The 72089-nt window shown below is 33.3% G+C and overlaps 2 protein-coding genes across 3 annotated transcripts; both read right to left on the bottom strand.

Moving 5' to 3' along the window:
- Positions 1-3268: 3268 nt before the first annotated feature.
- LOC124444606 lies at positions 3269-4017 on the bottom strand. Its single transcript, XM_046995220.1, has 2 exons — positions 3726-4017; positions 3269-3516 (listed from the first exon to the last, which is right to left on the bottom strand). The coding sequence occupies exons 1-2, from the start codon at positions 4015-4017 to the stop codon at positions 3269-3271; spliced, it is 540 nt and encodes a 179-aa protein (XP_046851176.1).
- A 10927-nt stretch (positions 4018-14944) lies between these two features.
- Positions 14945-62886, bottom strand: LOC124444320 (sushi domain-containing protein 2-like). Of its 2 annotated transcripts, none has more exons than XM_046994901.1 (15): positions 62610-62886; positions 55263-55544; positions 46648-46764; positions 43557-43722; positions 35010-35258; positions 34642-34888; positions 23085-23299; positions 22830-22968; positions 21815-22050; positions 20578-20792; positions 20138-20351; positions 17448-17571; positions 16670-16936; positions 16116-16262; positions 14945-15447 (listed from the first exon to the last, which is right to left on the bottom strand). In XM_046994901.1, the coding sequence occupies exons 1-13, from the start codon at positions 62832-62834 to the stop codon at positions 16870-16872; spliced, it is 2496 nt and encodes an 831-aa protein (XP_046850857.1). In that variant the 5' UTR covers positions 62835-62886; the 3' UTR covers positions 14945-15447; positions 16116-16262; positions 16670-16869. The 2 variants fall into 2 exon arrangements, with proteins under 2 accessions (XP_046850857.1, XP_046850858.1); XM_046994902.1 differs by having other exon boundaries at positions 14945-15444.
- Positions 62887-72089: the final 9203 nt, after the last annotated feature.

The raw sequence follows: 72089 nt of genomic DNA, 5'->3' as shown, positions 1-72089 counted from the left end.
ATTAACGTGTAACGAGAAAGGTTTTTGTCAAGATTTCCCCCGTTTCAAAGATAAGTTTTTTATGAAATCAACAGACCAGATGAAATAACAACCCTTCCCCATCGAAACGCCCAGTAACATATTTAAACAAACCGAGTAATTCACTGCCGTATTTAATACACAGTATGGACAACATAGATCATATGGACATCTTCTTGAAGTTATTTAAGAACACCGATCAACGTATTATTTTATCTAGTGTTGTTTGAATGAAATGAAGTTGCAAAAAATGTAACTGTGAACTGCAGCTACATCCTTGCACAAAGGCAAAACCATACGTGTATAGTAAAGTGATAAGATCAAACATTAGATGGGTTAGCTTCGAGTTATAACGATTGGGCAATCTCCCAATCGTTATTTTTATAAATAAATCTTGAGAAGTTCCTGGATAGCAGAATTCTTCCCTTTTTATTGAGATGGATCTTTCCTGGATTCAATTCATTCTCAGTGATATTTTCATTTTCAATGAAATGCCAATTTCTTTTAGCACACGTCTTTTTAAGACCAGCATCAATTTGTCTAACTTTAGTTGCTGATTATTTGTCATCTAGCCGAGTAATTAATTTTGATTGATTCGGCAAACGTGATAGTTTCTTCAGCACAAAGTATAGACGTTGTATGATGTCTCAAGCTCTTTGTTCCAATATGAAGTATTAAGCGATCGGGATTTTTTCTTTATAGTGGTTTTATGTAATCTGTCATGTCCAAAGTTTTGGAACATGGAATTATGGCGACTTTTTCCTATTTTTTTGCATTTGACATTTTACATCCATTTACGTGTTACATCATCGAGTCTCCAACTATGATGAAGAAGGGGTGTACATGGACAAACATGTTTCACGATCACATTCCCCACTGCCATCATTATTATAAATTTTTGCACGTTTGAGAGCTGGTGTTTTGCTTTTATCTTTTTCTTGAGATCCTCAATTTGGTGAATTTTTGGTGAATCTATTTTTGTTCTTTTTGCGCTTCTGTAGTTTCCATTTCTCGTTCTTGTCTTTATCATTGTTGCTCAAGGAGAATTTGTTGTGACATTGATCTTCTAATAATGAACATTTGTTGTTTATAACGGTATTTGCAGTATTTTGGTTTGCAAATGAGTTTTCTTGAGCATTTGCTAAAGACAGCTTTTTCGTAGCATTATTTGTTATTACCTTTTTCGATCTCTTCTTTCTATCTAGCAATGATTTAATATGTTTTGTTTTCATCATATTTGTCATTAATGATCTGGTTTAAATCTTGCTTCGAAAGTTCTATCGTTGTCCTAAGAGATTCATTTCTTGTTCTTTTTCAGTGAGTTTCAGAGCAAGGTTGGGCGTTTTGGGATTTGCTAAATTAGCTTCTTTATTTTGATTGCAGAGAATATTTTGGCTTTCAAACATTCCCTTTTTTGCCAGAAGATATTGTTCTATTTGATCTTCAAATTTGCATTGCACGTGGATCTTAAGCGTAAAATTTTCGCCGCTTAAATTGATAGTTTGTGATGCAAAGTTTTTAAATTGGTATTTGCAGAATCTGAATGAGCTGAAGTTCTGTCATGTTTGTCCATGTATAACCCTTCTTCATTGAATGCCTCAATCGATGTTTCGATCTCATGAGCAAGTGCTCATATCATTGTAAGTTCTAGCTTAACTTCTGCAATTTCCAATGCCAACTTGTTGCATTCTTGACATTCAAATTGTTCTGCCTGAGTTTCTTTGTCTTCTTCAGTCGACTTATTAGGCGTACCTGGAAGGAGTTATTTCGAATAGGTACTGCCTCAAATTTTACGTTAAGCACTTGATATATATTAGCGATTAATTGATCGGCAAGCGTGTCTTTAAATAAGATGTTGTTGCTTCTAGTACGCCATGTAACAGATAAGATATCGTTCTCAAAACACCATGTCCCTCCGCTGGGTGACTTCCAGTGAAACTTATCCGTAAATTTGCCTTTAAGTTTGCTCGCAACGAGAATCTTCAGCTTTTCAAGGCTTCCTAACAGGACAAGCTTCTTTTTAATATCAAATTTATCGAATAATCCAGCACCAGTTGTACACAGCAAAAAATTTGTTATTTATTTTAAGGAAAAATGGACTTATTATTACAACGGCCTCAAAGTCAATGCTGTTGAAGGAATGTGTATTTTTTTGAAGCGCTTTGCCTATCCATGCAGATATGTTGATCTTATTCCAAAATTTGGCAGACTAGAGCCACAATTGTGCATGATAGCTAATAAAATGATGGATATCATATTCCAAACATGGAAACACTTATTTGTAGCATTGATCAACCTTGGAGCATTGATCAACCTTGGTTGGAAAATGAGCATTTGCAGAGCTATGCTGAAGCAATTCATTTGAAAGGAGCAGCCGTTAGTAACTGTTGGGGTTTTATAGATGGCACAGTCAGGCCTACATCAAGACCTGGACGATTTCAACGACTGCTTTAATAATGGACATAAAAAAGTACATTCGTTACAGTTTCATTCAATTGTGACTCCAAATGGACCAATTATCAATTTGTTTGGACTTTTTGAGGGCAAGAGACATAACAGTGCAATGTTGGCAAAGTCACAAGTTATTCAAGCACTCAAAATTCATTCATTTGACACAAATAACAACACACTTTGTATCTATGGTGATGCTGCATACCCTGTTCGACAACAACTTCAAGGTTCATTTCGAGGAGCAAATTTAAGTGATCTTGAAAAGGCATGGAATAAATCAATGAGTAAAGTCAGAGTATCTGTTAAATGGATTTTTGGAGACATAATAAATTACTTTAAATTTTTAGATTTTAAAAGAATCTTAAAATTCAGTTAAGTGCAGTAGGCAAAAATGTACATAACATGCTCATTACTTCTCAATGCAGGAGCAATTCTCTATGGCTCGACAACATAAAAGTTTTTCAATCTAAACCCTCAAACAATTGAAGAATATTTTCGATAAAAAAATGATAGAAAAGCTTATAACTTCCCCCCCTTAAAATCAGAATAATATAATAACAATAACAATAACAATAACAATATCATACTTCCGTATTTACTTTTGTATATGTTTCTCTAGCTTTGTTTATTAGAAAACTTTGCAGTAAAGTCAAGAGTACTTGTGTTTGTTGTTGCTGCTGCTGCAACATTGCCATATTTATGCTGTGCATTTGTTGAAGAGTTTGCTCTTGCAATCTTGTTGTGTTCTCATGTTATTTAGCCCTTTCCTCAAGCTCTTTTTTCTCATTTCTTTATCTTCTTACGTTAAATTCATTTTCAGCTTGTTTTCTTCTCTTTTTAACTCCATTTCCTTTCCCTTTAAAGGTATTTCCGAGTCTTTTTGTTCTCCTTCAAAAGCCACTTTTTCTCTAATGAAATCCAATACACTTGCCCCACTTGTTCTTGTTTGTTTATTACTACAAGTTTGCTCTCCACTTTTTCTTACTTTACTTACTCTAAATGATTCAAGAGAAGCTTTTCTCACTTGATTAATTTCTGGACGTGGCCCTGTTGTAAATTTAAGATTATATCAATTAAAAGCATGCAGTTTATCGAATAAAAATGTATACGTTCAAGTAGTTGTAATAGTCTAGGGTTTCTTGCCAAGTGCAGGTTGATATCTTTATCAATTATTGTGGCATTTAATTTTTAACATATTAAATTTCATAATTATTTACCTAAAATCCTATCTAATTACTCCCAGACTTTTAAAGCACTTTTTTCCACAATTGATAAAGCACTCAAAAAGTACGGTCTCTCTGATCCTGACTGTTTCATACGATCCTTTAGCTTGCAATAGCTACTTCTTAATTTCTTAATTTTTGTTTCAATTTGGGACGTTGTTCTGTCGATATCTGAGTACTCTTTCAACATCTTTCTAACTTTATCGTAAACATTTCTATTATTTGCCATTCCATTTATAGAATCTTGGATTATTTGTTCACCATAGGCATCCATTAACGCAGTAGTTTCTTCTTCTGTCCATCGTGTCGCCGAATTAGCCGCCATATTTTATGTTTTTGGCACCGTGCCGTAATTGAGTATTACATCTAGAACAAGGCCGTCTTTTAGGTACGTGCCCAGACCGTTCACAATTTCGAGCACGAGCAATGTGTTCACGCTGGTGCTAAAACAAACTCTATGCCAGGGCACTAGTGCCGGGCACCTAATCTGAATGCAACATAAGACGACGTGAGCTGACCGAGAAGATCTAGTTCGACGACGCCGTCGTCTTTCTTGTGAAGAGTGATTTACATTATATGAGAAGACGACAGTTTTTACGAAAAACGACTTTCATCTTTTATGCAATTTTACTGAGTTATTTGGCATTGACATACATACATACTTACATACAAACATACATACATATATTTCCACATTTAAAAAGAGAGACAAACGTTTTTCCTCGATTTGGATGTCGAAATTCGAGATAACTGTTTTACAGGAGGTATTGTATCGCTTAGCGTTGATTCCGTTAAATACTTTTTCTGATGTATATTTTTACACTTATGATGATCTAGCTTAACGAGGTGCAGTTATGCCACACGGATGACGTACCTGAAACTGCACTTAAACATAAGTGCATTTGGGTAACTAGTAATGTCAAGTGCGTGGTTTTAATTACAAGTATGTTTAAAACTAGGATTGGTTATTTCCTCGTTTTTTAGTGGATAATTCTAAACAAAATATTGTGCACTCTATGTACGTCAGTATACAATAGTATAGACGTGTATAACCCGACTAAGTGTAAATGACATACCTATAAAGGTTTTTATTGATAAAACGACTTCCACATATACATGTTATGGATTATGAACGTTTTACAAATTTTGAACGATGTCTTAATACGAGATGTAAAAACAGTAAAATTAATAACTAAATATTTCACTGTGTACGTCTGCCAGTGTAATTTTGGCAAAGCTTATTTAGAATATTTCATTAGTTGGTTGAACCTGCGTCCCGTGTCGCATGCCGCATAATCAAAGAGATATTAGAGGTATTAATATTTAATTATTGTTCCTTTGCTGTATGTCTTTTAAATCTACTGTTCTAACTGGTGAATGTCTGCAGGCTCAGCCTCCCTCTCCGCCCGTGGTAACTTGAATCCCTATGCCATAAATCGCATCACACACTCGCATAAATTGACTTTGATTTATTACATTCATGCATACACTTCACTTGTCCTTTACTTAAGATTTTCGATGCAAATTTCTCCCGAGAAAACTCAAAACAATGTTGGCTTGCTTATGAGCATCAATGACTGAAAGTCTCTCGCAAGATCGTCTTTGCCAAGCATTTACAATTCATCCATAAATTTTTCACCCTCTTGAAAAAATTCCCAGTTTGGACAGCAGCATTCATGTCAATATATGAATTTGTAAAAGATTTCCATAAATTCCATATGATTCTAGTTTAGTTTCTATCATGTTTTAGAAAATTACTATGAAACCATTAAACATTAAATTTGAACAGTGAAGTGACTATGTTAGTTCAGTTATCTATTAGTCGAAATCGGTCAAACCAATCAACAGCAAGACAAAAATTTGAACGATTACACGATAGTAATTCGATTCCCTTATCGGTCCGGCCACCACGCTTATAGGTCGAGATTATTCCAGATCGTCTACTGATCTGGCTATTGACCAATCGAATAGCTTAAATAAGCTTTCTTGAACTCCTTTATCAGTCGAACCAGTCGAGCCACTCCGCTTAACAGTCAGCCAGTTAATATAATTCTAGATATGTTTTTATCGACTGATCTGTTTACTAAGGTGGTATTTGTATAAGTTTTCATACATAAATCAGAATTTCGTCAATGAAATCCAAACGATTACAGAACGAAAATTTAATGATCAAAAAAAAATTGTAATCATTAAATTTGATAAATAATTTTTGAACTATAAACATCAGTCGCGTGACTGATTAGACATACCCTAGATCCGCTCATATTTAAAAATCGGTGCTACAAAATGATTAAGGATTAATCTTTCTATGTTAATTTCAAATGATGTGTTTAGCTATTAATCTTCTATCGCTGCATGATTGACGAAAAGACTAAAAAAATGGAAAAACACTTCTTGAAATTGAATTGCGAAGGAGTCCTTCATCTTTTTGTGTATATAATATATAGATAATAAATTAGCACATGAATTTGCGTACTCAGAAACCCTTGGTCACCATCTAGCTCCTTCTGTACACACTGCTGAGCAGTGCATTCTTAATTAAAACATTTCATTGAAATCGTTTATAAAGTTTTCATTTGTATCGTAATCGCTATCATCGCACTCATCCGGCTCTTTTATTGAGCTGTCATCTTCAGAGGCGTAGTTACTGCAGTCAGAACAATCGCAAATGTCCGTACATTGCAAACCAGACTTCACACACGAGCATCGAAGATTCTTGCAACCAGCTTTACACTTGCATGTTACGCACTCAATAAGTGTATCAGAACACTTGCCAGATACAAAGAGAGTGTACCTAGGACCGAAGGAGACACAAAGGAAATGCAAAAAAAGAAAATAGGAGCAAAAATATATTTTATATTTACCTTGAAGCATTAACACGCGCTGAACTCTTATCACCATAAAGAAGACATACAATTTTATTTAAAGAAAGCACAAGTTGCTCAGGAAGATCAGATGTCGAAGCAAGTCCTTTAAATGTTTCGATAAACTCAGGGTTATCATGAAGTACCTTCCAAGGTTTCCCTTTTCCCGTAAAGGCACTTGTAGAATCGCAGCCTACGCCGAAAAAAGAAATTATACCAATTAAAGATTATTTTTGGCGCTTTTTACTTTTCATTTTATGGTGATGAAGTCTTGTTTTTTTTTCAAATATGCAAAGAAAAATTTACAAGGTTTTATGGATGTTTGCTGGACATATAAAATGTACTCACCCGTGAATGGATGAAATCACGGTAAGCATTGGCGCAAATCCTTTACGAGTTCATCTGATATCGATGTGATATTTATGGCTCGAAATTTTTTACCAGTTCCCGTCAATAAATAAAGATTACCAATTTTCTTCTGCATGGCAGTACAAATTACAAAAACATAAGTATCGGGGGTTTTCAAGATAAGATGATCATAAGTTTGCGCTGCATGCTTTGCATAAAGTAATAGGCGAGTATCTGCTTCTTCATGGTTACACTCGAGCTCAGGAATATTTTCTCGAATAACTTATTCACTGGCTGATTTTCTGGAGTCAACCTAATGCACTTAGTATTGCTGCTTACATAGAAGAAGGACAGACCAGAGAGCTGTGGTGATAAATAAGAAACAACTGCCATAAGAGACTCTTTGTTCTTACCAGAGCTCATAAACTTTTTCCATTGCTTTGTTATATTTTGGTCTTTGCTAAAGATATGGACAGTCTGGGAGCCTTTAGAGAAAAATAGTAAAACTGTTTAAAAACTAAGATCAGAAAATTGTTCTTATTTAAATCAATGATACCTTGGACGCTGGCTTGACGTGATCTTTCCGTGTTTTTAATGCTTATCTCATGATACGTATCATACACAAAATCCAATCTTGAAGCTTTCCACTGCATGGTAAGCTGGATTAAGAAACTAAAAGAGGAATGAGCAAACTCACCAAATGACTGATTAACGATCTTTTCAACGACAACGTTTTCCCTTTTGTGCGCTTCTCTGAAACCTATTTAAAGAAAAATCGCATTTTTTAGGATAGCGATACAATTTTATATTTACTTACCCGATGACGCTGTCTTGTTACTTTCGTGGAAGTAGAACGCTTTTCAGGATTTGATGTCTTGTGTATTGTAGGGACAGCATCATTTTTTAACACCGCACGACTAGCAAATTCTGATCCTGGGATTGTGATGAAGGGATTCTCGAAATCATCAGCCCGAAAATGTTCCGAAAAAGTCTGGAGTTTGAAGTTCGGGACCATTTAGCACGCTTTGTTCGAAGAAAAGCGACCCACATTCTCCGTCTCTTTCTCCCTACATCGTCGTCTTCGGGAAATTTATGAAGACCAATGTTTTTGAAGGGTCGGGAGCATTTGAGCAACCACCAGCTACACATCTATTCGGCATATTTTTTAAAAAATGGAAAAAAGTCTCTGTCGCTGTAGCCTTATAAATGTAAATAAGTAAAAGTTGCTGATGTTGGGTTCCTCGCTGTACGTCACTGTACCCAGGCTCTCCATATGTCATTTTGCCGGTCAGAAATTCCGATGTCGCCAAAAAAACCATTTTTACAGATGCTTAAGCTCAAAAAACTAGTTAGCATTACATAGAGCGAATTTGTTTTCAAAAAATAAGTTTATTCGGGGGCTATACTTCTTGTTTATCAAATAAAAAATTGATGATATGCACTTTAATTGTAACCAACCAAGCTTTTAGGAATTTTATCCTGCCTGTTACATCCATATTGTCATTGAAAACTTTAATTTTTTAATGAATTGTAAGGATTTTTGCAAAAATGTGATGTGTGAACTCTTTGTTGTGATTGGTCTTCTCGATTCATTGATTGCTTTTAAGTTGGAGCTATTAACACAATCAGAGAGGGAATCAAACCTCGAGAGAAACTCCGCAGTTCCACTAGCACAAGATGATAATCCTCCCAATCTAACATATGTGCAAATAGCTGCCTAAACTGTAAGACTTTAAAATCTGCGTACCATATTTGTCTTTTCTTTTTTGGAAGTTAGTTAAATGGATTTGTTAAATTGTCAACTTAGGAGCAGTTCTGATGTGTAGCATTTTGTCTTTTATATAGAATTCTTTTATGTCCTTCCAACTGGCAACATGTTGTCCAAATTGGAAACTGTACCTCATCAGATTGTTTCCTGTGCACTTTATTATATGTGGTGGATGAAACATGAGGTAAACTCTCTTGTTATTGTGCAGAAACCATGGTTGGTCACAATTTACATTAGACGAAGAGATAAGCTATAGAAGTTGGACCCCATGTCTGATATAATGCCAAAAACATTTAATCCAATTCCCTTCAAATTAATAATTAGTTCTTCGACTACTTCTTCCAAATTATCAACAGGACAAGACTCGTTGATAAGTACATAACCCAATGGCTGCTTCCACCTTCGAGAAACATTTCTTACCATTAGTATAATATCAGACGCTGCTAATTTGTTTGTTCTTTAAACCCCCCCAAAGTCGTCCACACTTACCATGTTGTCGTTTGTGAGGTTGTAGTAAAGGTGGGTCTCTAAAGATAGCTAATCAACACATAATGTACACGTCTTTTCTATTTCACTCATATGTAGTACTTTCTCTTTCCATAGGTCTGATGTTGTTTGTGGTATGCCTGTTTTCATTGGAATTCTAGAAACAAATCTTCTTATTGATGTCATTGATGGCAGAATAAGAAGCTTCGATAGAAGCCTGTAAGCTTTTCCACTAGCACGGCATAAAGAAACAGCTAATGATCGTAATTCTTGTTAGTATCTTCGACCATGTTTCTTTTTTGAGTGGAGCAGCTTCATTTGTAGCCTTATGAAGCTGGCTAGATGCTCAGGTAGGTGTTTTAGTGCAGCTTCTAATGTGCATTATCTTTCACCAATCACCACATTTGTTATGTTTTTGCTCAGCCTTTGTATTTTTTTATTCTTAGGTTGAATTTTTATTTGTTGTTTTTTCTTCCTAGTGGTGTTATTTGAGATGGATTCGTTTATTTGACCACTGAAGTCTCATTTTCAGCATTCAGGTGCATTGTCTAAAGAAATTTTGTCGTCATTGAAAAACTTTATTAATTAGCTTATGTGTAAAGTCTTAAAGTAATCTAGCTGTTGCAAGACTATTACATTTTACCTTCTTCATTTTCATTCGATTGATTCATAAGAATATTATACATTTGGTTGCTTTCACTTGTTTGATTTTCTTCTATGAAGAAATGTTCAACTACAGAGTTAGATGCCACATAAAAAATTGGGGAAAAACACTCTCCAATCTTTCATCTCATCAACATTGAAATTTTTACCATGCATATTGTCGCACTCTTTGCTAAGTTGCTCTTCTCTTAGTCCTTCAAAATGTTTTAATTAAGTCAGTATTAATAGCTTCATGTACATGGTATTGTCAACAACTAACCTGTAGCATTGGCTCTTTCTTCATGTCGAGATTTCTTTGCTGTAATCAAATTTTTTATAATCATTCAGTTTTTTTTGTTTCTTTGTCTTCATTATATGTAGCTTGCTAAGTAAATTAAGTGTATAATTTTAAGAATTTTTTCCTCATTTTTTGTAAAAATAGCGTTTTATTGTTTTATTTAAACTTACTTGACATGTGTTTGAATATAAAGTATGAAAAATTACTTATTTACCTGATAGAACATCTTGAATTTCTTTTCTTTCAATTGTCCTTCGTTTTCTCTCAATTTAGGGGGAAGATTAGGAATTTTGAATGGAGTTGACTTACTCAGAGGATCTAATCTAATCCAGGTTGGTGAACATGTATTCCTCAAATCGATGTTCACACAGTTTACAATTCTTGTAAAAATATTTTGCATTTTTTCCCAAAAGACCTTCACGATGACAATTGTTTACCCATTTTTCTGATCTGAAATGCAAAGAAGTGCTTGAAAACTTTATTGCCCAGGCAGCAATACATGAAATTTCAATCATACTTGCAAACAAAAAAATACGTTTTCCTCACTGGATCCTTTGGAAAATGAAAAAAACTTAAATCACGATGAGTTTGTTTGCCTTGAGTGAAGTTGATGGCAGCACAATTAGTTCTTGACCCATCCTTTAGTTTGTTGGCTTTTGCATTGAAATATTTTTTAAATGAATGACACAGAGAGAATAAACCAAAAACATTGCAATAACTGCTTAGCTTTCCAGCACAAAATGAATGGTGGTCGTTGTTACTAATTAAATATACAAATTCTCACAGCAAAAACTTTCCAAGTTCTTTATTAAAAAAAAAAAACAACTTTATTGGTTTTACAAACTTATACATATTTGACAAAAAATTAAGTGAAATTACAAATTTTCATTTGCAATGATGCAGATGCAAATTAAAATAACTAGTCAAAAAACCTGAATTCAAACGTCAAACATATAAGTACTTTAATGTTTTATAAAGATATTCATCCATATTCTAAAATGACTAGGTCTTTATCACAAAAACCTTCTTCATGCAGCAGTAGGTCGTGTAAAGCCAGCCATTAAGTAATAAATCCACTAACCATTCTATTAAGAAAATCTATATTAGAAAATAAAATGAAAAATAACAAGACAAAATACAATAAAAAAACCTTTATTAGTCCTAAACAACAAATATACTGGGAAATTGCCTTTCAATATGATACACGTTGTAATAACATTGATCTCGTTGTAAACAATACAATTCAATAAAAGAAACTTATAAAACCCGTAGAATACGAATAACGAACGTGTATTGTATTAGAAGTATGTATTAAAACAGAAAGTTTTAGAATCACATTTTGTATTAGGAAATTTATTATGATGAACTATGTAGGGACAATTATTATAATTTTTTGTGTAAAAATTGTTTCTTGATGTATTTAATAGTTTCTTTGATATCGTTAATAATAAGTTAAAGTGTTTTCCTACTTATAAAATCTTTTTATTGAATGTTTTTTTTGGTAAGCTTCAAGGTCACTACAGACAACTCCTTTCTTAATGACATAATATTCACAATAGATATTATATCATCCATTTTTACTAACATGTTTATCAACCCAATAATTACGCCAGTAATGAATGTAGCTTTTACCCATAATACTTTCAAAAAAAGCGTAACAATAATCAATTAGTGAAAAATCCCCCCAAGTACCAACATTACGACATTCTTCCCACATGATAATTTTGTAATATAATTTTATTTTATTGTTTTAAATGTTTTTTTAATTTTTAAAATGTTTTTTTAACAAACATTTTTCATTAAAATTCATTTCATTTTAATTTCTTCTAAAAATGGTAGGTACTATTTATACTCTAATTCTAATAAATTAATGTAGAAAAATCTTGTTTTATGTCTTTTCTAAGTTTTCATATCTTTTTCGATTTTTTTATACATTTCTTTTATATCAAACTCAAATTCCATTAGTTTTATAAATTCGTGAATTTTCTCTGCATTTTTCTTTTCCAATTTTTCTTTTTTGTTAATTTATTAATGGTTTTAGTTTGTTAATTTCATTAAAAACTTTTGAATCTACAGTAGATTCAATTTCAAAATACATACATTTTGTACACGACGATTGTTTACATTTTTTCTGGAGGAGAAAGACCATATGAATTAAAATTATATAATCCACCAATAGCAAGAGGCACCTCTTCAAAAAATCCACCTTTATATTTTAAAAGACCATGTGCATCCTTCATATAATAATTTTCTAATTTAAATGTTTGATTATCCATGTTTCTATAGTCAATTCCAATATCCTTATGTTCTATCATTTTTATTTCAAATTTAAAAACTTTTTTTCAATTTTTTTTAGTTTTTTATTTAAATTTTTTTCAGAATCTAAGGTGGTTTATCTAGATGTAAAATCTTTAAAACTTAATTCGCATCAATTATTTTTAAGTTTTCTTTCTTTTTGATTATCTTTATCTGCTGGTGGCATATCTTCCCATGGGTTTGAAGAAACAAGTGGTCTTTTCGCCATTGATAATGTTGAAATCTTCGATTAATGATTTAGATGTGCTTTGGAAGTCTTGGTGTCTAATTGATGATGAGTGGAAAATGTTCAAGTCAAAGTATAGTTTTTCCTATTACAAAATATTACAGTGTTGCTGTCTTCAAATATAATTTTAAGATGGAAAAGGTATTGGAAATACTGTTGCCGTCTTCAGGCGTAACTATATGATATATTTATATATATATATAAAATAAGATGTAGTACTTATTATGTATCAACTTTGAAGTCTGGCTGACATTTGAGTGCTAATTGCATAATATCATTTCTTGCTGGTAGTAATGGCAGATTGGCGCAGCAAAACTATTGTATTCATAACTGATGACGATGAAACATCGGATAAAGTGTTGCTGTCTTCAGATCGGAAAAAGCAATGTGGAGTTTTGAAATTTTTTATTGAAATATTTATTAAAGTATTAGAAAAATATTTGGATGAAAATGATGATAAACATCAACATTTTCGTTGTCACGTCGGCTTTATAAATCACGTTGGGTTTCAGGCAATTTCCATTTGTCGGGCATAGGTGTTTCTGTCTGCAGTTACAGTTCTGTGGGGGGTTGTTCTTGTTCTGAGTGGTTTCTGGGTTAAGTCTTTTTAAAATAGTCTTGTTGTGTCTGGTCATGAAAGCTTTCATATTTTCGCCACAGCTGTAGCTTACGCGTATTGTGTGTCGGTTGAATATCTTTGAGAGTATAGTATTTAGTGGGAAATGTTTTTCAATAAGTTTTCGTGGCTGGTGTGTGTTTTTACGTTTTTGCTGTATAAATGGTTAAACCCAGCGACGTTATGTTTTTTGTTGCACGTGGTGATTGCATTGATGTTTGATGGTTTAAAGGTGAGTTTGGTTGGGAAGCTGCTTTGTTTAAGATCTTGGTTGTAAATTGGTGCGGATTTTCGAAGGTATCTTTGCTGGAGGAGAGTGTCTTAATTTAGTTGTTGATGGATGTGGGTAGTTGGCGTAATACCGATAGTGGGTGGTTGGACGATCTGTGAATGTAAAGAGGCTCGTCGTTCGGTTTTCTATATGGGTTGTAGGTGTCGTTGCTCATGTTAAAGGTTACGTCAAGGAAGTTTGTGCGTTCATGGTTTGTCATCGCTGTGATTTTCAGTCCAAGCTGCGCTTTTAAGACACGCTAACGACACAACATTAAATCAATTACGAACATTACATACCGCAACAAGACAGAACTTTCTAAACACACGTGGACACTGAAAGAAAATAAACGAAACTTCAACATTAAATGGGACTTCATCAAACAACTTCCACCTCCGAACAAAAACCAAAAAACCTGCCGTCTTTGCCTTGAAGAAAGACTACTTATCCTAAAAGGACGTAAAAAGAACATTTTAAATAAACGTTCCGATATCTTTAGTGCATGTCGTCATGTAACCTTACACCTTCTAATCAATGTATATTGTCAGCGAATAATAAATAATCATTCAGTTGCCTGAAGATCGCCCAATGACTTGAAACTCCGAGTAGCGACAGCAAAAACTTGTCAATTTTATTTCATTTTATCTTACGCTCATCTAATATATAGAATATTGAGCACACTTTTAGCCGGGAATATTCTCCAATTAACATATTTACTAATTACTAATTATTATTATTAGACGCTCTAAGCGTCTACAAGCTAAAAGCACATGTAGGTATGTGTAGAGATAAATTCGAAGAGCGTAAGATAAATGAAATAAAATCGACAAGTTTTTGCTGTAGCTACTCGGAGTTTCACGCCGTAAGGCGATCTTCAGGAAACTGACAGATTATTTATTATTCGCTGACTGTATTGAATAATCGCATTGAATGATCTCATTCTTGATATTTACATATAGGAATAACATGCATGTTAATCGCTAGTCATAGATGATGCCCAATTTTTTCCATATTTATTCGTAGAATTTGACAAATTCATGTCAGTTTTTAGGTAATAAACGTTCTATATTTGGTTGACAGGGGGTAATAATTAACAAGCTTAAAGATAGCATATTTTGAGCTTAAATATTTTGCGAGTTAGTATTAAAAAAATCCCAAGTCAAAGTTTAAGAAAAACAATCTTTTATCATTTGCAAACGTTTTCAAGTTTGTTGAACAAAGTTCTTCTTTTGTTTAAGTTTCAGTTTGTTAACGCATTCGGATTGGCTCACAGCATGAAATTGTCAACAAAAGCGCTGATTGGTTTAACATTATTGGACTTTGCTGCTTATTGAATATTTCAGTGACCCAACTACGAGAATGAGATAAGCTTGTCGCACCAACTTTCCAACAGTATTTTAAAAGAACTTCATAAAAGTTACGTTAAGGCATGTTTTTTAATGATATATAGCAAAATGTGAAGGATTATTAATGCAGATGAATTCTAAAGCTATTTAAATATTCTGTGATACATTAAGTTAAGAATAAACATGAAATTACATATTACGTAATGTTTACTGGTGGTTACAAAATTAATAATCAACGAAGGAAGTTTTTACTTAATAAGTATTGACTAAAATGTATAATTATTTAAAAGTGCTGTTCAACAAAAGAAAATATTGACTGCAGAATGTATATTCTTAAACCAATAAGACGAGAATAAGCATATCAAGGCTGCTGATAAACACTATAAGAATGAAACTTATTACTGATATGCATTATTACTGTGACTAGATACAGTAGACTTGTTGCTAGCATCAGACTTCTTAGAATTCTTTCTGCTGCATATACAATATAAACCAAAAATTGCCAAAAATAAAAGTCCACCAAGAACTGGAAGTCCAACAGCAAGAAGATAAAACATCAAAGATTTTCCTTCTTCTAAAACAAAAATATATAGAATAAAATCTTTGCAAATTTTATCGTAACTGCATTAAAACATATATTTTTTTTACGTAATTTTTCCAATCGATTGTTCCAAAAGCCAAATTATTTAAAATTCCGTAGGGTTAGTTGTTTTCACTTATATGTTCAACCCGTTACCATACCACGCAGTGTGTTGAAAAAAAGGAAGATAAAATTCGAAATATTTTGGCTGGCTACGCCATTGAACTGGTTAAAATATTCAAAAATGAAATAAATTAATTCAAATTATATTAACCAAACATGCCTTGCACAAGAAAGTAGGAAGTATAGCAAGACTGCACGAGGGTTTACATAAAACGATTGCGTGAATGCTACAAAATTATTTTTACAATATTTGCATTATACCAGATCATATTATAATAACAAAATTTTGTTTGACGAGTACGTTGTACGTTATATATACTTGCATGTTAAAGACACTGACAATACTTTATTCGAAGATGTATTACCGTATTAATCAACTCAAGCCATGGTGGCTTCCCATGAGTCTATAAATCATTCATTCTAACGCCTATTGCTTAGCTTTGTTGATGCTAAAATCACCATGGATCGATAATTTCTTAAATTGCTAAAATATTCTTCATTATGAAACTTTGCAGCAATTCAAAGTAACAAAAACTTACCACATGATTCATTGTTAACAAAACCCAAGCGTATATGACCATCACAATCCGTACATGTTGCGTTGTTGCCTCCACAAACACCACAAAAATCTGGAGTTTTTCCACTATTCTGTACACCGTCACAACCAAATATAACAGGATCTAAGACTAAAATTTAGAATATTTCATTTCCTTGTCTGATTATAAATATGAAATCTAAGCCTCATACAATTTGTACACCCGAAAAAGCAATTCATTCTAACGGCATTTGTATACACGGAAAAGAAAATTCCCCCCAAAACTGGCTGAGCTATAATTAAAAGCAAAATAGAAGGTGCTTTAAAAATGGCACGATTTAACTTTAATTCATCCCTTAAATAGGGCAAACGCAATTTGAATGAATTTCATACTTGAATCTCATATTTTGCAATGTACAGTAAGAGAAGTTTGAATGTCTATTTAGCTTATTTCAAAAACAGGCTTTTTTAGCACCATTTATGCTGCGCCCTTGCAATATGAGAGTATGTTTTTAGTGTTTTATTACAATATTTAAATTTTATGCTAAATTTACTTACCCACTTTTGATTGATTTCTTCTTTTTTCGAGTTCACTGAGCGATTCCAAAGTTGCCTTACCGATATTCACTTTTCCAGTAACAGCAACGTCAAACAAGCATTCCTTATTTTTGCCACAAACAGAGTTTGCCTCCCTCTCCAATCTTAGGTTGGAGAAATGCAAGTTTGTTTCATCCAAGAAGACAGGAGTAAATCCATAATCAACAAAAGACTCGTAACTTTTCCCACCATGGTATGTAAAAAGACTTTTGTTTCGCTGAACAATCCCTGTACAAAACCCAAAAGCAAGTAAAAATTCTACGCAATTATCTTTCTCACTTTTTACTAATATCAAAAGAGAGGCTCACTTTTGTGGTTTATGATTCACCATTATTCACCATATCATATCATTTTTGAAATCATTAAATGTAGATATGTTGTACTATTAGTGTTAACATAATAGCCAACGTTACTATTTAACTAACACGAAGTAGATCTCCAACATGGAAGGAATACCTATTTATGTATTTTATGCTTTTTAAGCAATAGAAGACATATTGAAATTGAAATGCCAAAAAGAGCATCTCTTACAGTACTTGCCTTAGAACAAAGTTCTCTATTGCCTAATTTATTTTGTTTAAGTAAGAATAAATCATTTGCCTTTTTAGTATAATTAAAATATATATATATATATATATATATAAAAGTATGCTTTCACTGTAAGAAAAAACAAAATATTTGTACGAGCAAGTACGAATGTTGTTTTAAACTTGACACTTTTGTTATTAGTAAAACCTACATTTTGACCAAATTCGTAATGAAGCGTTCGATAATTTGTATTTGTTTGAATGAAACTTCCATTTGGCAACAAAATTCTCGCTCTTTGCTTCCATCCCAAAATCCAAGAAGGCCAGACGTTTTTCCTAAAATAGTAAAGTAGAAAAATTTTGTCTTACACCTAATCAATAGATGAGCTTGCGCTTATATCATTGCTATATTCATTACATGTTATATTACTTACTTATTACTTATTACTTACTACTATTGATTTCTATCAAACTAACTGGATTTGCAGCAGGGCCTGGGAACTGTTGTCAAAAACATGGATGCCAAAAGAAAATTTTGGATGAAAAACTTTTACTTGAAAAATTATATTTATTCTTCGCTCCCTTCTGATTTTTGAATGCTGTAATGTACTGTTTCAATACAAATTACAAAATACAACCAGGAAAAATAACTACTGAAACCTAAATCATGAAGATATGCTCTAGCGTTTTATGTAATACACACATTAATACGAAAAATATATAGGTAAAGAAGTCGACAAGGCATGAAAAGTTTTAGTTTAACCCCACAGCTACAGCATGTCTACTGCTAGATATATCTTGACTATGTTTGCTGTTGCGAAGCTGCTAAAGTGCTAGGATACTGGCTGTTGTACTTGTATGGTAGCAGAATGCTATTTTGCAAGCTATTGCAATAGCATGGAGAAATATTCATTACAACTCAGGACCAAATGATGAACAGTACTGTATTTTTTTATGAGAAATTATCATTTACGAAATTGTAGCATATTGGCTTTGTTGACATAACATTTTTTCTTGCTGCATGAAAACAAAATTGTTTCGATAGTAATCTCTCAATGAAGATATTTCCCAAGTTTCATAAATATAATTGTGCATTACGTGTAATGTTTTGGCATTTTGTAACATGTTAAGAATCAAGTTTGGACAAAAAATTTGTTTAAGAAACTAAAATTAAACAAAAAGACTTTGCCACGGCAATTTGTTTGTAACGGTTCACCTTCACACTTTGTAATTCAAAATTGTTTATAAATTTCATATTTAATTTATTTAATCATTTTATTTATTTCTACTTCATCTTCATCAGATGTGTGCAAGTTTATTGTTTACATTTTGGCTTCTTATGCCTTCAACTTCATTGCAGCCAATGAACAAATGTGAATCTTGGATCATATTGAATTACACCAAGGGTGAATGTTTGTCAGTTGAGGCATTGCTATACTTTTTATGCACAAGGTAAAATTCTTTTCTTGAATAAAAATTTTAAGGTAGAAGCAAATATTGGCTCAGTATTGTCTAAAGCAGTTCTTTTACTTAGGTTTTGATTTATAAACATCGTTTACTATTACAGTGCAAACCTTATTAACAGAAACAGCAAAGGTCATTGACAACGTACAGCTTAGAGCAAACCTTTGCCCATATTTAAAACCTTTGTTGTTTGCAAGGTGTCACTTTTTTGAAAACAAGCTAGGAGTTGAGAGCTAGGAGGTCAAGATCTTTTTGTAGTAGTTGACAAGTGTGGCATTTAATTTCAACACAACGTTGACTATGCTCAAATTCCCATCATATATTCTAAAAAATATTATAAACAGACCCTAATCCATTTCCTGAGAATAAATCGCTAAAACTCAATTCATAATAGGGGAATTTTTTTGATTAGTTTGATGCAAGGTATGCACATTTCGAAAAGTTTCACAGCGCCTGGCATGCATTTACCGTATTAAATAAAATGGTTGGGCCATAACTAAAGCATAACGTTGTGATAAAAGTTTCACCAAAAAAATGCCATAACACCGCATGTAGAGTAAAAGGAAATAATAAATGTTGAAAACTGAAGTATTTGAACACTTTGAACGATGAAAACAATTATCTTGCTTACTGGCAGTCTCATGAAACCACTAAAATGTTTCATTTCTTTGCACATCTTTGACAACCGTATATCTAACACATTTTCAGCATGTTCTATTGATGAAGTTTTAAAAATATTTTACGATTGCAATAATACTTTTAATATTCTTTGTCGTCGCATACATATTATAGAATAGGATTATAGTGTTGGTTGAAATCAGGAGGAAGGAGAAAGTTTATAAAACATGTGCCTGTGCATCTCCGCTTACATTTTTATCGAGAATTTGCCATATAAGAAATGGCGGCATCCATGTTTTTGACAGCATTTTGCGCTTAACAAAATATAATAATTTTGATGCGATTGTACGTCCAGGTAATTAGTATACATGTCAGTGTTTACTACCTATTACTCATTTTTTATTACTTTTTATTTACTATTTATTACTTAGTATTTATTACTTATTGCTTATTGTTTGTTAATTATTACTTTTTACTTAAAACTTATTCTCTAAAGAAGAAGCTAAAAAATTAAGTAAGCAATAAAGTAAAAAGAACAAAAACGTGTTATTACAACGAGCTTAGTGATTTTAGAAGTTTAGCAAAATCACCAACGCATTTTCTGTGCGACATAAAAAGGTAATTAGAACTTAGTTTAATTATTTGCATGTAGATTTTTCCGACAAATTCCCCAATTTCTGATGAATATGAAAAACTAAGAATAATCACTTCTAGTGTCTGTTTATCAATGTGATCTTTGCAAACTATATGACTTACTTCAAAATAGGAATATCATTAATTTTAGTCATGTTGCATTCAAGTATTATAAAAAGATGATAACCTTTAAAAGTTGTTGGGATTGCAATCTGGTAGGTTAAAAAAGTTTCTATTGATTTTATTTCAACAGAAACTCCAGAAGAAAAGTAAATTCCGATTTCTGTTCGATTGTGTTTAATCATGAAAACGTTGCTGAAATCAAGTCTTCTTTGCTCATCAAATTCCACCTTTCCTCCATTGACAAATGCAACAATTGATCGTCGGCTGTTGTACTCAACCTTTGTTAAAAAAAAGAATTGCTAAAAATGATACCATATGTTGCTACATTATGTGCATTTTGTTTTTTTATTTCAAAAACTGAAGTATATTTCTATTATTAAAAACATGAAAAAATAACAAAGAAAAGATTGCTTTATTTCAGCATAAAATTAAAGAGCTTATGATGATTTGTCTGATAAAAAACATATGATATTATTACTACGTTTCTATGTTCCACATGGCTACCTGCACAACATCACTTTCCGCGTTTTTTATTGCCAGTGCTGTCAACGCTGTAGCTCTTGTACTAGCACCACGTGAATTCAATATTGATGTCATTCTTCCCTGAAATTTTAGTTCTTCACCATTCTCGATATTTAGTAGAATATACTCGCCGTATCCATTGAATGTGTAAAACGTTCCATCAAACGTAGACAAATGTGGATCTCCTCTAGTATCAGCTGGTAAAGAAATTCAAAAGAGTATGATAAAAAAGAAAATTTATGGTCATGGGTGGATTTGAGACTATATTGGTTAGATTCGTTAGTTGTATAGTATGATTACGCTGGAAAAGGGTAAGACTTTTTAATATTACATGTATGAAGTACACCCCTTCCTATATTATGACAAAAGCCTATTTATTGATGACAATATTTCAGAACATTTTCTCCTAAACTAATAAACATTCTGTGAAGTTACTTTGTTTTTGCTCACAGCCCAAGACCCTGGCTCCAAAGATATTTTCTGCCAAAGCCGAAACTAGCATTACAAAAACACTTTGCATGCCTTAGATATGCCAAGTTAAAATAATGCAGATGATTATAATCTGGCATTTTTTCGCAACTTTTGCTAATTAAAACAACATAATGAACCACTGATCGAAATGATACAGCTCTGCCAAATTTGGTGCTTTGCTCATATAACAAACGATTTTGCTAAAAATTGGTCTATAACTGCCCCACTTAATAGAACATTTTTAACGCAGAAAGGTTAAGTTATTGTGAACTAAAGCGATAACAATAGCTGGCAAAAAATTTAAGTAAAGTGTCTTTCTCGATCGATTCTATAAAGTTCCTCTTATGTGGAATTATGTTATGAAGCAACAGTTTTATATCTGCAGAATTGAGAACCTTTATGTGAATTAATAATAAATGGCTTAGTTTCTTAAGCACTCTATGAAAAGGGGACTTGTGATTTTTTAAACTCAGCCTACAAATTGGACTGGAAGTCATGAATGTAGTTTACTTGTATTTTGTCAAGTGATGCATCGTGAAAATATTTCCCTATTATTGTTATTCTTTTGCAAATATACCTTAAAATAGTTTAAGTGTTTCGATGATAGGGCCGTTTTTAAGAATTTGTCTTTGTCATAATTTTCAGTTATTCTTTTTATACTTATTTTGGACCATTTCGTAAAATAATCTGTCAAATTTCACCATGTACGTTATTTCTAATACACATCTTTAACATTGCAAAGACTCACCAATAGGAGGAGCTAAATATCTGGATCCATCGTCTGAGGGCCGTCTTTGATAGTATTTTGCACAATTATCAAAAAGTGATAGTTTACAACAAGCGATCCAGGGCACGACATCTTGTAAAAAATGACTGAATGTACTTTTATCTGGCGATACAACATCAAGTGATCCTCCACCAGGAGGCCCCACTATTAATCGATTTAAAGAATCATAACAACACTGCTGACCAGCTCCTGATGGACTAAGTAAAAAAAAAATTTATAAAAATTATCGTTATACACCAAAAGTAAAAGTGAAATTTTTCACTTCTTTCATAGAAAATTATACGCTATATAAAATATGTTTTGGGCGATCACAATGCTGTTTCCGTGAAGTTTGGCAGTCTATTTGTCGTCCAAGGATAACAAACGTTTTCAAAATACTTTTCTGGAGAAATGGCATGCTCTATTAAATAAGTTGTTAAAGTACACATGCTCATGATTATTCATAAGAGCATTGTTCCATGCATTTCAAAGAAATAAAGGCATAAACAAATAAATAAGTTTAAGAAAATAATGGAATGTTTATCTGTTTGTTTTAGCATTTAATCCAAAGTCTTCATTCACTCATCCATAGTTTTTGTAAATACCAAAGTCTACTTAAAAACAACTGGCTTTAAATGACATACATATTTGAAATGAAACACTCATACGGAATCAAAATGTCCACGCCAGAAATTCTATGCAAAAACATTTACAAACTTAAAAAATAAAGTAGGTTTTGTACCAATAAAAGGAGCTTGTCAGCTCAGGCTGGAATGTTGTAGCTTGTTGTAATCAAACATTTCTACATTTTTATCATCACTTGCATCAAAGCATTTCAGCTCTCTATTCATTTACTTGACAATAGAAATTTAAATCAATGAAATTAATTTAGGCTATAAACTACCAAGAATACCAAAAAGATTTCAAAAGAAACATGTGGCAATGAAAATTTAGGAAATAGGGTGCATTTGAAAATAAAAGTATTGAAAAAACTTACCTGGGATTTCGAGAGCGAAAACAAGACTCACTCCCTGGGTGAAAAAATTTACTTAAAATTATTTTCACTCCTTTGTCTTCTAAAAATTGCTCATCTGCTCTTGCTTGCTGTAAGCTTCTGGGGCATGCGGGTAACTCATCTGTTTAAGAAAAGATACAAAAAACATGAGCATTGGAAGAAATATTAGCTCTATACTTCTTTTTTGTTTCATTGTAAATGTCATTTCAAATTAAGAACAAAAATTGTCTTACATACTTTGTAATCTTGCAATTTTATTTGCATCTTGTAAAGCATGCCAGGTTCTGCAGTAAATTTCTCCAACCACATGCAACATAAAAATAGGACTAAAAAGTCGTTTGAATAGTTTGCCAAGAAATTTAAAAAATCTTTTTTGTCGAACAACAGAAGCTGTGATGCTAACAATGGCGATGGATGGTCTGTCATTCAAATTTCTTTTTGTCGTATTGTTTCTATAAAAATAATCACAATTATTTGCACTTGCATATCTAATTTAGTATATTGTCAACTCAATATTTGAGTTAAATATCATAAATGTTTTAAATAGTATATTTGAATTAGAATATTCCAAAAGAAATATTTCCAATTAAAGTGTTTCATACCTATCAAAACACAATACCAAATTGAATTATTTAATCTTTATCATCTGGGAGTAAATATTTTTTACATCAATTTTTACTTTTTTCTTGATTGGCTTGTATAATGAACTTATTGTGCGCATATACAACAAACCTCTAAAAACTAAGGGCCGTTTATATGATTTCGGGTACTGGGGTTACCTTACCTGATGGGGCAATGTTATGTAGCGTTTACATGAGAGATTATTGTAAACTGCAAGTGCTTTTTTCAAGAAAATATCAAAGCAAAGGGCTTCTATACTTTGATGGGCATTCAAAGAGATTGACTGCATTAGTTTTTGGAAAAGTGATCAACTGACGAAAGTCTGTGCTGCAAAAAGGAGTTTCGACAATGAGGCGAAAGCCGTTGAAAAATATAAACATGGTTTTGTAAAGGAAAATATTTTAAGTTGTAGACTCAAATTCAGTCATAAATGGCCTTAGCCTGGGTTCAGCTCTTATTCGGTCATGTTAAAACATGGCCGTGTTGTTGGTTGTATTGAAGTAAAATGTCCATTTACAATTCGAGATTTAAAAATTAATGGTGGAGTAGAAAGTGGCAAGATTTCCTTTCTCAAAAATATAAAAACTGGATTAAAACGGAAAGAAAATCATCTCTATTTTTATCAATGCCAGAGTGTAATAAACATTTTGAGCATTGATTTGATTAACATCGTTGTTCATACAAACATTGACATGCATGTTGAATGCATTTATACAAGTATATTATGTTGGAAGACAAAACTACTTAATAATTATATTTCTTTTACATTCTTACTTCTCTAAAAAAAAGAAAAATTTATACAATAACAAAGTCTGCTTTGTTGTTTTAATAATTTTCCTGAACTACATTTACTGCATATGGGTGATTACTAAGGCATTGTTACAAGATACAACTGTCTATGTTTTCTCTACAAAAAGTGGGGCAAAACGTTAATAAAATAACAACAAACTACTAAACTTTTGGAAAGATCTGGGGCCACGGAAATATGAAAAAACATAAATAAGTTTCTAAGTTCTTAATTCTTGCAATAGCTTTCTTTCTACATGAATCCTAACAGAGGAAATCTTACGCGTTTCTCTTTCTTCATCCAGAGAAAGTCTCTTTGCTTTGTGCTCAGAAAAGGAGGATTATTTAATAATACCCCAGAAGGCAAGTCTCTTCTTACGTCAAATCCTTTGTCAGCCATAATCGAGTCTCCCTTCTCTAACATGCTAAATATACCAAAGTTATTTGTAATTGTTTGTCAAAACACCTTCCAACGTAAAGATCTGAAGAAAATGAGACAGTTCCAGTTGGACTAATTCCAATAAAACCTATGCAGTAATGTGATGCTATTGTTTGAGTATGTCACATATTGACTTCTACATGAGGTTGGTGTTTCAATAAAAATTTCAGGGCAATCAATGATTACTCTAGTTAAAAGATACATTTCTTTAAATGCTGTAGGCATTGTTTAATTGACTAAATCTCTAGAAGCCAAATTGGGTAAGAACAAAACCTTGAACGGAAAAAGTCAATCTAAGTGGTAAAGATACTTTGAATATGTGATAAAAACAAGCCAACCATTGTTGCTAAGTCTTTTCCCATCGGACGCAACTGAAACTAAAAAAGCACAATAAAGAATTCTTGCTCAGCAGTTAGAGATTTTTCCGAACTACGTTTATTCACATCATCTGAGGTAAACTTGGAATAGCTTAGTATTGCATCCATAATAAAATAACTACTCCCTTTAGGACCAAACGATTCAAACTGACGTTTAAATATGGAGTAGTCTTGGATTCCAGTGTAAAACCTGAAAATCTTGTCATTATTTTTAAGGAAATCCAATGAAAAGTTATCGTTATTTGTTTGCTCCATCAGATGCTCAAAATCAAGCTTTTGCTGCCTATTTTCAGCTTTCAGCTGATGATTTTCCATCCTAAATTTTTTTATCCGTGCTAAACGTTGAGATAATTTATCTTTTAAAGAAGTGAGCTCTATGGTCCTTACAGCAGCATCAACTATGGACTCATCAGAAAACAATCTGCTTGTTTTCAAATGTTTTGTAACTCCTACAAAAGGCATCCTTTTTCTTGCTTTTTAATTGGCCGAAGATAAGTTTAAGAAAGTTTTATATCTTTTGGAACAATAGTTGGAAATTGACTTAAGCAGGTCTTACGTCCACCTTGGAAGTGTAGAGAACACACTCGGTGCCTGGACTTTGGATAAAAATCCATTTATGATCCACTTCTTTTTAAGATCTGGAGACTTCTTAATTTGCCTCCAAGGAAATTGTGAAAAGAAAGCTCAAGATTTCTTTTGTTGTTTGAAAAGCAACCAGCAAACAAAATGTAAACACATCAGAAACCCCTGATCGTTCTGCTGACAAAACATCGTTTACCGTAGGCTCACTGAGACGTTCTGAGCTAGAAGACTTTTGACGACACGGTCAAGAGTTTTCAAAAGAACTATATAGGGCCTTAAGTCGTACTTCTTGAATCAGACACGTTACTAAAAACGGTAGTAAACTCTCTTTCACTACTGGTCATAATGCAATGTTTTCATTTGCGTAATTACTAAGACCAAAATGAAACGCGCGTTTCACGCTATGTGACATAATAATGCATGTTGCCATTAAAATATTCGACACACATGGAAGTCTGACTGATTCTTTTCATGCACACGACGAAGTGATACATCCTTCAACTCAAAAATTAACATTGGCTGATCTGTACAATATAACTACTTGTTGCTATTCTGTAAAATATTTCAGCTCAATTGTTAAAAATAATGGAGAAATAGCTCACAAAAGTTTGAATTGTTTTGTAATTTTACGCCATATTAATGTAGTTGCGGTTTTTTCAAACGGCTTCAATTTGTGACCTTATTGTGTGATTCGAACAGCATATGCCATTGTTTTTATCAACACATTATATAATAATAATGGACTCCGTCGATTTCGACATATGAGGGTTCCACGAAGTGGAACATCCTGGTTACTTAAATTATAGTGAAGGCAGCTGATCAGACTACAATCACTCGTACCTTTCACGCAACTACAACGCTGATATCAGCGTGACACATTTGTGACAAGGCTGCAACATTGCAGATGCAGATACAGTCCATCCGAGGACATAGTTTCCTCTACCAAATTTCCCTCACATGGCTTTGGTCAACCCGGGCTAGGTTTACAGACACATTGCCAGATGTGCCACGAGCCCAGTAAATGAAAACATGAACAAAAATATCTAAAATTTTTATGAAGAAAGTTCATTGAGCTATTTTGGTGAGAGTCTTAATGAGTCTATAGATGATCGTCGACAAACAAATGAAATTGTTGGCTACTAATTTGAGCTAAGACGATTAAAGCTACAGTTTAAGTCGTCTGGTGGTCTCTAAGTGGTCTTAAAGACGTCAAGAAGATGAGAACCACAATATTAAGGCCATTTCTGCAAATACTGATAAATGATGATTGAAATTTACTTTATGCCTAAATTTGCTGTTGCGTGCGCCGAAATCTATTAAATACTCAGAATGCTTTGTATTGATACAAACAACATTGAAACAGAAACTCTACATACGATATGGGCAAAAACATAAATTGCCACATCAAGTAGCTTATCGTCAGCTTGTACAATGGTGTTGGAGAGAATATCATCATTTCCCAGACGAATAGCAGGCACATTATTTGTATCTTTTTGTCGCTCTTGTTTTCTTGCATTAAGACAAGCAATTCAAAACTGTAACTTCTTCAGCTTAAATTGGTAGCCAAGAATTTCACTTGCCGTCCAACTACCATCAATAAACCTGTCAATCTCGCACCCAAAGAGCTTAATGAACTTTAATTTTTAAAATTGTAAATATTTTTTCGCATTCTGGCTTTTAATTTTAACTTGCAGTTCACATCACGCAATCACGTCACAAACTCAAGCCGCTGAATTATTTGCGTCTGCAATGATATGGCGTCGCTTGCATAAAATGCCAGTTTCTGTCAGCTATTTGTTCTTCAATTCAGCAGAAATATTTCACGGAATAACTACAAATAGTACTATCTTCTATATGAGCCAGTGGTGATTTTTGAGTGGAGTTCCCCTTTGGGATAATAAAAATATATGATATAGATTTTTTTCTTCGCATCAAAGTTTGTTTTTAAATTTTTTAAGACATAAAGAAATATATTGCAGAAATTTGGGCTTAAGCAACAAGTTTTCATTTAGTTTTTGAATCAATCTTTTTTTCGAAGATTAGATTTCTTTATACCCTGCTGTATCAGTACCATCAGCATTATCTTGTGGGCTTTTCAAACCACGCGCAAACTTTATAGCATTTTCTACAAAAAGTCACGGTTATATCCTGTTACAAAATAAATTTTTAATCTTCAGGTAAGCAATGTTCAATTGACTTTATATGTTTTTCAGAGATGTTAGTCAGGCAGATAAATGAAGAAAATTGAGTAAAAACTTACCATACCTAGGGGCAAATTCATTTTATACTAGAATTGTACATAAACACCTTTAAAAAACGTGTGAAGAAGTCGGCGAGCAAAAATGTTCTTGAGAACAAAAGGTCCGACTAATAACTTTTACCGACAGCGTTTGGTTTGTTTTGAGAGGCGCCACGATTTTTGAATAATTTTGCAGGAAGAAGTGAGACTTGGCTATTTTGATCAGCGGCACTTTAGCATACTTAATATAAACTACCTAAAAACTGTATGTTCGCCTGGCATGTTGCATTGGTTGCATGTATTGTCTGACAAATCATGTCTAGAAAACGAAAAAATATACCGTATGAAGTCGATGTGAGTATTTCACCGCCAAAAGCACAAAAAACTCCTAAGAAATAACTAAGAAATATTTAGAAATTACAGAAGGTTTATTTGGTGCTGAACATCAGCTTAGCTCATCAAAAATACAGAGGCTTAAAGATAAGATCCAGAAATCTTTTGGTTCAAAAGTTGCGTTTTGGTGCTCAAAGTACGGCAGTGAGTATTGTCTAATAACAATGTTGAAAAGGGGCAGTTAGTTGAAGTGGCTGTTAAGGCAAAGTTATTGAACTATAAATGGGACGACTTATCGCTGGAGGAGAAAACGATGCAAGTTGCCCATGAAATACGTAAAGAATTATTAGAAACTCCCGGTACTTTTAGAAGCTGGCCACCACCAGAGCAAGAGCTTCCGTACAAAGAAACAGAAATTCCAATGTTAACAACATGTTTTTTGCAAGGAGTCCTCACTAATAAATCAACGAAATCCGCAAATGTGATGCGTTTAGTGTCTTCAATTGTACAAGATCTGATCTACCACGCCAACGATGGTCAAAGCATACAACCTTTCCTTTCTGCATCAAAAGAAAGACTGGCTCCAAAAAAGATATAAACTGGACACAAAAGTTTGGCCACGGGATGTCTTATGATGATGTGCTTATTTTTGAAACTTCTCTGGATATGGAACATTCAAAAGACCAAGTTCACAGGTCCTTCTCTCCAGCCATTATTCAGCCATCTCAATTCGTCACTTTTGTTTGGGATAACAACGACATAAATCCCAAAAGTCTCAAAGGGCATAGTTTGCACTGTACAAATGACATTGTCATGCAGCCATCAGATGTTGTAATAAATGAGTCCCAGCCCTCTTCTGTAGACGCCATAGTGTCTCCACAGTCATTCATGAAAGAAAAAACGAAAAAGTTCCAACCACTTCTTACAGAGATACCTTTGTACGTTCAGGTGAAGTGCAAAAATACAGAAGTCACGACTAGCATACATCTATGCATGCACACGGACGAAGTAAAACGCTCATACATTTTTGATAAGCTTTGGTTCATCGCCAGAACTCAAGTCAATTAAACAAATTTCGAGCAGCAGATACCAAGTTGGAAAGGCTTTAATTTTTTGTTGTGCGACAATGACAGCAACAGCTACCATAAAATTGGAAACCTGCCGTGGATTAACAAATCTCCAACGTCCGATGATACTGTTCTGGAACTCCTCAGTCAATAAAAGGTGAAGGCAGAAAAACTTGGTTTGGTCGAAACAGATGGTTGCTAGATATTGCAATATGCCCTAAGGCTGTGGATGTTTTAATGAATCCAAGGTACATAGATCTTAAGAAATTCGTTATTTTGCGGCTTGGCGGGTTTCATACAATGTCTATATTCATTGCTGCTATCGGAAAGAGGTTTGCTGATGCTGGTCTTTGCGACATCGTTATCGAGGCAATTCTTCTTGGTGGATCTTTTGTTGACCAAATGCTTAGAGGAAAGCATTATAACAACGCAATGCGAATCCTAAAATACCTGTGCGAGGCTTTCAAATGACTCATGATTGATAGTTTTAAACATTCGATAAACAACCAAACAGAGCAGACGAATGAACTTTATAAAAGATTAGTCAACTCAGTTGAGTTAGAAAAATTCCTTTCCTCTCCAACAAAGCAACTCATAGAAAACCTTAGCCTACATCACGCTAATCTGCTCGATGAGTTACAAAACTATGAAGATTCTGTCTTAAATGGTTCTCTTGGTCCAACAGCATCTGTGTGGTCGTCATTTTTGAGTATGGTGCAGATATTACTTTATTTTTCAGGATCAATCAAGCCGAGCAAATGGAAATTGCATCTGCAATCGACAGAAAAATTCTTCCCTGGATGTTTGGCTATGATCTTTCCCAACTGCGCACGCTTTCTGACAAAATACCTGGTAACTATGAAAAAGCTTCCAGAAACACATCCTGCTATACACCAAGAGTTTGAAGCAGGTCATATTTCTGTCAGGAGGCCACCAGGAAGATTCAACATGATATAATCAGATCAAGCTTTAGAGCAAACAATCAACAAAGAGCAAAAATCTGCAGGTGGAATTGTTGGCTATAGTACATCAGAAGGAACAGATGAAAGATGGGTATTAACCAGTCATATTGCTGCAAAGTGTCAATCAAGGATGGATGAGTTCCTAGGAATGTCCGATGGTAAATCTATGAGAAAAGATCTTGGAAGAAAGCGAATGCTGCACGACGAAAATTGCGTTCTTCGCAGTTATGATCTTCTTACGGAGTGGGGGACACCGTTTAAAGAAAATACTTGCCTCTTACTTTTGAGTTCTGGATTACAATGAGGCGATGATATTAAGAACGACATGATTAATGCTGAAAAAAAGGGAAAGAAGCACTACGCAACTTCTTTGTGAAACGAATTGAATCAAACGACGAAGATCTGTTTGCACCAATTCAGAAAATGATGCTAAAGACGTTTGCAGCGATCAAAATTAAGAAATCATGCGTCGTTAAAGATAAAAGCTTAACATTAAAAGCGGATCGTGATTTATTTGCTCGATTATTAGTCATATGTGGCAAGCGCGATGTTTCGTTGAGAGAAGTGATCACCTATTCTCTTGGTCCTCTTCCTTGGTCTTTAGCCACTGCTGATGGAGGTTATGTAAAAGCTGTTAAATCTAAGCTGCTGGACAGTGTTGAGAAAGATGTAGAAGATTCCATGGTAGATTCCCTTCTAGTTGCTTGTGTAAGAGTATTTGATGGTGTGGTCATCATTCAGAAGCTAGCCTCTGTACGTTTAATAGCATTTGGCGAAATGTCCGAATATGTCTTGAAACGCATCAACTCTAGTTCTGGTAAAATCATATATTTTGTCACAGACTAATATTTTGACAAATCTTTAAAAGGTAGTGAACGCAAACGACCTGCAAATTTAGAAAGCATTCGAGTTCAGCTGTCAAGAAGGGACCAGAAACGATCCAAGCAATTCAAACAGTACCTAAGTGATAGCAATAACAAAGTTGATCTTGTGAAATTTTTTCTACAAGATTGGTCGGATCTCGAGCACTTCAAAGCCACAATCTCAGAACGAAGTGTATTTGTAACCGTTGAAAGTGAACGTTATCAACTAGAAGTAGCAAATAACAAAGTAGTGTCAAGAAAAGAAGTTAACTTTCGCTCCAACCGAAAAGAAGCAGACACTAAGATGTTTCTTTGTTGCCTGCATGCTACTCAAACCAATATCAGTCCTGGTATATGCATCTCAACTGTTGACAGCGATGTTGCAATCTTGGCTGTCTACTACAAAGAGCGAATTTGCTCTAATTTATATGTTGAACTTGCATTAAAAGGAATGAAGAGAATCTTTCTGTTTCAAAAATTTACGAAAGTCTTGATGAAGTAATGTCTAACGCTTTGCCAGCTCGTCATGCAGTTACTGGTTGTGATTCAACAAGTGCGTTCTTTGGTGTTTTGAAGATTAAGAAAATTGGTGAGGTTTTCAACTTTGATGAAAAGCTTTTTCCGACAGTTCAAGAAATGGTTGCTGAACTATATGGTGTTAAATCTTGTCAGAATATTAACGAAGCGCGCTACAGAAAATTATGCACCAAGAGTAAGATCCCAGAATCGCATAAACCTCCACTAACAAAAGATGAATTGCTACTGCATTGTAAACGGGAAAATTACGTAACTTGTACATGGAAATCAGCATTATCATGCCATGTAATGAATTGTCTCCAACGCCAGAAGGCCGTGGATGGATGTTTGTGAATGGGAAGTTAAGAAGTCACTAGATGAGCCAGAAACCAGCACCTGACTCCATACTCGAATTTTTAGCCTGTGGTATCAAGAAGTCACGATGTCAAAACAATATGTGCATATGTATGGCGAATGGACTTAAATGTACTGACATCTGCAATCGCAGTCCATGCACAAACGTCATACAAAACGAGGATGATGGACACAAAATTGACATATTTGGCAGTGATAAACATGACAAGTTAGATTTCTAATCTGATCCAGTTTGAAATATCGTTAAGTGAGCATTTGTACATCGAACTTTTCAAGTGGATTATTTTGAACACCATTTTGGAAGCAATAGTCATGTCTTACATTTTGATGCTTTTGAAGATGGATTATTTCCACTAATTTCCTGCCAAATCAATTTTAACATATCATTGTAAAGATCATTTAATAACCCAAAGTGGTCCCGCAGTGCTTCTGTGGACAGTGCAAGACGATTACTACGGACTACCCCGCTGATTGCTGTATTTAGGACTGGTTTCCACCATTTATACAAGAAAATCGTTTGTCCGTGCTTCTTAAAAGTAGCAGCTGCATTTTGGCTTCCGTTTGTCGGACAAGATGTCCAACGTCTTCACTGCCGTCCTTGGGGTCATGCTCCATCATTTACGGCTCCACAAGATCTGTTGACATTACGACAGATGACCATCATATTCTGCCTTCGACCCTCGTCACTGCAATGCAGCTAACTCGTCGTTTCATGATCAGGATTTGGCAACGGCACATGACACCTCGTGTTTTCCAGGAGCAGTGGTTGGTCCATAGTCTTATTACAAATCTACATACGGACGAGGCATTTTTCTTTTCCAGTGACTTCGTCACCTAATCTGTCTTGTTTTTGTCAAGTGGGTGTGAAGAGAGTCTGTTCACCATCTCTTTCTATCGTCGGTCTGTTAGTGCCATCATCTGACGGAGCTGCTACTCTCGGTAATGTCCTCTATGTTCTCTTTGTGTTTCACAATTTTTTTACAACTGCTTCTGACGATCTCATCACGTCCATGGGGGAGAGGTTTACAACCTATGCCGATCTGCGTCGCTTGTAGCATCCCCCCTCCTGTGTTTGCGGTATTGCACAAGGTTCGTCGGCCATTGCTCACCTGGTGGTGACGTTTCTTCGCTGCAAACAGCTCAAAATAAGATCATTTAGTAAATAAAAGAGTTTTATGACGTTTGTTGTAATTTTGTATTTGTTTTCCTTCTTTCTCAAAAGCAAGTGATAACAAGAGATATTTGCACTGCCGACATCTTAAAACATTATTACTAGGTTATGAAGCTCAAATTGAAGGCATAGTAGAATTGCCCCTCGATACGGTAAGTTTATTTCCTATCTGTCTGCCTGACTATGTTATCATGCAAAATCGTTTAAACACTTTATTAGTTAATTGTGAAGCAGGGGCAGATTTAGCTATAGCCAAAATAACTTACTTTAGGGATCGATTGGTTATTTTTTATTCTTTAGAAATTTATAACCAATGACTTTGTTATAAAGGTGTTTTAAATTTAAAATGAGCGGTGATAATTTATTTTGCCTAAAGCTGGATCCGCTACTGTGTGAAAGTGTTTATAGTTGAGAGTCAACGCAAACAAAGCAAAAAATCAATTTCTTAAAAAAATGAACTTCCTTGTTTTAAAGGATTAGGGCGGTATACTTTTTTTACCAATTTTGTTTTGTTGACTATTTATGCTATCATAAAGTTTTAAAATAATCTGTTGAAAGAAGCCTAATAAACAAGGAGAAAGCCTGTTTCTTGATAATGTTACATTACTAGTAAGCCATTTTTAAACGTACTGCGTACGGAAACTTATGCGAGATTATTATACATGACGTCTCTACCAAGTAAACAAAAAAATTGTTGCGGAACATTTAGTAGTTTGAACATTTATAATCATGTATTGTCTGGTGCATGGCTGCAACAGTGATAGTAAAAAAGACAAAGAAAACGAAATACATTTCTTTTTGATATCCTAAACCAAAAAACAAAGAGGAAAGCAAAAGGCAAAATATCTGGATAGAGTTCTGCAAGCGTAAAAAATTTCGCCCATCAAAATGAATTTGCTTGTGCTCCCTACATTTTCCCCCAGTGCATTTCTTCCAGGACACTCATCAGACTTTTAAAGTCAATTAATTTTGTTGGTAAGCGAAAGATAATGCTAAGAGTACTTTATAATCATGTGTTGTCTTTATGACCATAACAAAAATAAGATACGAGCATTTATTTTGATTTCGATATTGTTTGATAGAGGAAAACCAGTAAATATCTCAATTTTTTTCCAGGAGGTTGAAAATCTAATTTCTTACCCTCAATGTATGACTATATCCAAAAACAATCAATACAACAATGAAGATATGTTGACTAATTACAAATATGAAATACTTTGGCTTCAATCGACTTTAAAGAGAGGAAAATGACCATTAACCTTTTCCGTCAATCGGAATTATAAAGTATTTAAAAAAGAAACACAAAAAACAACTCCTATAAGGCCAAAATTTGAAAATACAACAACATTTTAGAGCATTAATCAACATCTAAAACTTTGCAGGTCTATCAAGCTTATAAAGTAAGCGAGATCTAAGATCAACGTTTTAATAAATATAGCTCCAAAACCAATATTGTTTCTTACCTTGATTTGGCAGCAATACTTTTCTCACTAAAATCAAGTTGATATCTGCCTGAATTAGGTACATGTTGAAAGGTAGCTAGAACGTCTTGCTTAAGACGATGCTCCACATCATCAAATTGAAAAATTTCAATATTTATGTGAGATGCGTTGATTGCGTATTTATTCCAAGTCAAAATCGTTTTGGAAGAATTAGCCCAATGCTTTACTTCAAGCCCTTGGATGTCTGGTTTTATTCTTCCTAATGAAACTAAAAAAAACTCTCTTTAGTAAAAATTCAGAAAAGGAATTTTGCTAATTTTAGCTAAGCATGAACCTTTTTACAAAACAAAAACTATTCAATTTACATTCGAACAATTCTTAAAACTAACTTGATCTAAACGTTCCAGTAAAGTTGTATGTTGCTCCACCATCTAACGACAACTCCACTGGGATACGTCCAACAACGTAAAACGATGGTGTTATACAAGTTGCTAACTCTGGACTCACGTATTCACCACCGGTCTCAATAGTTTTGTTGAATCGACAAACAATAACCTGTTTAGCATCAAAACATGGTCCACCAATGTATACTTCAGTTCCTCCTAACTCATTTCCTGACCTTGGTGAGAGCACTAAATCTATAAGGATGCAAAAATATTTCACATGATCGATTGAGAAAAATAGAGCACAGGCGAAACAGTCTTTAAATTTGACGAAAAAGCAGTGGAGTAGCCAGCCTGGAAGTTTGGTCATGCTATGTTAAATTTTCTGTGTTCACTCATTGTAAAAACAACAGATTTCTAAAGACAAAAATAATGTTAATGAATAAAATTAACATAGCAGGACCAAAACTTGCGGGCTGGCTACGCCACTGCAAAAAAGCTTCATTCGAAAAAGTTTTTATTGTTAATGAAAACTAATTTTAATTTGTTTGCAACAAAAATGTATCTTCTACTTGAAATTATGAAACCATGAAGTTTCACTTCATACAAACTTTAATAAATCGAAAATGTTATCTTTGTGGGCTTTTAGAGCTTAGAGGTTTGTGACTAAATGGTGTAATATCATAAAACGCTGTTTGAATGTTTCTTTGATTATTTATAGTTAAGCGATGCCAGCATGGGCGTACGGGGCCAAAAAAATGGGGGTCCTGACACTTTCCTACCCAACAAAAACGATATAAAAGCACTATATGACTGGATTGATGTCTAAAACATATTAATAACGTCAATAAGATTGCTAAGTTGCTTGAATACTTCACGTTTGTGTATTTATTGCCTAAGTACTTTAACTTTTACTAACTGATATCGTACCATACTTAGCTATTTTTGCATAAAATATTTTATCCATTTATCATAAGCTTAAAGGTCACCGATTGCTACTCATTTCTAACCATTGTTTCTAAATGGTCAAAAATTTTGCACAAAGTGGCAAAAACAATGCATGTAAGAACGAAAAAAACAATAATTTATTGCAAATAATGCATAGACTATGAATTCATTAATGAAACATCATACAAATGAGATCAGTGCGAATTTACTAATTCGTCAACTGATTATTAAATTGTTACCAAAGGATAACACGTGGAAAACTTAAATATGGCGTAGAATTTGTAGATTTCTCCATGCTTTCAATTTCAATATTTTTGCATTTCCGTGCACCATAAGGCATCCTACCCTAGAAATATTCATTATCACCTTAGCCTCAAACATTAAAGAAACCTTTGCAAAGTTTGCATGACAGTTCCCTGAAAAAGGGATAAGTGATGGAATGTAGTTATTTTGCACACAAATAAAATTAGCACATGACGCAAAAAAATTACGCAGAAGAAAAATGACGCTTTAAAGTTCAGACACTTAATAAAATACAATATTAATTTTAATAAAGTATTGTGTTACTATCCCTTTTACGTTTTTCCTAATGACATTGTTATTCTGTTAAAATTTAACAATATAAAAAGAATTCATATAAAGCGAAAAACACACCACTCTTTGCAATACACCTGCTTTGAATATTTGTCTTGGTAGTTTTCTGTTGTCATACGACGTTAAACTTATAACTTATTACTCTAATATATATTTAATTCAATTTAAATGTGAAAGCCAGAAAGACGTAATGAAGGATGGAAAATATTGCCTGATAAATTTTAAAGCCTTAATGTTACTGTACCCCAACTATGGTTTAGATAAAAAACACTTTTTTTACATATTTAAGCTACGCGAAATACTTTTATCTGACAGTATTATTAAAATAAATAGCTAAGGAAAAGGTCGAAGATAATTTGCCCAGTAATAAAATTTTTTCCTATTTGCTTATTTAGTTTGTTAATTATAGTAATTAATTTTCTTATTGTTTTGTCCACAAAAGACCAAATATTGCACAACTTTTGGGCATAAATTGCCCGACATTACTCCTTTTGCTCAAAATTGGGGGTGCTGCTTCATCCCCAGCACCCCACCTTGTACGCCTATGGATGCCGGCAGTTTATACACCTATACGGCATTATAAAATTTAAGCGCAGATTTTGAAGACGACTTGCTTTATAACAGTATTTTTCTGGGGGCGGTTATATATAAGATTGTATATAGGTAAGTCCTATCCAAAGGATAAATTGTGTTGCATAAAGCACGAATAAAGGAGAAGAGCAATCCATTGGATAACTATCCATCGTACTCTCATTGCTATGCATAACTATGTAAAGGAGGATTTCACCTAATATTTTTTCCTGTAAACATTTCCAGAATAGCGAGCTGTAGCAAAGTGTACAAACTACGAGTACAAAGAAAGTCATTTTTGCGCGAACATCTTGTTGAAAACTCATTGCTCCGATGTCTCGATCCTCTTACACACCAAATTTTTTTTCTTATTTTAAGAAAAAATGGACTAATTATAAGAAAATTTTCTTGAAATAAATAAATAAATAAGGAAATATCCTTGATATTTGCATGTCAAAAGGTTATATAGGCCTACATATATTCATTTGAGAAAAAAATGCGAATATTTTGTTTCCTAAAGCGAAAAAAAAACAAACAAATAAACAACGCGGGGTCTGCTCCAATTTCGGGGGTTTCCTCGGAGTTAAAACAATTTTAGTCACAAAGCCGTATGTCGATGAGATTGCTTTTATTTATAATTTTATTAAAATGTTGAAATGAATATACTGCAGTATATTTTTGATATCAAAAACTTAGTTTAAAATAATCGGAAAACACGACCCAGCAGGAAAAATTCCGAAATGGATGAAACTTGTTTCATACTATTCTTTGACGAAGTCCTACAAAGGGTTTGTTAACTCATAAATACTTTACGAGGTGGTGGCGTCCTAGACCAAAATCGCTCGCAAAAATTTGATGACGTCTTAGACGAAACGACGTGTTTGCTAAATCACTCTAATGCAACGTGTCTGCCACGTGTATTTCACTGGTTCTCTCATTTGAGTCGATTTTCCTTCAATAAATGAGCGAAGGTGTTCAGCAAGCTTTATGGCAGGAGAACGACACATTCAAAATTCTCTTTCCATTCTTCGGTTATCATATATTCAGAGACAAAATTATCCCATCATGCGCTTGTTCTTCCTGGACGAACCAAAAATCTTCTTGGCCTTTTTTCATATGGCTTCTTTATTTGATAGTGGTTGCGCAAGCCACTAGAAAATACGAATGTGCGTAGAGTCGATATTCTTCTTTTATGAGCTATTAATTAAAGCTGGGAAATCACAAAAATCACGTCCTCATTTAGGTTCGCCATATTTGTTTTGAATTTTAAAAAATGCGGGAAAACGTCATTGACGTCATCATTTTCAAAAGGCTCCGTTTTTGACTGTCCACATTAAAACAAAACACATATGTTTTCAAATCCTCCCAAGATCTTTGTACAAATTATTATTTTGCCCAAAATTGATTCTTAAAACATTACGAAATACAAATTACTTTTACTTTTAATACAAAACAATATTTACAAATCTCGCAAAATATCTGGACTCCTACTGTTTAAATGTTTAATTCTCGTACAGTAATACACAGTGCTATGACGGGAAGCAGAAACTCTTTGATTTCAAAACTTGTAATTTCAATAAAGAATAATTTCGATTAATGTGGTTCTACTCTGCATTTGTTCAAGAATTGTACTGAATAGTTTACTATTCTATAGTAATATCATGTTTAAAAAGTTTCCAATAGAAAACAGAATTATATCATGGTCATTGCATTAAGTTCTTTTTGTAGCTCACCATGTTTAAGATATTTTCTTTACATGCACTCTGTAGAATCTGTTGATCTAAATTGTTATTTAACTACAATTGAAGTGTCTTTACCGTAGATTTTCTTCGTATAATTGTGTGCATGTTCTATAAAACGCTAAAGCATATCTTTGCATCGAAAGCGTAAGGCCTGTTTTATACGTCGCATTTTACATATGTCGAATGCATTCGAGACATAAGAAAATGAGATAAAAATCCTCACTAAGTTTTGTTTTGACTACATTCGACTTATGTAAAATGCAACGTATAAAACAGGCCTAACAGCAGCATAAGTCTATCAGAAATCAGGAAGGAGTGAATGATAAAAAAAAATTCAAAGTGTAAGATTTTCATCCAAAATTTCCTATTCACTACCATTTTTTTGATAACCGATTCCAGACTCCTTTTTCCATGCAGGTAATTTAATAGAACTCGATGGTTGAGTTAAATAATGTCTGGAGGGGCTAAGTCGACTGGGGCCATGTTGTTAAAATCATGGATACCAAAGGACCTATTTCTACTGTTTGCTTTGCAGAAAAAATATCCTCAACCTCCCCCTGATGTCTATAGTCAATTAAACACATTTTTCAGAAACAAACACATTAGCTTTTTGGCATTCATTTATAATGCCAACACTTTAGTTGTTTAATTGTTGGATGTAGTAGTTTCCACAAAAAAGAGCATCTCGATTCTTACAGATGAGATATTTGCTTGTTTTGTTAGTTCATAAACGATTAAAAAGAAATTATACGTGCACTTGAAAAGCCATAAAAAACGTATTAGCTGAATATCGTTTTTTTAAGACTGACTTGAACGCCAAATATACTAATGCTTTCCTGTTTTTGTTTGTAAAACTTAGCAAAATTTTCTGTTATTTTTTAATGCATTAAATTGTAAATTTACCAATCTATTTGCGCAATAGTTTCCCTAACGCAAAAAAGACCCTGCACATATTACTCAGTCGGTAGATATTAAAAAGAAACGTTCAGACCAAACAGTACCCATGATTTGAAGCAGAGCTTGTTATGTTCTGTTTGCTGACAACATGCAGGGAAGATGAAGGAGCAAGGATGACTGGAGATGTTATTGACTAGGCAGATTCTTACAAAAACTGATAAAGCTGAAAACACAAATGATTTATTGTTTTTTTCCTATCCAGTGTTTCCTATTCATTGTTGGCTGCTTTTCCGAAAGAAACTTTTATTGACTTTTCAAAGTTTTTCCACAACTTTATGCTTCTTATTTCTTTTCATTAGATTGAGGTATAGAGGTAACATAATTTAATAACATTATAATTTATAAAAAGCTTTTGCGTTTCTAGAATAAAAGTACGCGAAATGTACTTAATTCATTTGGTTTTATTGCCTTGCTATTACATATGCATTACATGCACTTCATCAATCTTGTATAAACACAATACCAAACTGGATAATAGAAATGTGAACAAAATCCACTAGCAACCGCTTATGAAATTTATCATTGAGGTGGAAACATTAATCATTCAAATTGTGCACTTACATTACAAATATAGGAAAGATAAAACAAAGAGAAAAAGAGGGATGGAAGTATCAAAAACACAACTGAATTATAAACATCATTGCAAGCACAAGTTTTTGACGATTTTTTTGGATTTTGCCCAATTCATATATCAATAAAACAAAATCAAATTGTGCTACACTTTACAAGTATTTAAAGCAGTTACTATTCAGAAAACCAAAAAAGGCTTACTCAGTGATTTCTATACAATATTCTTTGTTTTCATCTATCAATTTTATGCAAACTTCTGCCTTAATATAATATACTATTAAATTCAATAACAGAAAATCCATTGTCTAATGTATGAAAAATCCATTGCTATCGTGTAATTGGTTCGTTCAAATTTTGTCTTAATGCGATTGGTTTGACCGATTTCGACTGTTAGCCAACTGAACTAACATAATCAAGCACCTAAGCGTACTGTCTGAATTGAATGTTTAATCGTTTCATAGTAATTTGTTAAAGCCAGATAGAAACTACAATCAGAGCCACCATTAGAATTCAGGGAAATCTTTTAGAAATTCATATATTGCTATTAATGCTGCTGTCCAGACTGCGATTTTTTCAAGAAGATGAAAACTTTAGGAATAAATTGTAAATGCTCGGCAAAGACAATCTTGCAAGAGACATTTCAGTCATTGATGTTGAGAAAAGCAAGACATCATTGTTTAGAGATTTCTCAGCAGAAATTTACATCCAAAATCCTAAGTAAAGAATAAATGAAGTGTATGCATGACTGTAAAATATCAAAGTCAATTTATGCGAGTATGTGATGCGATTTATGTCAATCTGGCTTATGGTAAGCGATGTGAAACTTCTAAAATTGTTGTCGGCGAATTACTTTTATTTACGATTTCTTTGGCGCTTGGAAAATCTTGGCCGTAATATGGCAGTAAAATACTACATTCCTTCAAATGTGTTTCAATGTACAAAAAATCTGTAGCAATAAGGTACCATGCTATTATTTACCTTATTATAAAAAAATTTTGGGGGCTTTCTAGTTAATGATCATTGATAATTTAATCCTTGGACAGTTCTACTATACATTAATTGTTTAAGATTCGAGCGAACTAATGTTGATTAGATGAGACACTGTTTACTATAACCGGTGATTATGAGTCTTTCTGATCCATGAACCTTTTTAGGTTAACAATTTGACTGGGATAGTATATAACATAAGCTGTTTCACATGCATGAAATGTTGTCCTATGTCACATACTGTTCCCTTTTCTAAATTAACACCTCATGTAGAGATGCCAAGGTGTGTTGATCTACGTCTCAAATTCGCAAGAAATTTCGGTGTAGGAAAAACATTTTCTATAAAGTAAAAACTTTTTCATAGGTATGAAGATAAATACTTGGCTGTTTTGCCTTTAAATTTGGAAAACATCCAAGTACTTTTCATGAACACTAGGTAATTTTTCTGATGATCATTATAGTTTCAAAAGTAACTCATTTCAGATTTACGTTTTAACAAGTTTTGATTATGTGAAAAGATATTTATCATAACCAGTAAGCATGACACATGAGACAATTTTAATAATTTCAGGCAAAAATTTTGTATAATGTGTACTTGTCATTTCATGTAATTATATGACTGTTTGTAGTAGCAAATACAATGCTACTAGTAATTGACATATAGCACAGCTTGCATAGACTTACAGCAGATAAGAGTTTGGTGAAATGCCCAATAAACATCAATGGCTTTAAGCTGTCCATAATTGCAAAGTTTCACTCTCACTAACTTGTTTAATCTTTGGCAAAATAAAAGATCGAATATTTTCTAAAAAGGTGATTTTCCTGGCACTGTATGTGGAAATGGTTTAAAGGTTACAATAAACGTGAATGGTTTGAAAGCTTTTTTACATCTATGAACTGTCCCTTGTAGTATCTCATTTCTAACTTAACTCGTTACATAGAGATGTGAATGGGGATATTTAGGAGAGCCTATGCTTGAAAACTTGTTAGAAATTTTTAAATAACATATCGTTTTTTGGTATAGCATAGTTAGAAAGTAAATTTTATGTTCCTAGGCATGCTAATAAGCCTTAAACATTATGTTTTCTGAGAAAAAACGTAAGCGAAATGTGTCGTTTTCATGGAAAAACGATGCCCACAAAAAAATTTTGTATTGTACTAAAAAGCTAAAAATGGCATTTCCAAGCATTTGAAATTCAAAATTTCCCTAAAGAGCATGACCCCGCCTCTTCAATGCGGGGAACGCTATTAAATAAAATACATACTTATATAGGAAGTTTATATGTGATGATTCTTAGTATAAAACAGTTCTCGATGCCCGAGAGCAGAGCGTAAATATATGTAGTGATGTTAAAAAAGTCACGAAAACTACAGATTCATCTTGACAAGCCTGTTCCCTGATTGCTCACTCTTCAGGAGATTTAAGCAATCACGAAACAGGCTTGTCGTAATCAATCTGTAGTTTTCGTGATTTTTTTCAACATCATGATATATATATATGTATATATGTCCTGTGTCTCAAGTGCAGGAGTCACCATTTTACTATGGTGATAGCCGGGAGGGCACATTGCATATAGACTTTGTATATCAATAATATCAACCATCCAATAATATCAACTCAAATACTAACCCACCAATCAGACGCTCCAAACGCCTACAAAATCTTTGTAAATAATATATTGTCACATTCTGACGAAGGCTCGAAGCACCGAGTTGAAAGCTTAATAAAAATTTAAAACAAATCCAGAGAATCCTTATCATTATCATATATAATGATATTTATATATTGAATGCATCTTTTATCCTTTTACATCACATGCATAGTACAGAGTGACTTAATTCTATGCTAAAAAAACACACGAAGATGAAATGTTTGTCATGTCAAATATATTGCAAATGTTATCAAAATTATCTTAACAAAATAAAAAAATAGTTATTTGCCTCACCCTAATATAGGCATCTTAATGATAAACCTGATCTAAAACAAATGTTATGATATAAGTATTTATAGTAAAATTTATTGTTCTGCCAAGAAGCTAAAAAAGTAGTTTACACCACATCAAAGAATGTCTGTTTTTCACCAAAGCGTTGAAACATAATAGTAAGGCCATGCAATTTTTAATTTCCCTTCCAAACACTGCCCACAATTTACAATCTTTTGAATTTTTCTAATACAAAACCCTACCTCCACTCATTGTGCATCCCTGATTTTGAACAGTCTCTCCATCCACTTGAAATATCCAGAAGCCCGGCTTATTATAGTTTGATGTTGAGGTAATGTTAATAATGGCAGGCGTTCTAGAATTTGGGATGTTGAAGTATCGAATACCATCACCTGCGTTAAAACCAGCCTAAAATTTAGCAAAGGGTGCATAAAAATCTATTTAAGAGCACTTTTTTACAGACACGCGTATCTAATGCTCAAAATTTTACCGCATTTAATTGTTTAATTATATAAAATATGGCGGCGAAATAGGTAGGCCGTGGACCAATGTGCTCAAAAACACAACTTTCGCTGAACACCTCTCAAAAATAGCAATTTATTTCATAATATTATGCGGAATAATGCAAAGGCAAGTAATCAATGTGGCCTCAAGCGATAAGTGTGCACAATAAGCAGAAATTCACATTTCATTCACCATCACGCCATCATAGTTATCAAAACCAAAAAATTTGAAAAAATCCAAAAATTCTCAGAACCATTCGATTGATTAGTATAAAATAAGTAAAAAAATTATATTTCACCATTTACTTTCAACCCCTCGTTAATGAAGCATTAACGAATGTTTTATTACCATGATGCTGACTCGGCATTTTAAGGTCATGTCTTATACACAGAAAGATCTGTCAACTCACCCAGTTTTATCAGCTGTAACCTAAATCTTGAATAAAATCTTTTAAAAACGAGATATTTGATCACTTCCACCCGTTTTAATTTAGTTATGACTTCTATTTAGTAAATTAATTTAAAAAAAATCAAATCTAAGTGAACGGTTAATAGAGAATTGTAAACACTAACACAATGATGAGCAGAAGAACTCAGTGGAAGAGAATTGTGTAAAAACAGCAAACCTAAAAAACTCATGTGAATTTAATGTTCATAATAATGAAGCGTGAGGAAAATTTATCGCGTAGCATATGAAATGCTTATAATATTCATTCATTAAATACTTAGTCCGATCTGATTCTTTCAAAATTATTTCACTAACTACATATAATTAAAAATAACGTTTTATTATCATTCTAATAAAAGAGTTTTTGAACACAACGATTCCTTTTGTTTGATATAGTTCTCAAAGCGATTCAAGTTTAATAGAAGTGTACGACAGATATTAAAATGTTTCATGTATTAATGTATTTTTGGCAATTTTGGCCGTTTAAAGTGCATTCGAACAAACTAAATCACATACTTCAACAAAGTTCTTATATTTTTGTTGTCAAAAAATGTATTTGTGTAAGGTTATTTTTTGTACCCTTTTGAAATATTTTAGCACTTTTTGAAACGTTTTGTTTATGAATAAAAGGAAAGTACCTATGTTCAGAATTTGAGCTGTCTTTTTAAAGATAAGAAGTTAGTAAACTTAAAGTTGCGCAGAATATGAAAATTTAATTTGTTCAACTTATTTACAACAAACTGTTAATTTGCTTGTATATAGGCATTATTTTTGTTATGTTTGTGATTTAAGTAAATGCACATTCAAATTGTTGTGTACTCAGCTTAAACACTGAAAATTGCACATGCACCGTGATGCACGTACTGATTCTCAACAAACAAAAACATATTGTACTATGTGCTTTAATCATTCCAGCCATAAATTTAACTATAATTTGCTAAAAATCTGATTAGTATCTGTTTAAGATGAAATCAGCAACATGAGTTAACATATTTTTTTACATTTATAATTATTGACTGAGAACACATACTGAAGGAATTGTTGATACACATACCTCACAAAAATTTGCCCCAAATGCGTTTACTTCAAAATAAAACAATGGATAAAAAACCTTTTTTTAGTAAAAACAGCGTTCTAAGTTTTTTGAGAAAGATTTTTTGTGGAAAATTTTTAGTATAAATGCTGATTTTAGCACACGACAATTTAATTATAAGTGCAAGTATTTTAATAACAACCATGACAAAAACAATGCCTGTGTACAAGCAATGAGGATTTATTTCTTAATTGAAAAATATATGTGTACATCTTGATTATATGTGAGACTTTTAGATTCAATAGCTCTATATCTTTAAAATTACAACTAAAATACTGAGCTAAATCCTTTAATTGCCTTCATTCATTTGTTAAATGTTTTAAAATAACGCTAAAATAACAAGTTAGGTTAGGGTTAGGGTTAGGGTTAATAACTGATAAAATGTATTTTTTCAAAAATACGATAATGGAACTCCGTTAAAGAATGTTATTTAGTCTTTTCGAAAGCAATCTAAACGACCAAACTCGCCGAAATACATTCATACTTGACATATTTTGATGTCTGTCAAACAGTCCTACAACAATTAATCGAGTCCCTTTCAAAACAATCAAAAACAGAGAGAATGGTCATCTTAAAAAATCCCTTTAAGTTTAAATGCTAAAACAATATTATCTTTCCTGCTAGAAGACAAGCACCTATTGCAGTAAAATTTGTTAAAGCTACGATGAAAATACTCATGTCACTTAAAAATATGGTCGCCATATTTGTTAATGTCACCCGAATCGAATGCGATCAACTTTTGAACGATTACTCAAGTCTTAATTAAGGCTAACTTCAATGCAGCGGCATTTTACGCTATAGCGCAACATGCTCTCATTCTTATTGAATGACGCATGCGCCACTTTGTGAAGTTTAAATTGTCAGTAGCACTTCTGTGCTCTCAAGCAGCTCTAGAGCAACGCGACAAAGTTGAATTCGTTCTACTTTTAAGTGCGTTGTTTTGATCTCAAATTCCAGCCTTCAAGATCACTGCAATGAAGCGGTGATTTTCTCATTCAAAATTACTATTTTGATAGGAATCCTATCCCTTTTTCTTCAACGAAGTATATAAATAGAAATTACGGTGTTTTTTAAGCTCGTGGAGAAGTAACTATCTTTTGTTGACAGCAGCCATGTCTTTTTTCCAAAAAAAGCGCACCAGGGCAATTTCCGCCACGTAGAAAAGCATTCACAATTAAGAGCAACATGCGCCCGAGCATTTTCCTCTATGCATAAATGCAGCTGCATGAAAATTAGCCTTTAGAGTACAATTAAAAAAACTTTTTGTGACGGTGTTCTTTTTTACTAACCTGGGCTTCAGTATTACGGCTGGCTGTTCCATAGGTCCATTCAATTTTGTTGTAGTAAAATATTGCAAAAGAGCTGATTCCATTTGTTGCCAATATTGTTTGAAAAGTATTCTGCAACTAAAATGATGCAATAATTTATAAAAATTACAGTGTTTTAAAATTTTATTCCTTGTTATCGCGAATTCGTACTTGTTACGACTGTCATCTTTATCACAATACTGTCATATCCTCTACACAAAAAGTAAATGCTGCATGTTTGCTCAGCACGTAGATAGCTAAATATCCGTGCTTGATTTTCACTGAAATTTTACCTCTAATTCAGTCGGATATTGAATATGTTTAATATTTTTCGCCAAAAGAAATCCCACCACGTGCAGTGGTTCTAAGCTACATGCTCACCAAGTGAAAGTTAAACAAACAATAAGACCGTGCTTTGGTGTCCATGATGAAAATAAAGAAGGCCATATAACATGGAGATCATAAATTTTAATATAAATGGTGTTTTTCATATTATATAATAACTAATTAGATTACGAGCTCAAGATTTTTATAAATTGATAGTTAATAAGGGCAAAGCCCGAATTAACTATATTGCTTCATAGAAAGCATGAGCGAATAATCTAAGTGTTTTAGTAGAATCGTATTCATAAAGAAAAGGGTCCTTATGGTTTTCCATCTTAATTTGTTTGTTGATGCATTTGTTGTTGTTGCCACTGTCTAATTATATAATTTAAATCATGCAATCAGTACTATCAAATATGATCTCAGTTCATGTAGCATTGTAATATTAGTTCATGGAGATATAAAGTATTAACAGAAGATAATTGTCACATGATTAATATCTTTCGACAACATTCCTTCCAGTTGTTACGACGGCGTCTTTTCAAAATGAAAAATTGAAGGTCATCTAATCCATTTATATCGTAGCTGATACATTATGTTTTATCTTACTTATAATACCTTATGCATATGTATAAAATATTTTCCCATTGTTGCGTTACACGCATATATATTATAAAATATGAATACTAGCAACAGTATCTTTTATACCCTCTATCCTTAAAAGGCTATTTTTTCGTTTGACTCAAAAGCATGGTTTTTTTATACAAGGTTTGATTTTCGTTTGGTGAGCATGCGTAGCTTACAATCCCTGCAAAAAGGTTAGATTTCTCTTCAAGAGGCAAAAATATGAAACATTTTGATATTCATCCTTTCGTTGATTGAGGTGAAAACTCGAGCACTCACGATGAAAATCAAGCAAACACGATGAGTTACGTGCTAAGCAAAAAGGCACACGAGTTACTTTTTGCTCAGGAGATAGCTCTCGTGTGTTGTGTTAGCAATCGCATAACCTAGCCTAATGAAGATGATTAAGGTTTCATGCATGCGGCCGGTTATACGAAAGGTGTCTAAACTAAACGACGTTTAGACGCAATCCACCGTATAAATTCCTTACCCGGTGGATAGTTAAACAATAGATAAAAAACGCCGTTTAGCATAGCAATTAACTTTCGCAGGATAAGCTCAAATTTAAACGGAGGAAAAATGAAAAAACCGGTTTTTGCGGGTTAATGAGGTGGTAAACTAACAAATCACATAACATCTGACTGTCTCAAACTATACTCGCTGACCAGTGGCTTGCACTTTGTCTTTTTGTTTCACTCTGCAAACATGGCAGGCAAAGAAAATTTATCTGATTTGAAAATGATCGAGAATCTGGACGCATCCAGAACGAAAAGTATTGAAGAATGTGGGCAAACTACCCGTACGTTCGTTGCAATTTATGTTAATACTACCCCAAGTCTCAACAAGTCTAAGCCTGACTCGTACGGGTTAACTAAAAATCAAAATAAAACTGTAGTGCCCGAAGGCTAGGCAGCAAACATAATTCCAGAGTATCACTGGATCAAATGGGGTGTACTTGAGAACTCTGCTGCAGTCAAAACTGTTGTATTAAAGCGGTTTTCCATTACGATCACTTTGCACGAGCGAGCGGTTTTTTAAGTTTGCGCATGCAAATAAAAGTTCTCTCTCCACAATTGCATCGTGCGCGCAGCGTTCCCCAGAACGCTGACGGGTAAGCTGACGATTCGAAATCACATTGACTTTCATCGCAAACCATGCGGTGGACAGCAAAAACAAGATGGCGTCTATGGAGGAAGAGATTATGCAGCAAGTGAATCAAGACGAAAACTTTAGTCACTTGCATGTTATATTACCAGAAAACGTTGAGGATGACGACAGCATAGATAAACATTTGATTGATGAGGTAAGAAACCACGGAATTCTCTGGAATATATCGTTACGTTATTACAAAGTGAAGTCTCTTGACTCTGAAGATGACTACCGCTATGGTCGAAACGTGAATCAACAACAACAAGAACAGTCCTTCTCAGGGGCGGATCTAGAGTATGTCAAATCCGTCGCGCGACTGATGTTTGAAATTCAAAAATTACCTATTCATATTAATTAAAAATTCATTAATTATTCTTATTTTCTTATCGCATTTACTTCGTGATAAAAATCCCGCATTATTTATTACTGAAAACTAATGATTAATCCAATGAATATCTCGTTGGTAACCAGATCAGTTGAATTTTAATTGACCTGGAATAACCGACTGATAAGCGGGGTGGCTTGACTGGTTCGACGGATAAAGGAGTCTATGAACGTCAAAAACGCTTATTTTATTGGTCAATAGCCAGATCAGTGGACAGTCTGGAATGGTCTCGACTGATAATAAGGGTGGCCGGACGTGTAAGGGAGTCCAATTGCTATCTTACAATTGGTTCATTTGAATTTTTGCTTTATTGTGATTGGTTTGACGGATTTCGACTGATAGCCAACTGAACTAACATAGTCAAGCTCACTGTCTGAATTGAATGTTTGATCGTTTTATAGTAATTTTATAAGCATGATAGAAACTAAACTACAATCAGATGGAATTTATGGAAATCTTTACAAATTCATATATTGACATGAATGCTGCTGTCCAAAATGTGAATTTTTCAAGAGGGTGGAAATTTATGGATAAATTTAAATGCTTGGCAAAGACGATCTCGCGAGCGACATTTCAGTCATTGATGTTCAAAATAAAGCCAACATTGTTTTGAGTTTTATCAGCAGAAATTTACATCCAAAATCGTAAGTAAAGGACAAGTGAAGTGTATGCATGAATGTAATATATCAAAGTCAATTATGCGAGTATGTGATGCGATTTATGTCAATATGGCGTATGGTATTAAACCTTAAAATTGTTGTTGACGAAGGACTTTTAGCTATGATTTCTTTAGTGCTTGGGGAATCGTGGCCGTTATACGGCAGCGAAATCCTACATTCCTGCAAATATATTTCAATGGACAAAACGTCTGTAGCCATAAGGCTCCATACCATTATTTACTTTATCATTAACAAATGTTTGGGGTTTTTCAGTTTATGATCATTGATCATTCAATCATTGTACAGTTATACTACATATTGTTTAAGATTTGAGAAAACTAACATTGATTACATGAGAAGCTGTTTACTATAACCTGTGATTTTGAGTCTTCTGATCCATGAAGCTTTTTATTTTGACAATTTGACTGGAATGGTATTAAACATGAGTATTTCACATACATGGAATGTTGTCCCCTTTTCTAACTGAACACCTCATGTAGAGATGTAAAGGTCTGTCAATCTACGGCTCATTCCAGATTGTTTGCCATAAATTCCAAAGGGCTATTGATGTATGAAAAGCATTTTCTATAAAGTAAAAATGCCTTTCTATGTATGCAGATAAACCTTGAAATTTGGCAAAACAGCAAAGTATTTTTCATGATCACTAGGTAATTTTTCTGATGATCATTATAATTTCTAAACTAAATTATTTCTGATTTACATTTAAACAAGCTTTGATTATATGAAAAGATATTTATCATAACCAGTAAGCATGACACATGAACCAATTTTAACATTCATGTAATTATATAATTAAAGACATGCTCGTTACATTCTGTTTGTATTAGCAAATACAATGCTACTAGTGATTGCTATATAGCAAACCTTGCATATACTTACAGGAGATAATAGTCTAGTGAAATGCCTAATAAACATTTATGGCATTAAGCTGTCCTTAACTGCAAATTTTCACTCTGATAATTTTTGCTTAACCTTTGGCAGAAAAAATTTTGAGTTTTTTCTCAAAAGGTGAATTTGCTGGCACTGATGTGGAGATGGGTAAAGGGTTACAATAAACTTGCATGGTTTGAAGTCTGAGCTTTTCTATATCTATGAACTGTCACTTGTAGTACCAAATTTCTAACTTAACTAAATTCATTACATAGAGGTTTGAGTGGGGGTCGCTAGGGGGGTCTATGCCTGACAACTTGGTAGAAATTTTTAAAGACTATATCTGTTTTTGAATAGCATTATTGTAAAATAAATTTTACGTTCCTAGACATGCTAATGAGCTATATATTTGGCATGATAATGAGCCTAAATATTTGGCAAAACATTCAAGTATTTTTCACTTTTTTTTTGAAAAAAACGTAAGCAAAATGTGTTGTTTTTACGCAAAAACGATGCCCACAAATACATTTTGTATTGCTCTGAAACGCTGAAAATGGCATTTTCAAGGCTCTGAAATTCAAAATTTCTCAGGGGAGAATGCCTCAGACCCCCCAGGTGCGGAGCGTTCGACGTTTTATGACTGATGTTTGAAAAATCCTAGATCCGCCCCTGGTCCTTCTCAAGACTCTACTAACCTGGACGATCTTCATCCGCAAACATGTTACAAAACTCCCCGGTTCAAACCATTTACTTCATTACTATCAAGTACCATATGCTATGTCAAATTTTATCTGCTAACTGAGACTAGTAAACATTAGTTTTCAATAAATATTTTTTATTAAAATGTTCTCAGGCTCAGGAATTGTGAATTATATTATTATTTTATTCTGAGAAGTGAAATATTTTTGCAGGCATGTTATATACTGTTGTATTAAGTGTACTCAGTACTGTGTTTACAGTTGTTTTATCAGATGAAATTATGTTGTTGAGGAAAAAATCAGAATTAAATTCTTGTAGGCAGTTTTGAGTTGAGTATGACTTAAAATATTAAAACAAAAGCCATCATCTTTGAATTTACAGAGCAAAAAATGTTGTCTAAGTTTTTTGTCTTTTAATGTATTTTAAATGGAATGCTCAAACGAAGGTTGAAAAACCTACACGATGACATGATGCGTTGCTTAAAAAAGATATGTGGTGGACAAAAGTCTGGCGCGGGTGCGACAAAGATACCCACATGCAAATTCTTCGACCAATTGCTTTTTTTAAGTGATTTTGTTTCCAATCGTTCAACAGAAAGCAACATAAACGTAAACCCACTGAATATTTCAAACAATCAGTAAACGAACAAAAAACTGAATCTGCTGAACAGAAATCAGTAAGGTTCACAGCATACAAATATGACAGTAAAAAAGAGCTTTGTTAACGCAAACTGGATGTAGATCAGTGTGACAAAAAGCAGCCTTATGAGCGATCAAAAAACATTTTGATCGTCAAGAAAAGATTGACTTGTTGTTGGTTGTTGCTTTAACGAAGTCAGAAGATGTGTCAACACAAAAAAATGAAGGGCGCAGTTCAAACCAATTGTTTTGTGAAAGCATTGTGGATATATTAGATAAATTGCCTCCTTAGAGCAACCGAATGGCAAGGGTTGAAATACAAAACATTCTTATAAAGTATGAGTTGGATGATGAACATTAGAACTCTTGCATTAATTTTTCGTAATTGCTCATGTTTATTTTTTATTGATATTTCTTTCAAATTCTATTGTGAAATATGTTGATATGTTGTTTGAAGACAAAAGTGTGTTTATTACAAAAAAGGAATATAGGGTTTCGAAATGCTGAATTAACCATTAAGAGTACATGTCACTCCACTGTTTCATCTAATGCAAGTCTGTCAAACATATAGAAGGTCGTGATGTTACAATCATGTCTTGCCATGGCACTAAACCTATTGGTGACATGAAATTATCTCTAAAACAGTCTCTGGTATTTTTTGGTTGTATTGAATAGTTATTGGATCCAAGAAGTGTTACATCCTGCTATTATTGACATTCTCCCTTCTCCACCCACCTAGTGTAAATGAACGATTGCTGTCACGGTCAATAAGGTCAGATGGACATAGTGGATTACTTGAAATACACCTGTCAGCTATGAAGTAGTTATGAAGAGCCACAATTGCCTTTGTAGCAACATCTGGCGTAATTGCTCGTCCGAAAAGTCTGAATCGTGAGGTGGCAATGCCAAAGTCATTTTCTAGGATTCTTCTTGCACGGGAGAAGCAGCGGGCGGCCAATGCTCTCATAAAACAGATTTCCCATGCTCAGGCGAAGCAACCGTAATGGAAAACCGTCTTTAGTGGATCAAGCTGTCGCAGTGAAACGAGCTTCTGAACAAGAACTCGAGCTTGATTTACCGGCTAAAAGATTGCGCATATGCTTACCTCAAATATGGAGCTCACCGCTCAAGACGATTGGAGCGTTGAGCACGTAGTTGATGAATTACTATCGCCAAACTCCCGCTAGGAAACCAGTGGGGAGTTTATTGATTTCCCAGGAACAGTCTCAAAACGTCTATCCTGTTTTGAACGAAGGAGCTTGATAAAGATGTATCCCTCCCAATGGGGATTCTATTTATACACCATTCCTAAACGAGGGTCTAAAACCGTTTGTCCGAGGGGTGAGTGCTCCAGACAAACCTTAAAGGAAGCTACAGATAATAATTTAGACATCGTGGGTCCTTTAGCAACCGTGTACGAGAGCCTCATATCCATGTTAACCTCTATAAGTAATGAGGCGACTTCTGTTGAACTAAAGAAGGACAGTGTCGTCGCCTTCCTAACTTGTATAAAACACGCTTTGCTGTTGGTGGGAGATGTGTTCACTCGTGTTGCAACGGATCACTGAGAGTTAGTATTGAAAAGAATCAATCCCATATTATAGTCTCATGCGAAACAAGACTTCTCTGAGGCAAAAAGAAAGCTAATTAGCTCAGGTTTTGAGCAACGCCTCAAGCTGCGCTCGGAAACAGCAAAAACGTTTGGAAAGGCATCAAAGGTTGGTAATCCTTTTTTTGTGGGATGGCAAATGTTTTATATTTATATGTTTTAATAATACTTCAACTAGTTAAAGTGACACATCAGCAAAGTAACGTTGACCTCGGTCTGAATATTTCTTGATATCATGCTCAACATCATCCAATAATTGCTTATTATATATCATTTGCTGCGCAGACTTGCGTAATCTATAATTATAGCGTTATAAAGGCTTATTTTGTCCCAGAAACTGGCTGACAGCGATTTATTCGACTTACGTCATTTTTGATACGACGTGGTGTAAGAAATTCCCGAAAAGACATATCTTCGTAATAGAGAATACGATTTAAAAATTTATTTAGGACGCTGATGAATTGTTTTTACTCTACTATTTTTATTTGGACATGGTTTTTAAAAAGACATGTGATCTATAGCCTGTAGTTTTTTCACTGAAGAGAAAACATTCATGTAACTCGTTCGTTGTTACTCGTTGTCACTGTGATACGTCAAAATGTCGTCGATTTCACGGTTTTTTACCTCTTATTTCAGTTATTTCACATCAATAAATTCTATTAGCTGTCCTATTTATACTTTTGGGTGAGCGTAGAAGTGAATTTACTATAATCTGTAGGCCATATGAGAAAAAACAACAACAGGACAACAAGGATTTATCGGCTGTTTAGTGACTTGAACGATCTCACGAGACCGTTAAACTTTGTACGGTGGATGAGCAAAATTTGACTGGCTTCGTAATACGTAATTTTTTAAGCGTTGAAAATTTATACGGTGGATAGGAATTTAATAAGCCCTTAATATCAAAGCGCGTGTTCTTCATAGAGAATTATCGGATGGAGGTTTTTTGTACAGACCGAGCCCGTTGGGCGAGGTTTGTAACAAAATATAGAGGTACGATATTTCTCAGTAAAGACCGCGAAAATGAGGTTATTAGAAGCTTTATTATATGGCATTATTTGAACTGAAACGAAGCTTGCTTTCTTTGTCATCCTTGCTGTTTTAAACGGGTTGTCTTTCACTTTTCCGGTTTTCGTCATTAAAAAAATTGTTTAAATTGTATCGTCTGGATATTTAAACTGTTTTCTGAGTGCTTTTCTTCAAATCACAATCGTAAATGGTTTTTTGCTTCGTTGATTTTGCGTTTTGATGTTTGCTTTACGAAGTTTGTTTATATTTGACAGTAAAATTACCTGTTTTTGACCGTGGTTTATTACGGAAAATAATGCATCAGCAAAAATATTTCTCAGCCAATCAAAGTGCGCTATTTGGCCGGAAGGGACGCTTATACATAATAAACGATTGTTGACAACTTAAACGCCTTTCGTACAACCAACCCTAGGCAGTTTCTGAACGTTTTGATTTTCCAATTATCATTAGAAATCACATTTATGCAAGTTCAATTGCACATACAGTATTCTTATGAAAAATACATATACATGGTCTTTCACTTTACCTCTGCATTTTTGAGTTCAGCAATACAAAAAAAAACATAAAAATAAATCTGATATTAACGCTACCTTTGAAAAACTACCAAAATGTCCCACGTTTGACCATGTTGCAACAAAAACCCACGAAGCAAAAAATGCTCGCTGACGAACAAAATATCTTCGAATTTCATCTGATACACGAGCTCGAATAGAGAAATCATTACTCTCTCTGTAGGAAACATTGCCTCCTCGTCTTGTGTCAACATCTGCCCAGAATGGTGCGATCAAACGGCGATTATTGTCAAGTGGAAAAGGATCTGGTGTAAATTGTGAAACTTGCCGAATGAAGGATATGGCTCCGTTCGTATTTACCTGTAGCAACAATGAACCGTAATTTAAGTTGAAAAAATAGTGTAAAAATATTATTAAACAGAAAAAACTCAGCTCCAGTTTAAGATATCAAACAGTTATGACAAGCCTCTTCGAATATTTTTGCAATCTGCTGTCCTGCAAATTATTATGCTAACCAATGTGATTTGACGAAGTACTTGAAAAACTCTGTCTGACTTTCTACAAAAATGGGTTGATTTGTTGGCTGAAGCATTATTCCTTGAACAATGGTATAACGGAATACAGCAAATCAATGCAAATGAATGCATGTTTTAAAACTGCAACAACTATCGCTGGATCTCTGCGTTGATTTCGCTAAGTATTTAAAAATTCATCAACAACTACGTATATTAGCAATAAAAATTTAAAGTTTCAAAATTTATCGTGCTATATTTAAAAAAAGTGAATTTTGCAACAGTTAGAATCTTCTCGTAAGACATTTTGTCGACAAAACTTGCTTAGTCTTACCGAAACAAAAAGCAACGGAGTCTAAACATCTAGATTAACAAGACATCTATCAAGTATTCACTCGTCCAACTGGACAACAATGTTTGATTATATTTGCGTATTATATAATAATAGTTGCCAAATAGCACAACGAAATTTTCAGCAAAGCAATCTTGCATGTTACAATTTGTTATATGCATGTAAGTAATATGTGTTTCATTATACGTGTCACTAATGACACTCGCGCGTTAAATGATCGAAAAAAGTTTTTGTTTCGCTCAAACACTTTGTGTCAGACACACGTGATTTATGCGATTTTGTTAGACAAATTTTTAAACTTGAGCTTACTTTTGATAGCACGAGTAACTAGGAATAGCAATTAATGAAAGCCAGAAGTAAATCTAGTGTAAGTCGAGAAAGTCGCGGGACATACTATTATCTCAAGTGTTTCAATTATCTCGAATTCTGTTTTACAATATTGAGACTTAGTTTATGGAAGATGGAAGAAGGGTTAGAATTAACTTGCATAATTTGAAATCTGATCTTTTTTACACTAACAAACAGTTCCTTTTTTTACTTCATTCCTAACTAGAGGTGTGAATGGGGGACTCTAGTGGTGTTTAGTTAGAAACAAAAAGCTACGGCGCAAAAGTAAAAGCTACGGCAAAAAAGCAAAAACCCACGGCACAAAAACAAAAGCTACAACATAAAAGCAAAAAGCCACGGCACTAAAGCAAAAGCGACGGCACAAAATCAAAAAGCCACGGCGCAAAAACAAAAGCCACGCAACGCAAAAGCCACAATAACCACTGGAGTATTGGTCACCAATATCTAGTCAAAATAGCCGAGTCGAAGGCCAAAAAATTTTGCTCAAATTACGGTAACAAAGTTTCTTTAATAGCGAAGTAATGTTTTTCTTGTGGAGGTAATTCGTTGTATCAAATTGTATCTTAAAATGTTGAAGAAATGATAACTAAAATGATATTTTATGTAACTCTGATGTCTTCAGAGGTAATGTTTTCGTTATTTGCTGTGCTTCCTGTCCTGTCAGGTGACTGGTCTGACCTGTCTGTAGTAATAATATCAATTTTTGCACTTGTTTGATTAGAGTCATGCTAAATATTTTTTCCATGCACTTTTTATGTGTTTGAGTTCCCATTTGTCTGTGCCTCAAGATTTATCATTAAAACAATCAGTAAATTCACTGTAGGAGTGCTGGGTTGGTGAAAACATATTGCAATTTCTATGGAAGGGTACAAGAGAATTATGAAATTTATCAATTGAAAGAATTTGAGCTAAACTATGTTGCATTTCAAAAAGAGATAGTTTCACAGGTTGAAAATTGATATGAATAATGGTAGCCAAGTATTGTTTTTCCAAAAACACTTAGCAACTCACACCTTCAGTGTTTATTCCCATGTCGCTCTTAAATCCCTCCCCGCCCCCCCCCTAATGAAAGAAACAATGATCAAACAGTGTTGTACTTTAAGCCTGCATCCATGCACAAATTAAGACAAAAATACAGTGTAATTTTGAAACATAATGATTTTATGCTTGATCGCATTTCAGTTCTTTTTTCATCTGAGAAATATCATTTGTACATGTTTGAGTAAAATTGTAGCACCTACTTTTGTCTTGCTGATGTAGAGTTTAATAAATGATAGTTATGTATTGGCTTTTCATCCAATTGGAAAAGGAGATAGTGACATCCATTTCATGATAAGCAATTTAATGACATTTTGAATTCTATTTTAGCTAGTACTCTGAAAACATTCAAAGGAAGTTGTGCATTATAACTGATAAAAATTAAAATTGAAGAACTTTTTATCAACATGCTCAACTCCTCAACTGTATTACTATCACTATGTTTTAATTTCTTTCATGTAAATTTATATTTAAAACTAAAAATTTCTGTTTTTGTAGAATACTAGAAACACGAGGTTTGGGAATAACTATAAAATATGTAGGAATTTAAGCATGAAGTGCAGATGTTAAACTTAATTTGTTTTTCTTTAAAAGAGCTTTTTTAAAACAACAGCATTTTACATGTTTATTGATTTCATGTACGTATTTTTAAACTTCCCTCTTTCTTAGATAAATTGACAATATGCGAAAATAATAAATTACATGTGCCGAATATCTACATATGAATTCTCAATTTTCTGTTTTTGTTAATCTTTAATAGTTTGTATGTTCCTGTTGATAGAAAATTTGCAAAACATCAATTCAAGTTTTAATCCAAGCCCAGGTTTCAATATTAGCATAAGTTGTTCTCCAAGTACAGGTTACAGTTTAAGTTCAAGCTCCACTGCAAGCATCTCATCAAGAAGCACCAAAATCAAGTTGTTTTCACAATACCGAAAGTTAAAAGGAAGTGAATGGAACAACAAAGTTAAAAATAAGAAGAAAGAGAAAGCTGAAAATGTAATATGAAAATGTAGTAACTTTTATTGGGCTACCTTAATGGCGATCATTGGATCGGAAATTGAAATCTTCCAGGGGTAAGAGCATTGCTCTAAAAGTGTCAAACGAAGCCCCATATATTGAGATACTATCTCAAGCATTGCTGAAGTGTAAAGCATATCAAAGCAATGTTTATGAAGAAGGAAGGGAGTACTTAGTACTTGTTCGTTTATGAAGATGGAAGCCAGGCTTTGTTCCTGCCTGGTACAAAAGAATTTTTCACTCTTAAACGATATAAAAATGAAACTGGAAAAGACTATAAACGAATTGTTTTGTACTTATGCACAAACGATGATCTTAGTAAGAGTGAAAAGAGTGAGAATTTTGAAGATAGCTCCGATGATAACATCGATTCATATAACAAATTCTCAGAGCATTCCCAAAAAAGTGCTAGATCCCAAATACTTCACGATGAACAGGTCGCTAAGAAATTTTATTGACATTAAATTTTTTAATTAGCCATAAAAAATAAAAACCACCTTCACAAGAATGTCAAATCAAGAGAGAAAAATTTTTGTAACCCAATCTGCTATTTTATTCTTAAAATTGTTTTTAAATGTAATTGAAACAAAACTATTTCACAGTGCCCATTGGCTAATTTGACTGAAATTAAAGTGAGCTTTCGTGCCCCACTGTTTAGCACAGACTAAACAGTATAAAAACATTAATAGTGAAAAGTTAATAACAAAATATAATTAGAAGTTTACAGAAACTATCATTTTAACTCACTCCAATTCTCCTATCGAAACGTCTTGATCAGATTGTGTAAAATATTTGCATTTAATGTCAATGAACACTATTATTTGCACACTCTTTGAGAGCATTGTAAACAGCGGCGGATCTAGGCTATGTCAAATCAGTCACGCGACTGATGTTTATATAGTTTTAAAATTATTTATCAAATTTAATGATTACAATTTTTTTGATCATTAAATTTTCGTTCTGTAATTGTTTGGATTTCATCGTCGAAATTCTAAACGCTATAGATATATGATTAAGTTGAGAAATTTATTTTGGAATCAATGGAGAAGAGAATATTTAACGAATTTAAAAAGAGTTTCACAAAAGGAAGAGTAAGGTGAAAGGTTCGATTGCAAAGGATGGAGACGTTGTGTTAGATTATGATGAAGGATTAATGCGTGGGTTTTGGAAGTTAGCAGTTATTGAGAGGTTGGTTAAGGGTAAGGATGGGGTCGTTCAGGGTGCAACAGTTGGAATGGTTGAGAAGGGACGATCAAGGTTTTAAACAGGCTACTGCAACAGCTGTATCCTTTGGAAAAAAGTGAAGAATGTTTGAATGAGGTTGAGACATGAAAAGATAATACTTGTAAAGGTGAATGTAATCAGGTTGGCGAGGAAGCAAGGTCACGAAGATCTCGTCGAGCCGCAGCGTTGGACTCTAAGTGGAAAACCTCAGCAATGCTTGAACCATAAATGTTCAAGGAGGGGTGTGTGTGGGATATTGCATTCTTTTTAGCTTGGCAATAAAATTGTCGTAGCTATGTTAGTTTCCCTTTAACATTTATTGTTTTAAGAACGGCGCACACGAGAGCTATGTGCTTAGCAAATGTCACTCGTGCAAAGAGGCGTAAGCAAGTTGCTCTAGTGTGCACGTGCTGTTTCCGACGACTTTTGCCTTTCCTGGCAGGACTGGCAAATATCTAACATGTTTGATATTTTTTTCTACGCGTGGCGAAATGCTTTGTCGATTTGTCCGTGTGCGGCGTCTTGAAGTAAACTGCTTTTGTGTTTCCAATACAGCGCATGCTCAATAAATTTCATATCAAACCCAAAATAGAGGCTTCCTTAGCTGAATGAGTTAAATTCTGCGTCAATTTATGGTTCTAAAGAAGGAGACGAAGTAGCACTTGTATGCCTGCTGCTAATTCTCCGTAGACACATACATTTACTTTGAGCTTCTTGTTGTAAAACATGGATGATTTTTTATTTCCTCAAAAGCAGACTCTCTTTCCTCTCCGTTTAAATCTGCTGATCGAAGGCTATAGTTTATCATCTAAAGTTTATCATTTAAAGTTTATCATCTAAAATTGCACCTTTGACTGAATCATGTTGTTCAATCAGGGCCGCTATTTTGGTTTCAAATGAAATTTATTGAGCATGCATTGTATTTGAAACACAAAAGCACTTTGCTACAAGACGCCGCACACGGACAAATCGACAGAGCATTTTTGCCACGCGTGGAAAAAAATAACAAACATGTTAGATATTTGCCAGTCCTGCCTGGAATGGCAAAAGTCGTCGGAAACAGCACGCACACACAAGAACAACTTGCTTACGCCACTTGGCACAAATGACATTTTGCTGAGCACATAGCTCTCGTGTGCGCCGGGCTTTAAGTACGTTTTGTAAGTTCTTTGTTTGTTTAGTTAGTTCTTTTTTGTTGCAATGCGTGAGAACTTGAAACGTTATGTTTTGTTGTAATTACCGTTAGTATAAATACATGTAAAAATTAACTCTAATAGATAGAGTAAAAATACTCCAGTGATGTACTTGTAGCTTGTTTAGCTTGTAAAATAAATGGCTCAAAACGAAGAGTATTAGTGAACCAGCTGAGGAGCGGATTCCTCGACAGACATTTTGTAAAGCTGCATTGTTATGTTGACATTTTTTAAAAAAATGATTAACCTCTTATGAGACTGACGTAAAAACACAATCAAAGAGCACCTGAGTGCAAACAAATCTATGTTTTAAAATGCTATTTACGAAAAACATATCTTCTTAATTTTTACTCGGGCCAGAATGAATCCGAGCACAATCCTTTGCCATTTGGAAGTTTCATGTGTAAAAAACTATTTGTTCGGCAAGAAACTTAGATTTCCTATATTAATAACACAAGACAAGGCTATAGAACAGGAAAAATCCGACAATTTTCTTCTCTGTAGCTTTGCCAAATTTCCCGTTATAAACATGTTGTTTATTACCTTGTTCAGTTTGTTTACAATCACGCATCGTGAGGCTGAACTCGCGTGATATTGCAAAAATTTGGATTCATTTCGTGTGTTGCAGAAATATGCGAAGGTAGCCTTCCATTTATATTTAGTTCAGATATATTTATTATAGATATATTATAATAATATATTATAGATATATTTATATTTAAATATATCGCCATGGCAACTTACGTTCCGGTTTAAAAAAACATTCGAAAAGGAATTATTATTGACTGCTCAAAACAGCACTAATTTTTATTGTGAAAAGCTAAAATTTTACCTACCTATAGAAAATTGCGTGAAATATACTATGGTTTACTCAGTTTTTCCTTATATAAAACATTTAATTAATAAAACTCCGATAAACTTGGTATAAGTGTTTTATTGCCTTATCATATACGCATAATGTTGATGGCATAGAAAGAGCGGTTTTAATCGTTATAAAATAGTTTCAGGTGATAAAATTTATATGGGTGGAAAGTATGCAATGTAGGCTATTTAATGGTGTAAAATTTTTGTCTAATACTAAAGCATGTTATGAGATATTTCTGACGAAACAATGACTTTCGGAAATTAATAAATTATATTAAAATTGCCGGATTTTTCCGTGTCGCGAAAGAGTTAAGCCTGATTTTCTCAAAATAACAACAGAAAGAATTCTTTACGTTTGCGAATAATTCATGCCTGCTCTGATTCTTGACAAACGACATACTCTTGAAAAACAAATATTTCTAGAACTATAAAAATTTTTAGACATGTAAGCTCTCAAACCAATAGGAGCTATACACTCTCTTCACAGATTAATTACGTAGATTTTTGTTGCATTATCCAATCCGTTTTCACTAGAAAGCCCGAAAAATTGTGTGTGAAAGAGAAGTAACCTATGTTTTCTTGCAGCAATGAAGTCTATAATTTTAGATAAATTAGCTAGTTGTCAAACAAACTGTGTAAGAATTGCCTCGTGAATGATTTGGTTAACATTGCACACCTATCCTATGGTTCACCTAAGTACTTATTTTTCCTTTTATTTTATCGATTGTACATTCTAGTGAAAGTGAAAGTCATAAAGCTTATAGCAAGACTGAGAAATATTTTGTCAAAGATAAAGAAGAATTGTCATTTTTCACAAGGTATACGTAAACAAGTCAGATTAATTTTAAATGGCTATAAAAGCTAACATACTCACAAACAAGGAGTTGTGATTTTGGTCGAAGAAAGGAAAAGGAGATGAGATGTCAACACGACCGGAGCTTCCGTCATCATTGGTTGGTACAAGCGTATCTCCATTATCAATTCCGTAAGGATAAAAGTTTTTAAGCTCTATTCCAGATGATAAAACTTGAGTAAAATTGAAGAAAAGATAACATAAAATCAAAATTTCTTGAAGTGTGCTCATTTCGATTCTATTCATTGGAAGCAGTAAATCAATCTTTACTTGGAAAACATTCAACAGGAATAAACCATAAATAATGATGGTAAATTATTTTCAAAATGAAACTATTATTATAATTTAAATGTCTTTTGATTAGGGACGCGTAAAATTTTTGAGAGCTCCGTGCATATTTTCACGTCTTTGTCACAAGTACACAAGCTTTTCTGCTTCTTGAAATTTACCATAACTTCTAACAAAAAAAGGAATGATTTCTGACAGCTGAATGTGTGCACAAAAATGCACCAGAAGGACTGGTATAGTCATCAAAGATTGAAATTTTTACAATTAGCTAATGTGTGCATAGTTTTAGAAATAGTGTTTTGAGAATGATAAATATGCTTTTATATTATTATTTTCGCCCAAATTAGTGGAGCGAAACTAATGGTAAGCAAAGACATAGTATTCTTAGATAATTACTACAGTGCGTATTCCATTTAATAATTTTAAAAATAACATTATCACCTTCTTCTTCTTTTAGAATATTGATAATGTTGCTATATAATGTTTTTAGTATTATCTCAATTTGATGATCGTTTGTTTTAATTTTAAGTATTTTTTAATATTATTTTGTCCAAATTCGTGGAGCAAATTAAAAGCTTACCAAAAGCATATCAGTTTGTAATCATAAGAAAGTGTTGTAGAAAACACAAATAGCGGCTTGCTCAGCTAAATGAGTTAAATTCTGCGTCAATTTATGGTTCTGAAGAAGGAGACGAAGTAGCACTTGTATGCCTGTTCCTAATTCTCCGTAGACACATACATTTACTTTGAGCTTCTTGTTGTAAAACATGGATGATTTTTTATTTCCTCAAAAGCAGACTCTCTTTTCTCTCCGTTTAAATCTGCTGATCGAAGGCTATAGTTTATCATCTAAAGTTTATCATTTAAAGTTTATCATCTAAAATTTCACCTTCGACTGAATCATGTTGTTCAATCAGGGCCAATATTTTGGTTTCAAATGAAATTTATTGAGCATGCATTGTATTTGAAACACAAAAGCACTTTGCTACAAGACGCCGCACACGGACAAATGGACAGAGCTTTTTCCCACGCGTGGAAAAAATAACAAACATGTTAGATATTTGCCAGTCCTGCCTGGAATGGCAAAAGTCGTCGGAAACAGCACGCACACACAAGAACAACTTGCTTACGCCACTTGGCACAAATGATATTTTGCTGAGCACATAGCTCTCGTGTGCGCCGGGCTTTAAGTACGTTTTGTAAGTTCTTTGTTTGTTTAGTTAGTTCTTTTTTGTTGCAACGCGTGAGAACTTGAAACGTTATGTTTTGTTGTAATTACCGTTAGTATAAATACATGTAAAAATTAACTCTAATAGATAGAGTAAAAATACTCCAGTGATGTACTTGTAGCTTGTTTAGCTTGTAAAATAAATGGCTCAAAACGAAGAGTGTTAGTGAACCAGCTGAGGAGCGGATTCCTCGACAGACATTTTGTAAAGCTGCATTGTTATGTTGACATTTTTTTAAAAAATGATTAACCTCTTATGAGACTGACGTAAAAACACAATCAAAGAGCACCTGAGCGCAAACAAATCTATGTTTTAAAATGCTATTTACGAAAAACATATCTTCTTAATTTTTACTCGGGCCAGAATGAATCCGAGCACAATCCTTTGCCATTTGGAAGTTTCATGTGTAAAAAACTATTTGTTCGGCAAGAAACTTAGATTTCCTATATTGATAACACAAGACAAGGCTATAGAACAGGAAAAATCCGACAATTTTCTTCTCTGTAGCTTTGCCAAATTTCCCGTTATAAACATGTTGTTTATTACCTTGTTCAGTTTGTTTACAATCACGCATCGTGAGGCTGAACTCGCGTGATATTGCAAAAATTTGGATTCATTTCGTGTGTTGCAGAAATATGCGAAGGTAGCCTTCCATTTATATTTAGTTCAGATATATTTATTATAGATATATTATAATAATATATTATAGATATATTTATATTTAAATATATCGCCATGGCAACTTACGTTCCGGTTTAGAAAACATTCGAAAAGGAATTATTATTGACTGCTCAAAACAGCACTAATTTTTATTGTGAAAAGCTAAAATTTTACCTACCTATAGAAAATTGCGTGAAATATACTATGGTTTACTCAGTTTTTCCTTATATAAAACATTTAATTAATAAAACTCCGATAAACTTGGTATAAGTGTTTTATTGCCTTATCATATACGCATAATGTTGATGGCATAGAAAGAGCGGTTTTAATCGTTATAAAATAGTTTCAGGTGATAAAATTTATATGGGTGGAAAGTATGCAATGTAGGCTATTTAATGGTGTAAAATTTTTGTCTAATACTAAAGCATGTTATGAGATATTTCTGACGAAACAATGACTTTCGGAAATTAATAAATTATATTAAAATTGCCGGATTTTTCCGTGTCGCGAAAGAGTTAAGCCTGATTTTCTCAAAATAACAACAGAAAGAATTCTTTACGTTTGCGAATAATTCATGCCTGCTCTGATTCTTGACAAACGACATACTCTTGAAAAACAAATATTTCTAGAACTATAAAAATTTTAGACATGTAAGCTCTCAAACCAATAGGAGCTATACACTCTCTTCACAGATTAATTACGTAGATTTTTGTTGCATTATCCAATCCGTTTTCACTAGAAAGCCCGAAAAATTGTGTGTGAAAGAGAAGTAACCTATGTTTTCTTGCAGCAATGAAGTCTATAATTTTAGATAAATTAGCTAGTTGTCAAACAAACTGTGTAAGAATTGCCTCGTGAATGATTTGGTTAACATTGCACACCTATCCTATGGTTCACCTAAGTACTTATTTTTCCTTTTATTTTATCGATTGTACATTCTAGTGAAAGTGAAAGTCATAAAGCTTATAGCAAGACTGAGAAATATTTTGTCAAAGATAAAGAAGAATTGTCATTTTTCACAAGGTATACGTAAACAAGTCAGATTAATTTTAAATGGCTATAAAAGCTAACATACTCACAAACAAGGAGTTGTGATTTTGGTCGAAGAAAGGAAAAGGAGATGAGATGTCAACACGACCGGAGCTTCCGTCATCATTGGTTGGTACAAGCGTATCTCCATTATCAATTCCGTAAGGATAAAAGTTTTTAAGCTCTATTCCAGATGATAAAACTTGAGTAAAATTGAAGAAAAGATAACATAAAATCAAAATTTCTTGAAGTGTGCTCATTTCGATTCTATTCATTGGAAGCAGTAAATCAATCTTTACTTGGAAAACATTCAACAGGGAATAAACCATAAATAATGATGGTAAATTATTTTCAAAATGAAACTATTATTATAATTTAAATGTCTTTTGATTAGGGACGCGTAAAATTTTTGAGAGCTCCGTGCATATTTTCACGTCTTTGTCACAAGTACACAAGCTTTTCTGCTTCTTGAAATTTACCATAACTTCTAACAAAAAAAGGAATGATTTCTGACAGCTGAATGTGTGCACAAAAATGCACCAGAAGGACTGGTATAGTCATCAAAGATTGAAATTTTTACAATTAGCTAATGTGTGCATAGTTTTAGAAATAGTGTTTTGAGAATGATAAATATGCTTTTATATTATTATTTTCGCCCAAATTAGTGGAGCGAAACTAATGGTAAGCAAAGACATAGTATTCTTAGATAATTACTACAGTGCGTATTCCATTTAATAATTTTAAAAATAACATTATCACCTTCTTCTTCTTTTAGAATATTGATAATGTTGCTATATAATGTTTTTAGTATTATCTCAATTTGATGATCGTTTGTTTTAATTTTAAGTATTTTTTAATATTATTTTGTCCAAATTCGTGGAGCAAATTAAAAGCTTACCAAAAGCATATCAGTTTGTAATCATAAGAAAGTGTTGTAGAAAACACAAATAGCGGCTTGCTCAGCTAAATGAGTTAAATTCTGCGTCAATTTATGGTTCTGAAGAAGGAGACGAAGTAGCACTTGTATGCCTGTTCCTAATTCTCCGTAGACACATACATTTACTTTGAGCTTCTTGTTGTAAAACATGGATGATTTTTTATTTCCTCAAAAGCAGACTCTCTTTTCTCTCCGTTTAAATCTGCTGATCGAAGGCTATAGTTTATCATCTAAAGTTTATCATTTAAAGTTTATCATCTAAAATTTCACCTTCGACTGAATCATGTTGTTCAATCAGGGCCAATATTTTGGTTTCAAATGAAATTTATTGAGCATGCATTGTATTTGAAACACAAAAGCACTTTGCTACAAGACGCCGCACACGGACAAATGGACAGAGCTTTTTTCCCACGCGTGGAAAAAAATAACAAACATGTTAGATATTTGCCAGTCCTGCCTGGAATGGCAAAAGTCGTCGGAAACAGCACGCACACACAAGAACAACTTGCTTACGCCACTTGGCACAAATGATATTTTGCTGAGCACATAGCTCTCGTGTGCGCCGGGCTTTAAGTACGTTTTGTAAGTTCTTTGTTTGTTTAGTTAGTTCTTTTTTGTTGCAACGCGTGAGAACTTGAAACATTATGTTTTGTTGTAATTACCGTTAGTATAAATACATGTAAAAATTAACTCTAATAGATAGAGTAAAAATACTCCAGTGATGTACTTGTAGCTTGTTTAGCTTGTAAAATAAATGGCTCAAAACGAAGAGTGTTAGTGAACCAGCTGAGGAGCGGATTCCTCGACAGACATTTTGTAAAGCTGCATTGTTATGTTGACATTTTTTTAAAAAATGATTAACCTCTTATGAGACTGACGTAAAAACACAATCAAAGAGCACCTGAGCGCAAACAAATCTATGTTTTAAAATGCTATTTACGAAAAACATATCTTCTTAATTTTTACTCGGGCCAGAATGAATCCGAGCACAACCTTTGCCATTTGGAAGTTTCATGTGTAAAAAACTATTTGTTCGGCAAGAAACTTAGATTTCCTATATTGATAACACAAGACAAGGCTATAGAACAGGAAAAATCCGACAATTTTCTTCTCTGTAGCTTTGCCAAATTTCCCGTTATAAACATGTTGTTTATTACCTTGTTCAGTTTGTTTACAATCACGCATCGTGAGGCTGAACTCGCGTGATATTGCAAAAATTTGGATTCATTTCGTGTGTTGCAGAAATATGCGAAGGTAGCCTTCCATTTATATTTAGTTCAGATATATTTATTATAGATATATTATAATAATATATTATAGATATATTTATATTTAAATATATCGCCATGGCAACTTACGTTCCGGTTTAGAAAACATTCGAAAAGGAATTATTATTGACTGCTCAAAACAGCACTAATTTTTATTGTGAAAAGCTAAAATTTTACCTACCTATAGAAAATTGCGTGAAATATACTATGGTTTACTCAGTTTTTCCTTATATAAAACATTTAATTAATAAAACTCCGATAAACTTGGTATAAGTGTTTTATTGCCTTATCATATACGCATAATGTTGATGGCATAGAAAGAGCGGTTTTAATCGTTATAAAATAGTTTCAGGTGATAAAATTTATATGGGTGGAAAGTATGCAATGTAGGCTATTTAATGGTGTAAAATTTTTGTCTAATACTAAAGCATGTTATGAGATATTTCTGACGAAACAATGACTTTCGGAAATTAATAAATTATATTAAAATTGCCGGATTTTTCCGTGTCGCGAAAGAGTTAAGCCTGATTTTCTCAAAATAACAACAGAAAGAATTCTTTACGTTTGCGAATAATTCATGCCTGCTCTGATTCTTGACAAACGACATACTCTTGAAAAACAAATATTTCTAGAACTATAAAAATTTTAGACATGTAAGCTCTCAAACCAATAGAGCTATACACTCTCTTCACAGATTAATTACGTAGATTTTTGTTGCATTATCCAATCCGTTTTCACTAGAAAGCCCGAAAAATTGTGTGTGAAAGAGAAGTAACCTATGTTTTCTTGCAGCAATGAAGTCTATAATTTTAGATAAATTAGCTAGTTGTCAAACAAACTGTGTAAGAATTGCCTCGTGAATGATTTGGTTAACATTGCCCACCTATCCTATGGTTCACCTAAGTACTTATTTTTGCTTTTATTTTATCGATTGTACATTCTAGTGAAAGTGAAAGTCATAAAGCTTATAGCAAGACTGAGAAATATTTTGTCAAAGATAAAGAAGAATTGTCATTTTTCACAAGGTATACGTAAACAAGTCAGATTAATTTTAAATGGCTATAAAAGCTAACATACTCACAAACAAGGAGTTGTGATTTTGGTCGAAGAAAGGAAAAGGAGATGAGATGTCAACACGACCGGAGCTTCCGTCATCATTGGTTGGTACAAGCGTATCTCCATTATGAATTCCGTAAGGATAAAAGTTTTTAAGCTCTATTCCAGATGATAAAACTTGAGTAAAATTGAAGAAAAGATAACATAAAATCAAAATTTCTTGAAGTGTGCTCATTTCGATTCTATTCATTGGAAGCAGTAAATCAATCTTTACTTGGAAAACATTCAACAGGGAATAAACCATGAATAATGATGGTAAATTATTTTCAAAATGAAGCTATTATTATAATTTAAATGTCTTTTGATTAGGGACGCGTAAAATTTTTGAAAGCTCCGTGCATATTTTCACGTCTTTGTCACAAGTACACAAGCTTTTCTGCTTCTTGAAATTTACCATAACTTCTAACAAAAAAAGGAATGATTTCTGACAGCTGAATGTGTGCACAAAATACATCAGAAGGACTGGTATAGTCATCAAAGATTGAAATTTTTACAATTAGCTAATGTGTGCATAGTTTTAGAAATAGTGTTTTGAGAATGATAAATATGCTTTTATATTATTATTTTCGCCCAAATTAGTGGAGCAAAACTAATGGTAAGCAAAGACATAGCATTTTTAGATAATTACTACAGTGCGTATTCCATTTAATAATTTTAAAAATAATATTATCACCTTCTTCTTCTTTAGTATATTGATAATGTTGCTATATAATGTTTTTAGTATTATCTCAATTTGATGATCGTTTGTTTTAATGTTAACTATTTTTTAATATTATTTTGTCCAAATTCGTGGAGCAAATTAAAAGCTTACCAAAAGCATATCAGTTTGTAATCATTAGAAAGCGTTGTAGAAAACACAAATTCCCTCAACATCTGAGTGATGGTACTTTTCTAGCTGTTAACACGCTGCAATATTGGCATCATCTTTTTGAGAATTTGAAATATGTCTATATCATTGTCGTTGAAATTAGTCATGCAATCCATAGCTTAGTAATAACATAGCACTATTCGTTATTTATTACAGCGTGCACTTAATAATAATATTTGCAAAATTATCTTAATGTGTTACTTTTAATATACTGCAAGTTGCTCAATCATATTGTGATAATTTCAAATTTGTCTTTTCTATTTTGACACAAGTTGACAGCTAAGCAAATATATTCACTAGTACAAACACTTCATTTGTATGCGATGAATAAAACAGAATATAAAAATCTCATTATAGCCTTTATATTCCAGTAACCAATATTTTAAGATTTACTCAAAAAAACGACGAGAAAAAAGTCAACATACAGTTTAAACGTAGATGTTGGCGTCTTATTCAGTGCCTTTAAGTTCATGGGTTAGATTTGTTCATCAGATTAAACCGTTATTATTTTAAGATGAAAGAGAACTTTGCACTATTTGGGCTCTTTTCAAGAGCTTTTGAATGAGTTCTGATTTGACTTTTTATGACAATAGCCCGAGGATATAAAATGAAATTGAGCATTTTAGCATCGCATCAGATTTAAACGTCATCAGTTATCTCCAAAATATAAGTGCTATAAAGATGATGTTTAAACTACTCGAAACCTCTTGACAAGAGCTTTCCACTGAGCTTCTATTCTAATCTCCCCAATAAAATCTCGTATCATTTTCAACCGTTTAATTATAATTAAGATTTTATATGCTATGGAGATGAACTTTCCTCTCTAGATGAGAGCTTTGGAATGAGTTCTGGTTCGAGTTTTTACAAAATTAGCTCAAGGAGATAGAATTTACAGAAACGATTATAAAAAATACAAAAAAAAGGCCATCGAGATTTTATATAAAAAAAGCAATGTTACCTTGATATGTGTAATTACATGAAATAAAAAGTTTATTCAATTAAAAATATTGTTATTTAATAGTTATTTATTGTTCATTATCATAAAAATATGCATGAAAAAATTTGTCAGTTCTGATTAGTTGAGAGCAGTGTAATTTATCGCGTAGGTACCAAAGAAAAAAGGAAATAGAGTAAAAACTTCTTTTTAAAAAGTGCTCTTGGTAAGTTAGTCAAACAACCAAGTAATACGAGAGCCAATGAAATGAAACATTGCTAATGCTGGCAAGTAAGATAATTATAAACAAGTGCAATAACAAAAGCTGGCGTGAATTTTTAGTTGATATTTTTTGAAACTGTGTTTACAGTTCGGGATTCTCGAAACATTCTGGCCAAAACTACAAACACTGATATAAGAAGATATCTTGTTGCTTGTGTAGAAGCTGTGGTGTTGTAACAAATATATCCGAAAAAACTAAAAAATATGAGCCGTGGCGATATTAATTGCTTGCGGCTGAAATTTACTTTAATAAGTTATTTGATATGTCAAATATATTCATGAAAACCTTCTCAATTTTGATTGGGAAACACCAGTGCAATAAAGGGAAATACCAGTTAAAAAATGACATACAGGCTAAATTAAAAGTAGACATACGTGTGATAAAAATTAATGCCCAACATAAAGTTCTGATTAGAGCCATAGAAATAGACCAAAGAAAAAACAAATTGTAAAATTTAAATTTATTGTGACGTTTCGTCTTTACTCAAGACATCTTCAGACAAAATAATAGATAGGACGTTAAGACAAGATATTATATTTACAAAAAGGTGTTAAATTACTACTAACGGAAACGGTGTCGAATGGATACATGATAAGGAAGTTTGGAGGTGAGATGAAGAGAAATTAAAAGAGGTTAAGTGGAATGGAGTTTCCTTGCACATTAAGTGAAGGCTTGTGTTTATTGATTAGAAGGCTTTCATGGATGGAGAGTTCATAAGTATCGTTGGAAGAGGAAATTATTTTAAAGTCGTCTAAGTTGGGGGTGTGTCCAGTTTCGTTAATGTGAGCAAGAATGCTTGATGATGCTGGGTGGGAAACTTGGTTGCCTGTAAGGGGGGATATTCCCAAGTGCTCCGAAAATCTGGTGTGTAGATGACGTGTGGTTTGAC

The sequence above is a fragment of the Xenia sp. Carnegie-2017 genome, unplaced genomic scaffold (genome assembly GCF_021976095.1).
Source record: "Xenia sp. Carnegie-2017 unplaced genomic scaffold, XeniaSp_v1 HiC_scaffold_21, whole genome shotgun sequence".
In the NCBI taxonomy this organism is placed as follows: domain Eukaryota; kingdom Metazoa; phylum Cnidaria; class Anthozoa; order Malacalcyonacea; family Xeniidae; genus Xenia; species Xenia sp. Carnegie-2017.
Note: the sequence above shows the minus strand (reverse complement) of the source record. Positions and strands in the feature narration are given on the sequence as shown.

Coding starts and splice junctions, on each gene's coding strand:
- LOC124444320 (XM_046994901.1), bottom strand. CDS start 62,834: ATGAATAGAATCGAAATGAGCACACTTCAAGAAATTTTGATTTTATGT. Junction 55,545..62,609: donor AAAATCACAACTCCTTGTTT/GTGAGTATGTTA, acceptor TTGTTGCTACAG/GTAAATACGAACGGAGCCAT. Junction 22,051..22,829: donor TTTCGCTCTCGAAATCCCAG/GTAAGTTTTTTC, acceptor TTTTTTACTTAG/TCCATCAGGAGCTGGTCAGC.
- LOC124444606 (XM_046995220.1), bottom strand. CDS start 4,017: ATGGCGGCTAATTCGGCGACACGATGGACAGAAGAAGAAACTACTGCG. Junction 3,517..3,725: donor TTTATCAATTGTGGAAAAAA/GTGCTTTAAAAG, acceptor AATTTACAACAG/GGCCACGTCCAGAAATTAAT.